The following is a 52,807-nucleotide window of genomic DNA, read 5'->3' as shown; positions in this document are numbered from 1 at the left end:
CATAGTATTTGGTTTTGTGTACACTTCCTGTCTTAGAGTGGCTCCACCCTATGGAGGAGCAATGGAGTCACCCTTGGAGAGCAGCATTGTCACCCTGTAGGAAGCATAGTGTAAGATGGACTAGCAGATGTAGATGGACTTCACTAACACATAAAGCTGAACTCCAACTAACACTTTTCAAGCAATTACAGCAACAGTTTGTTTTTTCCTTTTGGGATAAATGTTTTATATAAAGAAATAAAAGCTGACCATTGTAATCCCCCCTGTCAGTGTTAGATGGTTTGTCTCAATCCTCTTCTCTGCTGCCTTGTAAGGATTATGTTGGCATCAGCGTTGACATGCAAACAGACTCCCAGCTGCTGTAGCTGTTATTACCTTTTCTCAGTAAGCTTTCGGCTTGTAAAAGGGGTTCATGCAGCTGTAAAGCTGCTTCATCACTTCTACATCCAGTCATAGGGATCTGTCAATGGGAAGACTACAAGTCCCATCTGCCACCGTGGCAGAGGGACTCGGAGATCTCACTGGAGCACAGGTGAGGTGACATCACGGCACTTGTATTCCATTAATCACTTTGTCAGCTCTATAACAGAAGGCTTGGGGCTGGGATGTTAGCAATACAGGAGCCTGTGCGTTGTCCCCGTGACTCAGTGATCGCAGTCACAATGCTCTGCAGGCTTCAATACAAAAATGGAACAAATGCACTTTTTAAATGTTATGAAAGTGGAACTGCTGCATAGAAGTCCCTTCCCCCGATGGTACTTGTGCTGCACATGTGACCAGCTATGACACCAGCCGTTGGCTTGATAATTCGGTTGAGAGCTGAAAAGAGCACACTGGCAACCTTAACTCTCCATTCCCACCTGAGCATTCCATAAACGCGTGGCATAAATGCGCACTTTGACCTGCGTTTGCGGAACACACATTACCAGTTAATGGCACCCCCAAACACACCCGGGCAAACACACGTTTTTCCACTGCATTTGAGCATGTTAAAACGTTCACAAACGCAGAGGGAAAACGCAGAACGCAGATTTTGCTACATACACTGCTTTCCTGTGGTTGTCATGCGTCCAGGAACCCACTGAAAGCAATAGGGACGCACAGCAAATGCGTAAAACAAAACACACGCAAACATGACGTACGTTGCTGGTAGGTGTGAATGGGAACTAACAGTTGGCGTGGCTTAACCCTTTCACGACCACGGACATACATAGTACGTCATTGGCAGCACGGCCCTGTAAACAGATTCTGTTTACCTTTGTAAAGCCGGCAGCCGCAAAGCGATTCTGGTGGCTCAGCTGTCGCCAGATCACTTCTATGGGCCGGTAAAGTGCCTGTTTCCGGGGTCCGCTGCCCCTCCTACAGGCCCGGGACCGGCATTGCAGGTGCCAGCGGAAAGCTGGGGAGGAGAGCAGCGAACATCCGCTCACCTTTCTCCTCCCTGTTCTAAGGGACCGGGAGTGACGTGTATTGCATCACTTCTGGTCCCTGAGCTGTCATTGCTCGGCTCCTGAAGTCCGGCAATAAGCTATTGAAGTGTGATCTGCACTTCAATAGCTTAGAAAGACTTTTGGACCCCCCGTATCACCTTAAAGAGGACCTGTCACTGCCAGTATGCTATCACATGGCTTGTAAGCCCCACTATGTGATAGCAATTAAAGTTAAAAAAAAAAGAATAGTTTAAAAAAATAATATAGAATAAAATTAATGTAAAAATAATAAAACTATTTTTTTTAAAGTCCGGGGCCCCGGTGAGCGAGTGCGCATTCGCGCAAACCCACATCAGGTGCATCTATGTACAAAAACGTTGATCACGCTACACATGTTGGGTATCGCCGCACACGCCAGAGTGAGAGCAATAATTCTAGGGCCAATATTTACATGTATCTCTAAACTGATAACCTGTTGGGGCTTTTAAAACATCGTTGATAGACTTTTTTGGGGTCCGTTTCACGGACATACACAATTTTTAACCTGGGCATGTTGGGTATCTATTTACTTGTCGTGAACTTATCTTTTATATTCCACAAATTTTTTTTCTTTTATTGTGTTTTGGGGCACTAAAATTAAGTGCATTTTTCACTACATTTTTGGGTTTGCCAAAGAGTTGCGCCAACATCATGCAACATAAAATTTTTTGACTGCCACCATTTTAATCTACAGGGTGTTGGCTTTCATAAAATATGTTTTGGGAGCTTGAGGTCATTTTCAGGCCTAAAATGTGGATTATATCATGTGTGCAAAAACAAAACAAAAAGGCCTTGGCAGCGAAAGGGTTAATAGTAACTGTTGGGAGACAATAAGTTGGCGGATAAATGTACAGTATTACATTTTTGCTACAGATGGACTGTTCCTTTAAACTGCTCATACACATTACAACATGTGTCCCCTAGGGGCGCACACCCCCCATGACCGATCTGTGTTTCTCTCCGCCCGGTGCCAGGCAGGTTGGTGTGAGTGCCTTGCAGTGTCATGGCGCATACTACCCGTACCCCAACACACAGATCACCCCGGACTGCTCCACCCTCGGCAACAATGACAGGAACACGGACAGCCCCGCGCTGCGGGCCAACGGCGCCCATGGGGGCGGGCTATAAAGCGTGCAGGCGTGTCGAATGCTTAACCCCGTCACTGCCGGGAAGTCAGATTCCGGTGTTCTATCACTTCTCAGCAGCCAGAGCCAGGTCATGGCTCAGCATATATCACCGTACTCCGGCCGGAAATGTTCGCTAACCAGCTCGCCATCGCTACCTAGAACAGTGCAGAAACCAGCGCATTCTGCACGCTGAGCATGCAGCCACGCCCCCCAGAGACAGACATTGCGACCATGACAACGAATGCGGAACTGTATTGCGCCTGCGCAAAGCGAGTTTTCGGCTTTTTCTTTTTCTCTTACCAGGGCTCTAACTACGCTTCAACCCATCTTCAGGGCGGAAACAACCCGATCTAGTGAACCAATCGGTGCTTTGTGAGTGTCAGCGTACCGCCCTCTCCTATTGAAGGCTTGCCTTGTTCCTCAGGTCAGCAGGTTAGGTGGCGCCGGAGAAGGTAGAAAGACAGCACGGAGAGAGCTAGGCCGGAGGGGGCTGTCATGGTCGGGTTCGGAGCCCCGAGGCGGACGGGCCGCCTGCCCCCCTTCGTGCTGGTTGCCCTGCTAGTGGTGATCGCCCTGCTGGCCTTTAACTACTGGAGCGTGTCCAGCCGGCAGGGCGCGCTGCTGGAGGATCTGTCGGCTCTTCAGGAGCAGGTGCAGCGCACCGAGGTGGCCCGGAGCCGGCTAGAGAAGAGGCACTCCGATCTTATGGTGCAGGCCGAGAGCGGGCGGAGGCAACTGGAGCAGCGACTGGGAGAGTATCAGAATGTGGAGGAGCGGCTGCAGGCCCGGGACCTGGAGGCCCAGCGCTGCGAGGTGGACAGGGTGAGAGTGACAGAAATCGTGCAATTAACACCTTCCCTGATCAATACACAGATAATGGATAGTGAGCACGGGGGTGGAGGGGACCTGTCACTGCCCTCCGTTCACACCAGCGTATGGTCACTTGTTTTATGAAGTGTGACAACGCTTAACATGAAGAATCCCATTTCCAATGGTGTTGCTCCAAAAAGTACATGAGCAGGCTCTATAGACTTCAATGGGAGCACCTAATTAAAAAAGGAGTCATTATGACTTTGTGCTTAACAACAGGCTCCTCCGAGTAACCAGCTTCCCATTGGCTAAAACAAAAATTATTCTAGGCTGAAAAACAATAAAATGCTTAAGTGTAAAAGGTGGGGGCATAGTAGCAGTACCACCGCCACCATCCTCCTCAGTGTTGATGTTCCAGTGTTGCGGGGGTTAAGAGCTGCCTTTGTGAGGGATCATGGCTCCCTCCCCCCTTCCAATCTCCTCATCTATTCACAAAACTCCTGGTATTATGTTCCCTGAATGCAAGGGGTTATGGATCCTGCCATTCATCTGCCCTTCTCCATTCACAGAACGCCTTGCACTCTGGGAAATAATACTAGGGGTTTTGTGAATGGACTAGAGGACAGGAAGGAGAGGGGGAACACCATGATCCTCACCAGTAGAAGACGCAGCCTATCGCCACTGTAGGGAGGATCTGGCATTAATGGAGAGAGGATCTTCATAGTATCCAAGAGCCAGCAGGATGCAAATACAAAACAAGCGTCTAACCCATGCATGGGGGGGGGTTACGGAAATTAGTATTAGGACCGGTCTTCCCAATGTCGTGATTATTGAAACGTTTTCTAGTATTTTAAATGAGATCAATGACGCCTTCCTTGGTCCCCATGGGTTAACCCAAGAACTGCTATGGACCCAGTCTTGTTCACCCCTGGCTTTCACCATGGACCAAGGTCCTTCCTCCCCTCCATTCCCTTATCTCTTGCCCTGACTGAGACTATTCTTTTTAACCTTTTTGTATTTGCTCCTTTTTCTTTCTGCTTCTTACTTCATGTTTCCGTCCCCTGTATAGTCTATCAATCACTCCATCTCTGGTTTCGGAGCAGAAGGTTGTTTGCCTTTCTATTTGATACCCTGATTAGCAGGTTATCCATTACCTCCGAACGCCTACGTCCTACTCCTATCCTGATCATCTGTGTATTGAACCTTTCTACCTTTTATCTGTACTTGCCTTGAAAACAATCCAGAAATCTCTGCCTTTTTTTTTTTTTTTTTAGCGACTTAAAATAAAATCTACTATTGTAGGTGTGCTGACTTTTTCGGAGCAGAAGGTTGTTTGCCTTTCTATTTGATACCCTGATTAGCAGGTTATCCATTACCTCCGAACGCCTACGTCCTACTCCTATCCTGATCATCTGTGTATTGAACCTTTCTACCTTTTATCTGTACTTTGCTTGAAAACAATCCAGAAATCTCTGCCTTTTTTTTTTTTTTTTAGCGACCTTAAATACAATCTACTATTGTAGGTGTGCTGACTTTCTATTTAAAACTCCTTATTAGAGCCTGGCCTCTGTGTGACATCCGAGGGGTATCGGGATGCGTACCCTGCGGGCCTGTGTGACATGCTGGTGCACCCTGACTAAGCCGGTGTGAAGTATTGTACGTGATCTAGGCATGTGTAGCATTATGTCATAACATCACATACACACCACAGGATTTATAAGGGTGTACCATGATGTCACCCACCCTGGATCATTTGATACATCACACAGACTTTGTAAGGGTGTACCACGATATCACAGACAGCTGGATCACTTATGAATGGGTAGTAGTCCGGGGCTGGGGATAAGTTTGTCCGGAGATGTGCTTTAATACAGTATGTTAAAAATTCCAAAAATGTTAATCTATTAAATCTGCAGCATTCTTTCAAATATCAGTTGACAGTGCCACGTAGGTCAGTTTTAGGCACTTCCTGTTATGTGGTGACTTCTCTCATGCATTGTCGCCCTTTCACATGCAGACCTGGTGGAGACTACAAGCAGGTTAGCTGCCAGACATGCTCCACTATTTGCTGCCATCGGGAATTCAATTCTGGGTAATGATGTGCAGCCGATGCTGGAGCTAGTGCATGAAGACAGGAAGAGGCTGGAAGAGGCTGGAGGAGATCAGCAGCACTGAAGGCATTTTCTTGATTCACCTAACAACATCAGCACACTAACTGTCATCGGGGCGGGGGGACGGCGGCTCAGATCTACTTCAGAGTGCAATTGAATGGTGCTCTTTTTCCATGATGTGCATACTTCTCTCTGGGTAGGCTGATGGATACACCGTCCCTGTTGCTGACCCATCCAGCACCTTCACGCTTTGATTATTGGGACACTGTAACTGCTAATCGGTTGTGTATTCCAAGCTTTCCTCTTTGACTTGTGGGATTCAAAATGTAGCTATTGATGTATACTGGACGTTTTTTTAATATAGAGCAGCATCTTGGACCTGGTCCACACTTGACGCGCGCAATGTAGAGAGCACAAAAAGCATATGTTGCGTTGGCAAAATGCGCATGTTAATGTCCAGTCAAAATAAAGTGTTACGCCCGCTGCTCAAACTGCCACATTTGTCAAGCACAGGGCAGTCCATAAAAATAAATGAGGTTGCTCTATACCAGTGGTGGCGAACCTTGACACTCCAGCTGTTTTGGAACTACAAGTCCCATGAGGCATTGCAAGGCTCTGACAGCCACATACATAACTCCCAGAGGCAGGTGCATGTTGGGATTTGTAGTTTTGGCACAGCTGGAGTGCCAATGTTCGCCACCACTGCTCTATACTGTCGCACAGCAAAATGTGCTAAAGGGACCCTGCGATAACAAATACATGGAGGCTGCCAGGGCTGACCTTAGGGGAGAAGCTAGTTTCTTGCCCTTTTTGCTTTGAAGCAAGAGGCTCAACATGACAGAGAGGTAAACTACTTGATGCTGGACAGTATGCATGTAAAACCTTGACGTTCCTCTGCAGGCAACTAACTTTTTTAGAAGGTGGTCAGCATTCGCAAACCCCCTTTTTAAAAAGTGAAAGTATGTCAGGGCTGAAAAATCCTCTTAAAGAAGAACTCCGGACAGTTAAAATCATAACCCTTGCAGTGAGGTGCTGGTTTAAGTCTATGTTGTAAAATAAGAAAGGTGTACTTGTCAGAACCCCCTTCCCTGCAACCCCTTCTCCCCGCCTCCGGTGGTCTAAGGCCCGCTGATATGTGTAAAACAAGTCCATTGACTTGTACTATGTGTATACCACAGCTGGAGCGGAGGGGGAGAGAGAGGTGAGCGGTTACTGGTGAAGGACCAGGTGAGTAGTTTTTCTTTTCTATTTTACACCCTAGACCAAAACCAGCACTTAACCCTTGCACTGCGGGGCGTAGCACCACTTTCAAGGGTTAAATTTTTAATTGCCTGGTTCTTTTTGTTGCTGTAGTGAGCTGTAGCAAACCCTTGTATAGCCACCTCCACTCATTCACTACTATGGGCGGCTGCGGCTGCTTATCCCTGGTGCAGAAATACCCCACAGTATACATTCTGTGGACTCATGCGCCCCTGTGCAGGAGGCCTTAGGAAAGTGGAACATAACGACATGGTTATATGCTAGTCTTGTCCTTGCTCTTGATGGGCGGTAGATGACCCCGTACTTTATGTGAATTCTTTTGCTAGAACTATTCGTAGTGTCCTGATGAGATCATCTTCTGGGTGGACCGACCTAATTCATTCAGTAATTGGCATGTAGAGTGTATTATATAGTGTGCCAGAGGGGTCATTTTCCCTTGTAAATGATTCTGGATAGGGATGTTCCTAAACCACTTTTTTAATGAGAATACATGTCCCCACAGCAGAACAGTATTCTGCCTTAGGGACATGTGTACTGCTGTGGGGACCTATATTTTGCAAAAACATGTCCCCAAAGCAGACTTCCTCTCACCGGGCTGCTTGTTGATCTCACCCGGGCGACATCCACGTCCGGAATGGCGATGCTGGGACCTGGCCTCCACAACTTCCGGGCCGGCGATGCTGGGACCTAGCTTCTTCTGCGCCCGCCGACCATCTCCGCTGCTGGGCCCCCCGACCTCCATCCTTCTCCCAGCCCAGTCCTCCCCTGTCAATGGGCGGCAGAAACCGACGCTCCGGCTCCACCACCGGTAGTTCCACCCCTGGGGCTGTACATGGCTGTGCCTGCGCTAGGAAGAACCGGACAGACACTGCCATGGACAGGACAGCTATCTACAGGTCCCCAGCAGGCTGCCGAGGTCCCAACAAGCGCTGGAACTCGGACAGCCACTGCTGTTTAAAAATGTAAAGGGCCGGTATCGGCCTTAAGAATTGGGGCATTTTCATGTGTACAAGTACTCGGGAAGATGCTTGGTATCAGCCCGAATACTAGTATCGATATTGGGACAACCCTAATTCTGGAGCTTCTTTAGTCCTCAAGTGATGGGCTTGAACCAGGTCATAGAATGTTGGGCACTGGTACTAAAAATGAAAAGCCTGTACCGGTGGAACAAGAGGAATACGTCGCTGAGTTTGGTTGGTGCTCAGTCTTGGTTATAATTGAGATCTCAGGCGCTGTGCCCATTAATTTCCTATTTCAATGTCCACTTTTGGCATAGAAAATGTCCATATGAGAAAACACAGTGAGGGGAATGTATCAAAACTGGAGCAGTTGCCCAAGGCAACCAATCGGCTTCTCTCTTCAGTTTGTTCAGTTAAGATTTGAAAATGAAAGAAGCTGATTGGTTGCCATGCACAGCGGCCTACAGGTTTTGTCTGCTCCAGTTTTGATAAATTCCCCTCAAAGTTCCTTAATATTTGCCTAGAGTTCTGCTCGCTGACCGCAGTGGCTTCTCCGTTGTCCTTCCTTTACTATCATCGGCTGATACCAAGATTCTGGCTTCTGTGAAGTGAGTGGATTAAAGAGAATCGCTGCTTGGCTTATTAGAAGCTGCGAAGTCTTGGGTGGTTTATTATTGGTTCCAGCACATTGCTGGGTGCCTTACTTTTCATAAAATCGCAGCTCCAGTGGTGGATGATGATAAATGGGTCAGATAGGTTAATACATACGGCTCCAACCTGGTAGAAGTGTACACTAGGCCTGGTTTTATTTAGTTCTGTAGAGTCCTTCTCTAAGATTCAGTATCCGTTTCCTTTAGACCAGTGGTTCTCAACCTGTGTAACCTCAGGACCCCACATTTGTCCTTGGTCATTAGGTTATGACCCAAGCTGCACTGCAATGGAACGCATGGTATTGCGGTACCGATGCGGGCAATAAAACTGGGGGTGGGAGGTGCGTTTGTGGTGCCATTTAAATGAATGGCAAAGCAATGAACCTCTCACACCAGAACTTGCGCCCAACGCACTGTACTAGTGTGAATGGGCCCTCAAAAACACTGACAGATACACACAACCACAGACATTCTCACACACACATACGCACTCCACAAAAAATATTTTTTTCTTAAAAATCCACCCAGTCTCCCTACCTTACGAGAACTGGAGTGGAACCTCAAGCCTGGGATCCAGTGTGGGCTGATGTGCTGTGAGGGAGCTCCATCCATATGTGTATCCAGTTGTACAGCTCCCTTGTGTGCCCTGTAGGGGTGCCAGAAGCCAGAATGTTACATCACTCCGGTCCAGGCACCTCTACAGGACACACAAGGGAGCTGTAAGCAATGCACTTATGGATGGAGGTTCCATGTGGCCGTAGCACCATCCCACCCCCACCTCAAGCTGACACTCGGTATCGAGCAGCATATTTTGAATGGCTGTTTGGTGTGAGAACTGACCGTGCTGCGCTAGGGGGAGGCTGAGGAGCCTCTCGCCTAGAAATGGGGAAGGCATGCAGGGACCCACTAAACATGAGGTCGCGACCCGCTTTTGGGTCACGACCCACCAGTTGAGAACCAAGGCTTTAGACTATGTTCACACCATGTCTGCACCAGATCTGGAGCAGATCTGCAAACGCAGTGCGTTTTTGCCGTGTCCCAGTGCGTTTTTAGCTTAAAATGGGCTTTCAGAAGTGTTCCAGTGCGTTTTCATGCCTTTTATATGCATTCCAGTGCATTCCACACCAGAGAAAATGAGACTAGCAGTATTTACATTTTTTTTTTTTTTTGTCTGGACTGGAACGGGCTGCGCTGGTGTGAACAGAGCCCAGAAATACCATGGGGATATACTGTACATTGGGATGCTTTTTTGGTCTGGTAACAAACTGGTCTGGTCATGGTATGCACAAGGCCTTAAATGAGAACTATGGGGGTCAGTGCTTTTCCCCATAGTTCTCCTCAGGGTAACGGGAGGACATAAACTAGCGTCCTACCTTCACCCAAAGCTCAGTACACTGAGACGCCGGGACGGATCCCGACATTACTGTCTGGATTCACCCAGCTGCGTGATTGACGGCTGGCTCTGCCTATCTAGAGGCAGAGCCAGCTGTACCCGCCCCCTCCCCGTCCGTTCTGCCAGTCAGCGCTGGAGGATCGGAGCGGGGGGGGTAAATCCCTGCAGGGAGTCGTGAGTGACAGTCATGGCTCTCTGCAGGGTCATGATCAAGAAGTGAGCGAGCGACGCTATGTGTTCGCTCACCTCCCGATCTATTGAGCCGACGTGTGGCAGTTTCATTGTCACGGGTCGGCTAGAACTATGAGGCTGACTTTTCACTCGCCTCATAGTTCTCCTTTTAAAGAGTGTATAATATTGTGAGACGTTGTGTATTTTCATCTTTTAGGGCAGGTTCACACCATTTTCTGGACCAGATCTGGAACGCAGTGAATTGGGTTTTTGCCGCGTTTGGAAACTTTAAAAAAAATGTTTTGCTTAAAATGGTCTTACAGGTGCGTTCCAGTGCATTTTCGAGGCGTTTTTAATGCGTTCCAGTGCATTCCAGACCAGACAAGATAGGACAAGCAGTATTTTTCTGGTCTGGTCTGGAACGGACTGCGCTGGTGTGAACAGAGCCCAGAAATAGCATAGCGATGCATTTTGGATCCGGAAACAATCTGGTCTGGTCTGGAGAGGATCCAGACATGGTGCGCATGGGCCCTTAGCCCTCGATGATGGGGTGCACACCCCATGATTCAGTAGGTAATAGAGAGTTTTGTCATAACATGCTGGTATTGCTCTTTCTGGTTCTGCAGTTTCTGGCCATGAATGTTGGTGTTCCTTGCTGTTCTCATGGCTGTGTGTATAGGAGGGTGAGGGTTTGAGGAATGGGAGTGCTGTGGCATGTTGTCATCATTCCTGACATAGGCTTTCTATAAGTAGATCGATATAATAGAGTACCACCCTCCTATAACGGAGTACCACCTTCTATACATAAAGAGGTTGTAAACCTAAGGTTGACTTTAGAGGAGTGCCACGTATAGCACACACTAGCATGTATAAAGGGTTCATTTTGTACTCTATAATGGTGGCTCTTGAGAACTGTGTTGTCACCTGTGGCTTAGTTATGTTGGAGCAAAGTAAAGGATTGACTCGCTCAACTTTGCTCCTATAATGTATTTGCATGCAACATTATGTTGCTCTTAGAAAAGTTCTTCAAGGAACTCAAAGGTTCAGTCCCCTCAAAAGACAGATCCAAAGTGTTCCAGGGTTACCTGCATTGGGAGCTAAGCCGGGGCTGGACAGATCCCAAGAGCAAGGTAGCCAATGCTCCTTCAAAATGACAACCAGCTCCGTACTTTTGAGGTTTTCGCTAGTTGTTGTCAATGGAGCTGGATCCTAAAATAACTCCTGCTGACTCCTGGATTAGACAGATTGGCTCCACGCATTGGAGGTTCTTTTACTAACAGAATGGAGACTGTTCACCTAGCAGGATGTTCACCCTAAAGGTGCCCATACACTGCACGATTCTCGTAGGAGAATCGTGGGAAATCCCGCGATCGTACGAGAATCGTGCAGTGTATGGAAGGCGTGCGACCGTTTCTAATGTATGGTCGAACGACTTTTGTATTTGGAGCATGTTGGAAAACCCGCCGAGAATCGTACGATTTTTCGGCTGGTTTTTAACATGATCGAGAGATGACTGCCGAACGGGCCGGTGTGCGTATGCGTACACTGCCCGTTCAGCATTGCAGTCATCGGAAGCCCACCCCTCAGGGGACGGGTTTGCGATGATCGCAAGTACGATCTGCCTGTCCAAGATGGGCAGATCGTATGGGTTCTTTTTTTTGTTTTTGTTTTTGTTTTTTTTATAAATCACTTTACAACCCTCGCAAGACAAAAGTCTTGCAAGGGTTGTAAAGTGTATGGGCACCTTAAGACTTTTATGCTTGCTTTGCAATGTGAATGCTACTGGACCAGGTGGATCTGTGTTGTATAAGAGTAATAAAAAAAATATGTGTGTGTGTGTATATAAATATATATACACACCGTGTTTCCCCAAAAATAAGACAGTTTTCGGGGGATGTCTTACCTGGCTGCAGCTGTGCTCTGCCGTCCAGGGAGCCACAAACAGGTGGGCGGGCATGCGTGCGGCCGGGGGGGCGTGTCTGGCAGGGGGGCGGGAGGGAGCTGCCTCTCCGCTCGGAACTAAGGAGACGAGGGGGCGGGCATGCGTGCTGCTGGAGGGGGGGCGTGTCGGGTAGGGGGCGGGAGGGAGCTGCCTCTCCGCTCTGATGTCGTCATCCAGAGAGCAACAGCGTGCGGGTAGGTGGACGGGCGAGGGGGCGGGAGGGAGCTGCGGCCGGTCTTCACAGCTACCCCGGAAGTAAGATCTAGCGCTATCTTCGGGGATGTCTGTAATATAAGACCTACCCCGAACTAGGTCTTATTTTCGGGGTAGGTCTTATATTACAGACATCCCCGAAGATAGCGCTAGGTCTTATTTTCGGGGGATGTCTTACTTTCGGGGATATATATATATATATAAATTTTGTAGCATTCAGAGTGAATAAAGCACCGACTTATTTACCAACCTTTATTTGGCAAGGTCAGCATACACTTTTCAAAGTGAACAGCCTCTGTTCCTTAAGTAAATCAACTCCATTGTGTATTATGTCATGTTTATGGCTGTGATAAATATGCTGCTCAGTACAATGTGTTTTTATTTTTCAAACCTGCAGAAGCAGCAAATAACATCCAGGTAGATACTGATGAAATAAGACTGTAGTATTTATAGTCCTGTTTTGCATATTTGCATCCAAGCAGCAGTTCAGGGAGGCACTAAGGGCTTGTTCACACCAATTGCGGTGCGTTCCAGAGCGGTAGCACCACAATCGCTCACAAAACTTCCCCCTGTGTTCTGGGGTGGGAGAGGGCAAAATAGAGCAAGCAGCATTTTTTTTTGCATTTGCAGTGGAACGGAAACGCAGGTAATGTTTTGCCACGCATCCGATCGCACTGCGGGCGGGGGGAGGCGTGGAAGCGGTGCCATTGACTTCAATGCACCACCACGCCCCCTCCCGCCCCAGAACGAAGGGGGAAGTTTTGTGAGCGATTTGTGGTGCGTTCCAGCAGCTACCGCTCTTGAGCGCACCGCGGTTGGTGTGAACAAGCCCTAATACTACAGGGATTCCCAAAGATTTACTAGAGCTTTAAATGCTTTTCTTTTTGGCAACCTTTTAAAGCAACACCCCGCTCTTTCCTTCAGAGGGTTCAGTTATTCTGGGCATTTAAAGTGAATGTCAAACCGAAAACCTTTTGGATAAAGTGGTAAAGGATTGGTACACCTGTCTTGGTACCCCTAACCCCCCCCATTCCTGTTCTGCCAACAACAGGAAGTGAGAGAGAAAATGCCACAGACACGCACACAGTAGTACAAATCTTACAAGGGTTCTGGCTAGGGATGTCCTGATACCAGTGCCCATACTTTTCATGAGAACTACCAGGGTTGCAGCGGTTGCAGCGGGGACCTGGCTCTGGCGCTCCACCACTGTCCTGAAATCATTAGTCTGTATTGTTCTAGAAAAACTGTCACATGACAATAAACAAAAATGTATCAGTACTCGTACTTGGAAAAATGTGTTGTAAAGTAGTCACCGCTCCAAGCTCACTCCTGTGAAAGACTACAATCTCATGTTTAGTTTACCGATTTTGTATTGAGATTGTAGTCCATCACAGAAGTGAGCTTGGAGTGGTGACTACTTTACAACACACAGGGACCATGGGGAACAAAAGTAGCCACCCTCCAGAAGGAAGGACAGTGTCGGCACCAATTCAGAGATGATTTGAGGATCTACAGCCGAGTGATACACAAATAAGATACATTTTTGTTAATAGTTAAGATACTTTTAATGTATTTTTATGATTTAAAAAAAAAAAAGTTTAGTGTCACTGTAATGGTGGTGCTGGAGCTCGTCGGCAGTATGGTCCAGAATTCGGCCATGACAGGAAAGTTAGTGATGCTCCTGAAAGTATATGCACTCGATACCTGTCAGCTGTTTTCAGGACACAAAGAGGGAAGGGATGAAACTTTAAAGTATATTTTAACAATGGGGTGTGGGCTTGTAATTGTATATAGCAGTAATGGCTTAGTCAGGTTATACGTTGTTGTTCATTTTTAAACCGTGCGTGACAAATCCAGTTCAAAGAGCTAGTAAATGTCATGTATCAGAGTATAACTGACCTGAATCTAATACCAAAGAGAACCGACTCTTTAAACTACCACTAGACTGAACCTTTAGGATGTACTGTGTGTGATTGGATTAATAATAATTTTCCCCAGAGTTCTGCTTTAACTATGGGGTTAAGGGGTCTGTAACAGTGGATTGGCGGTTGGCACAATCATTTTACGTGCCCCATTCACACTACAATACTCCTGTGATGTGCAGTGTGGGGAAAAAATGGGAGACATGCTTCATTTTTCTGCAGTGGAAGTCACCGCAGCACACCACACCATTCTGCTGTACGGACACCTGTATGAAGTGTACACATTGTACATTGCTAATAAAGTTGTTTGGTTTTTTTATTAAGTAAAATGTGCTTTGCATTGTAACAATGGAAGGCACTGCTACACACGGCTGCCACCCAGCGGAGACCAGCCGCACACTACAATGGATTGTTTTAGCATGCGGCTAGTGTGAACCCAGATAATGGAAGCCAGCTACTGTGCTACCAATGTCACTTTATAATACCGTGCAGTCCACTGCAGCCTGCTAATGCATGCATTCCTGCTCCCCGTTTTATGTGTCATGATTGCTGGATGACCATGTTTTCTGACTTGCAGAACCCTTTGGCAAATCAAACCATTCACGTATATTTATTCTACCTGCCTATTTAGCAGTTTTTCCGTGACTCAGCCCATATCATTCTCTCAGTTAGGATTTTAATAGGAAATTAATTCAGCTTCATGTCGGCTCTATTTTAATACATTTCATGGGGCTGCATTTTGATCCTTTCCTCAGTACAGATTGGTTGATCGCAGAGTCTGCATAGCTGAATGCAGACAATTTTGTGTAACAAGCTTTATCATGATCCTTTGGTGATCTAGTTTAATAAGTGAAATCGTTTGAGATGGAAGAGCATGTAGCATTCATAAACAGAAGCATGCGTCGTCTCAACAGAGGGCCAGCAGTATTCTAATTGTGTTCATATTTCTGTCTTTTTCAGGAGAAGCTGCTGGCCAATGCGTCACAACAGATGGCAGACATCAGTCGTTTAAAGGGTAAGACAAACACATGCACCATCCAGCACAGCCTTACGGTTGGATCAGACTGTGCAGAAACTACCCTCTGCCTCTATACTTGCTTCCAGCTGTACTGTTCTTCCAAAACGGTGGCGTTGTGATGCGTTTACAGATCGTTACATTAACCCACATTACACAAACACATTTTCCAGAATGTTTGGACTCTGATCATTTAAAGGCGATTTCACTGCAGGGGCAACACAATAGAAGTTGGCAAGAGTCTGAGATACATCTCCAAGGACCTGGCCATGTGAATAGGCATGCAGAGATCAGTCGCTGCCCATCTTCCTCACTGATAGACTTACCAGGGTACGGGGTATAACCACACTTATTCATATGAAAATTAACATTTTCGTTTCCACCAGCAGCCAGTTCCTTCTCTTTTTATTCATCTCATGTTATGATGGGAGGTATACAGGGACATTTTAGATTTTTTTGTGTCAACAAGAACCAATCTTCCCTGAGATGCTTTGTAAGAAAAAGCCTCTAGTCTGGAAGATTAAAGGAGAACTATGGGGTCAGTGTTTTTCCCCATAGTTCTCCTAAGGGTCACGGGAGGACATAAACTAGCGTCCTCCCATCACCCTAAGCTCAGTATATCACGAGCTACAGCTATACATTATCACCCTGATGAAGGGACCCTGTGCGTTGTTTATTTTGTTTGTGACATTATGTCCGATTTTAAATGGACATTTACGCTTTGAAAACTACTTATTGAGTGCTGGTGATTCCTGTTTTCTACCGTTGATGTGCACGGTGCCATCCGTGATTGTCACTGCAAGCACCATTATTACTATTTTGGCCAGGAACGCTGTAAGGAGTGCAGAGGGGCTCTCTATTCTCTACCGAGATCCACCCAGCTGCGTGATTGACAGCTGGCTCTGCCTATCTAGAGGCGGAGCCAGCTGTACCCGCCCCCTCCCCTGTCCGCTCCGCCAGTCACTGCTCTCTGCAGGGACATGATCGAGAAGTGAGTGAGTGACTGTATGTGTTCGCTCACTTCCCGATCTACTGAGCCGACGTGACAGTTTCATTGTCACACGTCGGCTCGAACTATGAGGCTGAGTGATTTTCACTCGCCTCCTAGTTCTCCTTTTTTAATGAGCGTATTCAACCTGGAAATTACAATTACTGCTGCTTAAAGCAGAATCTGTCACCAGGTTATTAAAGTTATTTAAAAGCTGTGTCCGCAATCTTGTTAGTATGTATAAAAAAAGAGTAATAGGTTGAAATATATTGACCTTTTGGTGGAGAAATTGCTGCTACCTTCAGTGCTGGTCACATGATCACCATAGGGAAGATCGGATAATTTAAACTGTTTTTTTTTACTGGTAAGGATTTCATTTTATTTTACTCTTTGATATAAGAATAGCCGGAACACGTACCATACTGGAACAATGTGATGCTTTAGGCTCCCTCCAGTGCCAATCACATGACCAAATGCTGGATCACTGGCTATGTAAGTTGCTGTTTGGCTCTGCCTTAAAGAGGAATTTTACAGGCTTTGCATTTGTTGCATACCTTATTTTCCCATAACGTCTTCCAGGACAGCATCACGAGATGGCATCCCCTCCCCCAAACACAGGAAACGCGTCGCACAATCTTTTTAAAAGGCCCGCCTCTTTTCCAGTCACTCAGTCTTTGTGTTTCCTCGGTCAAACCTGGGGAACGCGTCACAGAACACTAGAGGAGCTTCCATGTGGTAATGTTGCCCTGGAAGTTTCCTTTTCCTGGAAATACCTGATCTGCCTGAGTTTTTTCATGGATAGAAGGGTATAGGTAGTTTTCCTACGCGCTTATGGTGGCCCCCAGTAATCCTCCTAGTGCTGACAGGGGGTAGGCAGGATTCTCTTCCTTTTTCAGTGCCCAGCGAGGGCCAGGACCAGAGTGACTGAGCCCCTTTGGCTGGGTTGTAGGGGAACGCTGACCGCCGATCATGAATCCATCTCCCTTTACTTCCTGGAGCTTTGGCACATTGTACTTCATCTCAGTGGATAAAATGCCTTTCCCTGAGATCTTGCAAGATTTTGCAGTTTACAGATGAGATTTCCCAGCCATGCTCTGCTGACGTAACCTTCCCAGGATGCATCTCTAAGGCTTGAGCTGAATCACTAATGCCTAAGGACCAGGAAGTGGAAAAACAATAATTGTAGTAAAAGTAAAAAATGTAAGATGATTTCATATCGGCATTCTGATGTGATTTTTAGTTAAAGGGGGTAGAGGTCACTTTAAACTGGCCATACTCTGCTCAATTCCACCCGAGTCCTGCTGATTTGGTCACAATTTGAGCAGTTTGTGGCCCCATTCCAAACCCTCTGTCTGACCAAGTCTATTTTTCAATCGACTTTTGTCGAAAAAGCCCAGTCCAAAAAAAGCACAATAGTGACTGCAGCCAATCAGCTGGGTATTCTGATAGCAACACACCCACCCCTGTCGGAACGTTCCAGAGGGGGGCTGTTTAGCATGGATAGGGGAATTGAGCATTTTTTCCTCATTGAGCCCTGCGGTGTATCTCCATATCATTCTTCCAATCTCCTTCTGCGTAGGTCATGTCACCAGAGCTTCCAGCATTTGGTCAAGTGACAATTAGCCTGGAGTTGCATTGTCTATTCAGCTAAGACCTCATCATGGGTCATCTTTGACAGATGAATAATACTAAAACGATGATGGGAACTGTACCTCAAGGGATGCTGGAATCTCTTCCTCATGGAATGCCTGAAACTAGGGATGCACCGATGCCATTTTGTTCTAGACCGAGTATGAGTACCGATACTTTTCCTCAAGTACTCGCCAATACCAATGACTGATCCTTGTGATTGGGTTTTTTTTTGGTGTTATGTGACCGCTTTTCTAAAACAATACAGACTAATGAAATTAGGACAGTGGTGGAGCGCAAGGGCCAGGTCGCAGCTGCATTCGCTGCGCCCCTGGTAGTTCTGCCACTGACTCCAAGCTGTAGCGGGACTACAAATCTCAGCAATACATTATAGCCAGTGCCATTCTGCCTTGCTGTATAGAGGACTACAAATCCAAGCAATACATTATACAGCAATGCAAAATAGTACATGAATTTCCTACATTCTCTGTTCTGCCACTCTGATCCAGGGTGCCGGCCTGATGTCTTGGGCGGAGGGTCTTAGCGGGGGCAGATGCAGAGAGTTTTAGCAGGGGAGATGTGCGACTCATCGTTTTAAACGGGCACCATGTGGTTCCCCAGAAGGCTGCCGTGAGGTCCCCAGCAAGCATGGGACCTTAGGCAGCCGAATTGGTTTAAACATTTAAAGTGCCGGTATCTGTATTTAGTATCGTGGCATTTTCAGGAGTACTAGTGAAAATGCCCAGTATTGTCACCGATACTGGTATTGGTGCATCCTTACCTGAAACCATACCATACCATATTAGAGCTGTCCTAAAAATAAAAAGCATCTGGGATTCACAGTCCACTATGATATACAGGACTAGCTGTGTTTGTTTAGGTCACTGAAAAAGTCGTTTGTATTTCTTTGCAGAACAATTAAATGAACTACGTCAAGAAGTCCTGCGACAGGAGGATCAGCTGCATGAGTACAAGAACAATTACACCTCGCTTCAGAAAGCATTGAAGGAAGAGAGGTTGGGACTTAATCGTTATGAGCCGCTGCATTCAGCATGGTTACTTTGTGCTGTACTGAATAAACTAATCTTCTGATGTTCACATTAGTCAACAGTGTACAAAACGGCTGGAAGATCAGAAGCGTGAATATGAAGAGAGCATTAAGAAACTCCAGCTGGCAAGCAAGGATAAGGTGAGCTAGAGTCTGAAATGTCAAAGAATGTTCATGTTTTGCAGTGTTGGTGTTTCTCGGTCAGTAATAAATGCGATACCATCTCTGCCTCTTCTTTTTTTTTTTTTTTTAAATCTTTTTATATACATCAAGCCGGGGAAAATAGATTTTTTTCTTTTTCTTTCTATAAAGTGGATGTTTAAACTACTCGGAATAAAAGTTTACCAACAAATGTAGTCCAATCAAGGTTAAACCTGTCTAATACGGACTACCCAGTGTCATATGGATATTAATGGGTGAAACCCATCGCTGGATTATTACAACTTGCAGAGATCCCTGTCCTGTATGAGGGAGCCTTAGGAACATTTCCACATGTAGATTCCTACTCCTTATGCAGAAATGACACTGCAGTGGTTCTCTCCCCATCCTCAATCATGTCAAATAATGTGAACTTTACATGGCAAATGTTATCTAAAAATGTCCTATTAGTTTTTAGTAGGAGCAATGCAATTTGTTTTTTCTTTATATCACAGAACATGCACAGGGTATACAACACAATCTAAGGAAAAAAAAACTGTAAAGTATTACAAAAGTGGATAATTATACACCTGAATCCAATATTTAAAGGCATAGATCACAAATGTAAACCGTATAATTGCATTGTCAAGACACTCAAGAGGCACCAAGGGGTACTTGGATAAAGTCCTTGCCAACTAGAACCAGTCCTCTGAAAACGCAGAGAAAACGCAGACCATTCAAAGGAGTGTCATAGCAGTTATGTGAGTAATATAATCTCTTGAAGGTGGGGGAATAAGCAAAAGGGTAATAAGGTCAAGGGGTAGCCAGGGGGGATTAAAAAAAAAAAGGTAATCAAATAGTAGAAGAGAAAAGAGGAGCAGGAAAGGTATAGAACAGAAGTAGGCAACCTTGGCACTCCAGTTGTACTGGAACAACAAATACCATCTGCCTCTTGCTCTGGGAGTCATGGCTGGGGCTGTCAGTCTTGCAATGCCTCATGGGGCTTGTAGTTCCACAACAGCTGGAGATCTGAGGTTGCCTACCCTTGATATAGTAGACGAGAGACTGCTCTCCCATCCATTCCATGGCGCAAGGAAATTTTTGATGCAACATCTCCCCTCCCAGGTGTTCACTTCATCCCATAGAATAGAATGCTTTCATCCTTGACTCTACCATTGCAGCCAGGACTGTGCTGTGACCTGGATTCTCTCTCCAGGGTAAATTTTCCATATTTTCTAGAATTTGCCAGCGGGCAACTGCTATGTTTCAGCAGTGTGGAATTCCTTTCACCCGACGGCCGGCACATCCAGCTCTATTTAGCTCTACTGTGGGCTAGCAGGGCTAAATGTAGATCATGTCCGGACGGAGAGCAAAGTGGAGAACATCAAATCTGCTCTGTGAGACAGGAGTGCTGTACTCGCAGCGCCCCTATCTCATCTGTCACAAGCTGCCCAGAAGATCGAGCCCAGTGCAGTTGCTTGATGTTTTGGTGGGCCGCTTCCATAAGGAGAAACACTCCAAACACTATCACAGGGGCTTATTATCCCCTGTGTGATAGCAATAAAGTGAAGAAAAGTTAAAAAAAAAACAGATTTTAAAAAGTAGTAAATTAAAATAGTAAAATAATGAATACAATCAAAAAATAAACTAATAAAGTAAAAAATAATAAAACATTAAAACCAACCCTGGCCCTGCCGCCATGTGCAAGTGAATAAGCAGCTCTCTCTAACATCCACAATGTGCAGTAACCCTTTCGCAACTGCAACACAACCGCTTGCAACTGGCCACGTCAGTATGCCATGTGTCGGTGGCTTTTACCCTTCTGCTATAAGCTCATGGTCACTGATCTTCCCCCTCCCGTCTGAAGCCTCTCCATGTTTCTCCTCGGATACCCGCTGCTCTCCCACCACCTGTATGAGCTGAGGCAGCGTGGATCCGAGGAGAAAATGACAGCTGAAACTGGCTGGAGTAGGGGGCAGAGGTGGGAGCGCCATCATCCAGCGGTGAGGAGAGAGGAGCCACAGCCAAGCGGGGAGGTGAGAGCAGAGATGCTGTCATTCTGTCAGTTTAAGGATGACAGCGGCTCTGTGTGTGGCCGAGCAGAGGATCGGTAAATATCTGTGATATTTACCGATCCTCTGTGTGCAGAACCAACACTGGAGTGATCGCTGATCCCTCCAGTGTTTGTAAACAACTGGGGACGCAGTACTATGTGTGCTTTTACATCACTTCCTGTTCATTCATGATTTTCTCCATGGAGAGAAGCACTCGCTGCAGAGGCTTCTACCAATTCAGAAACTGGTAGATAGTAAATTTTGAATGAATGGGAAGCCTCTGTACTGTGTGCTTTCCTTTCATTTAGAACAGAGGCTATTTCCAAAAGGTAATGTCAGGGGTCTGTTTAGACCCCTGATATTTCCCCCGAAGCCCCCCAACAGTAAAATAAAATAATAAAAATAGAGCTGCAGCTAACGATTATTTTCAAAATCGATTAGTTAGCCGATTATTGAGTTCGGTTAATCGGATAAACAATAAAATAAAGTTTAAAAAATGGCTCCAGTGATAGGACTACTAGTTTGTATTGAAATGGGACTCCATCACAGGAGCAAGCTTGGAGTGGTGGAAGTAAAAAAAACAAAAAAACATAGTGTGGTGTGCAATATAGTGAAATGGAAAGTGTAAAATTATACAGCAATGAATGCAGAATGGCACCGGCTATAGAGGACTACAAAACCCAGCAAAAGCACATTATACAGCGCAATGCAGAACACCGCCAGCTATAGAGGAATACAACAAATCCCAGCAATAGTACATAATAGCTGGCGGCATTCTGCATTGCGCTGTATAATGTACTATTGCTGGGTTTTGTAGTCCTCTATAGCTGGTGGTATTTAGCATTGTACCACTTTATAATGTATTATTGCTGGGATTTGTTGTAGTCCTCTATAGCTGGTGGTATTCCGCATTGCGCTGTATAATGTATTATTGCTGGGACTTGTAGTCCTCTATACAGCGCAATGCAGAATATCACCAGCTATAGAGGAGTACAACAAATCCCAGCAATACATTATACATACAGTGTATAATGCATTGCTGGTATTTGTATTCCTAATGTATAATGTACAGTGCAATGTACCATCAGCTATAGAGAAATACAAATCCCAGCAATACATTATAGAGCACCATGTGTGGGAAAGTGCAGGCTTACCTGAGCAGTCTTCCAGCAACTTGCTTCTGAGATTGGACCTGTCTATCAGCTGCTGTCATCCCCCCACCCCTGCTCCTCCTTACTACATCTCCCCGCGTGCCTTGCCGATCTTGGATGGGCAGGAAATGTGAGGCGGGGAGGAGGTGCGGCGTGTGGAGCGTGGATGCGAGCGGGTCTGGCAGCGGCGAGCGTGAGGTGGGGACGAGGTGCGGCGCACAGCGTGTGGAGCTGTGAACAGGGCCAACTGATCGGAAGCCGATTAATCGATTATTGAAAAAGTTGACAACTTTTTCAATAATCGATTATGTCGATTAGTTGTTGCAGCCCTGAATAAAAAACACAACATACACATGCAACAGTGTGCACCCTATCGTGGTATACGCCACGGACATGTGCTGGGGTGCATTGCAGTGTTTGTTTTTATTTTGTAAATAACAAATAATTTGACTGGCAGCAGATTGCAAAGCGTTGTGACGCATTGCCGTACGTTGTGATACTGTTGCAATTAAATATACGCCTGTATCAGTTTATCACAACACACACATCAACACAGTGCACAAACGATTTTTAACATAAGCCGCTTATTTACAGTTTTGCACTACTTTATTTTTTTTACCGTTTCGCAAAAAGGCGCAGTTTGAAATTTACAAATTATTTTGTTATTAATTCAATACAGTTTTATCTTTTAGATTTAGGCGGAAAAGTTTTTATCATTGGTTTTAATATTGATTGGATAAACATTTGCGCAGTTATCGCAGGACCTACAAAATGAGTAGCCACATCTTTTTATCATACCGGGCCTGTGCTTTCAGAAAATATATGGTTTGGGGGGTCTTTTACAAACGCTAGCAATCCTGCAATAGAAAAGCAAAACAATGGGAACAGTTGCAAAAATGGTGTGGCCAGCTGAGGTTAAAAGCGTTCCAGAAGGCTTGGCAGCGAATGGATTAAAGGGTAAGTTCACTTTTCCAAGTAATTAGGGAAAATGTAATTGCCCACTCAAATTTGGCTCCCTCTCCCCACATTCCACCCCTACATCCTTCTCCTGTGCTATACTTGCCTTTTGCCACACGGTCCTTCCCCTCCGCCAGTACGGATGTACTATCTGTACCCCATACTGCCGTCCAGCGCACCTCTGCACTATTGATTTTTTAATTTTGCTTGCAAATTGCCAGCACTCATTGGTCAGGGTGGCCACCGAAGTGCTTCTTCGCATTTTAAGTAGGGTTTTATTTTAAAATCACTTTTTGTATCGGGACAAGTAGATTGTCATGAGGGACAAGACGATTGGGCACCCGCTTTAGTCCTTGGGCAAGTAGGTTTATTGTTTTTACATTTTCACACCCCTGTGGTCATTACTATCTTTGCACCTGCTTTCCCCCCCACCCCCTTCAGTGGAATCATCCTATAAGAATGTGAAAATCAAACCAGAAAATCGGGTCACACTCTAGCAGACATGGCATGACTGTGAGGGGAGAGAGATTCTACCTACAAGGGTATTGGCATTTAATATCCAGCTGGGGATCAAACCCTACCTAATTTCTTTCAAAACTAAAGGACAAAAGTAACCTTTTAGCATGTTCTGTTAAGAACTGGGCATTAGGACAGGAGAGGAAAATATTGGGAAGATAAGACTGGCACATATGAAGGGCTGAACACTGGGGAAAAAAAAGATCTGAATTGGGGAGCCGGTCTGTAAAAACTGAACGGTACAAATTGCTGACATCACAGGTCCTATGGAAAACAAATTTTGAATATTACATTGACACTTTAAAGTGACCCTCCCAGAAGGAAGGACAGTGTCAGCATGAATTCAGAGATGATTTGAGGATCTACAGCCGAGTGATACACAAATAAGATACATTTAGCTTTTTAATAGATCAAATATTTGAATGCATTATTAAGGTTTAAACCCCTAGTTTAGTGTCCCCTTAACTGCTGGCAGTGGGCTGTTCGGCACCCTTTGGCATTTGCTGTCTGTTATAATTACAGTTACTGTGTGGAATGGCCAGATCTAATTTATGTTCAAAGATGTGAGTTATACACATTTCACTTAGGGCTCATTTGGAGCTGTGCAGTGTGTCAACATAATGTGTGTAAGGTGCCAACGCATCCAATTAATAATTACATTCATTTTAAATGGGCTGACCCCATTTGTTCAAAGCAGTGCATCACTATGTGCAATGAACCTACATTGTGTTACAGTGTGGGTTCTTTGCCCGCTATTGTAATCTGCCTTGGGGGTGATATTCATTTTGAACACCAGAATAGCTATTTTAGATGTGTTGACACTTTCATGAGCGATCCACTTTGCTATACATTTTCACCAAACTCCTATTATTGCTTCTTTCTTTTTACATTTCTGAATTCAAATAATGTGATTATAAGGTATTTAGGTGGGATCGGTGGCACCACTTTAAATCCCTCATGGTGTGTCTGAGCGCGTGGTGGACCAAATGGTACTTGTAAATGTCGGCCATTTCTTGCTTATGCAAACATCTGTGTCAAGTTTGAAACATGTAGGGCTGCCTTTGCCAGTTCTCTTGCTGTTCCGCTGACCACCTGGTTTGAGTGGCTTTGCAGCCAATGACTTCAATAAAGCACGAATATCTGTTCTGACTACACTTGCAGAATTTTCTCATATTTGTGTATATGTGACATTTACACTGGGCTGGGTTTGGCTGGAACTTTATTCCCATGCTCTTCGTGTTTGTATAGGTGGAAAAGGAACTATCCAAAAACCAACTTGCAGGAGGGGAAGAAAAGTCTGAGAATAAGGTAAATGCGGCAGACACTGACGTAAAAGACGTAAATGAAGAAGACCCCGGTAACCGAGTGCATTATGATAAAGGTAAGCTTTTTGGACTCTGGGTGATTTGTAGGTCGTCCTTTCCCTAAACTAGGGATGTCCCGATACAGGGCATTTTACTTGTGAAAATGCCCCGATTACATGGCGCCGATACTTGCGCAGTGGTGATGAGTTCGTATCGCCCGACTCCTGGGACATGTAGTTTCCCGTGCGCCGGGCAAGCGAGGGGGTGGAGCGGTGCGAGCAGGGGGTCTGGAACGCTGACAGCAGGGGGCCGGCAGCTTATACAAGCGATCTGCTGGCTCTACAGCCGGCGGATCGCTTGTATGTTAACCGGCATCGCTGCCGGTTTTTAAATTTTGTGTTTCCTGTGCGCGCCGCAAGGTGCACCCGAGTGGGCGGGGCTAACAGGCCGTATACACACAGCCTGTTACATCCAGGAAGCTCCCGGCCGTCCGTTTTAATACAATGGCCGGCCCGGAAGCAGTTAAAATGTCACCTGTCCCTTTAAGAAAAAGTATCGGTAAGTACCTAGGGGAAAGTACTTGTACTTGGTCTTGAAAAAGTGGTGTCGGGACATCCCTACCCTAAACATTACCTAAAGCTAGAGCAAGCATATTTTTGGGAAATATGTAATGGCTCACTTGGGATGATCGCATTTTGCATGACCAGCAATTAGTAGGTGTCTTCCACCAGAATTGCTTTTTCCTGTTATGCTGTTGCATCTTTTTTTTGTTTTGTTCTGTTGTCCTGCACAGAGGCAACATATGGGGTGCTTGGTGCATAGATAATTACATTAACGCATACTAATCTTACTCTTTAGAGGCTTCTAAGGTTATTGCCAGAGATAGAAGACAGTGAGCCAGCAAAACCAAACCTTGTCCCGACTGGTAAGTCTGCAGAAAATGTTACTTGTGACCTCTGTGTCTTTTCTCTGTAGTTAACCCCTCGTATCTCTCTCTTGTATAGTAGTGAAGAAGGTGGAAATTGTTGCTCTTCCACAAGAAGTTGGGGAGTCTGAGAAACAACCTTCCTTGCAGCCCGATTCCATAACTAATGCTCATGGTACACTATATCCTTTCCATATTCTACTAGTCAGGTTTACATTTACTGTGCTTTGACACTTTGAAATTGTTTTAGATTTGAATTAAAATAGAAAAAAATTAACTTGGAAGAAAAACTATAGTTGTGGCCTAATGTGAATATCTGAGGGTGGTGAAATCACTCTAGTGAATGGGCAACTGCTAAATACATTTCACACCTATGTAAATTGTCATACCTGCCAAAGGGTTTGCATTTCTGTACATCCAGTCTTGAGCTTTACACTGCCCTGCCAGACAGCACATCCAACCTGGTCACCTGACCTGTGTCTGCTGTAAGTCTATATTATATGTAGAATGCATATGTTGAAAATGCAATGCACCATGCAGCAAGTGTTGGGGTGCATGCAATATAAATGCAATATGGATTTTACTAATTTTACCACATACTGGCACATTTATTCTGAAGTACTTTTTCAATCATACAATATGATTTAAATTAAAAATCTTATTGTATGATTTATAAGGTACTACAGAACAAATGTAGCACCTCATGGTTATATCAGTAAAATTGGTGATGTATTTACATTGCATGGTGCGTTGCATTTTTAACAAATGCCTCTATATTATATGTAGAATGCATATGTTGCAAATGCAGTACACCATGCAGCAAGTGTGCGGGGGTCATGTAATGTAAAAGCAATAACGATTTTACTAATATAACCATGTATTGGTACCAGGGGCATAACTAGAAATCACAGGGCCCCATAGCAACATTTTGTTTGGGGGCCTGTGATTTCTAGTTACACCCCTTGCAGAGTCCACCTGAGACTCCACACAGCCCACCTGAGAATGACCCTGCAGAGCCCACCACAGACTCTCTTTAGTGCGCTCTGCAGGGTCTCAGGTGGGCCGTTCACACCCCTGCACACCTCTTACCTGTCAGCCCCAATCCGCTGTCAGCTTCCTCCACCGCTGGGCCCCGCCTCCTCCCCCTCCATGGTCGCCGGTGGGCCCGTCTCCTCCTCTACCGTGCCCTGCCTCCTCCCCCACTGCCGACGCTGGCTTCCTCCACCGCAGCTGCTGGCTGTTACTAACTCAGCAGCGGCTGTGAGGAGGAACGCACCGCTGCACAGATCACTGACAGGTTGTCAGTGAACTGAACAGCGGCGCATTCCTCCTCAGTCACCAGTGACAGCCAGCAGCGTTCGATGCCACAATGACCCAGGCAGCCCGCACGGCATCAGGGGGACCCCTTTGTTCCTCGTCCTGGCCAGGCCCCCCTGTGCCCCCGGGCCCCATAGCTGCCTCCTGGGTCGCAATGGCGATAGTTCCACCACTGATTGGTACATTTGTTCTATACTACTTGATAAATCATGCAATACGATTTTTATTTAAATCTAATTGTATGATTTATCAGGTAGTACAGAACTTGGATAAATTAGTAAAATCTGTATTGCAATTACACAGCATATTACTAAACACATGGACTGAATATACATTTCAGCACATGTTTAGTGATATGCCTGTAAATACAACACAGTCCAGAATCTTCCTCCCCAGTCCTGCTCCCAGACCCCTGCCTGTGTGCTAAAGACAGATGTAAACTTAAATACAGATAAGTGTAAATACAGATAAAGAAAATGATCGTAACTGTTCGTTTTTTTTTCCAGATTTACCTGTGCCGTCTGGCTGTACCCTCCCCCTCCTCCTCCATGCCTGCTTGATCTCTGTGACAGGCATCGGGGGAGGAGATCACAGCAGGAGACACACACACACGGACGGACGGTCACTTCACAGGCTGGCTGCTACTGAGAACGATGTCCGTTCTGTCTCCCCACCGGCTCAAACGCACAGCTCATTTTCTGTTTGCCGCTGGATGTGAAAGGGACAGCTGCTGTGGGCCCCTGTACGTTATGGGGCCCAGGGCAAATGCCCCATTTGCCCTGCGCTAAAGACGGCCCTGGCTGCAGTTAAGCCACACAGATTGGTGCCTCCCAGCCTGTGCCTAGATAGTGAAGCAGCAGCAACAAGCTCTTCCCTCCTGTCAGCATGCTGGATAGCTGATCAACGCCAAGTCCTGTCCCTCCCTCTCCCAGTCCAAGCTTCAATTTAAATACATCTAACTTTTTTTTTTAATAGATACATACCTAATATTTGTTGCTGTTTTCTGTGTGATTAGATAATGGCTATAAAATAGAACCAAATGGATGAGCAGAGCCAAGATGTGTCCTTTTTTCTTCTTTCCTAGTTATATACCTTCCTCCTGGAGTCAATAAAGAGCCGGATTCTCCATTAGAAGACAATGCCCTACGTTTGGGTCAGCTACCTGGGAAACCACTCCCCAAAGAGCCGAAGTCTATGATCTTTCCTAACTTAAAGCAAAGTAAGGCTAACTTGTCTCATTATGGAGAAATGACAAAATATTTTAAGCTAATCTTTATGAAATCATCCATGACTGACATCTGATAATTGTCTTCAGCGTCAGTGAAATTGCAGCTGTTTCATGTTTGGCAGTATTTGTGTTTATGTATTACTGCATATGCAGGAAATATGTGCAATAATACATAACACTCTAGTTCCCTCAGTCTGTGGGTGAGTGTTCACTAATGTGTGAATGTAGTTTAACAGATGCAGTCTTTGTGATCAATTAGTTGTAGAATAAGTACATTTGTCATTATATTTTGGTCTTTTGCAAGAGCTGACGGCACCAAACATAAACATGGAGCTTTTGTACTTTTATGGGGCTCTTGTGAACCTGGCTTAAGTGTTTTTAAAGTGACAACAATACTGAAACTTGGTGCCTCTAATGGTCTTTAGAATGATCCCTGTGTCCCTGAGGGGCCCGTTGAATTCTAGGCCCTAAATTTACGAGGTATTGACTTGCCTTGTGTTTTTAAGTCCCTTCCCTGCTCATTGTCATTGATTTGTCAAATGCCCGACCCCTTACTGCTCACCAAATTCTAGCATTTAAAGGAGACTTATTAGGAGAGTAAAATGTACTCTTCCTGTACTTGTAGCCAATGTGTGACACTGCAGCTGTCTCACACGCCGGCCCTGTAGATTGTGAGCTGAGTGATCACAAACCACTGATCGCTCAGCTCATGATCTGTTCCCTGCAGAGTGATGATTGTCAGTCACTGCTCCCTGTAGGTAGTCCCCACGCCTCTGCTTCTCCAGCACTCATTGGAGGGACAGATGGGAGGGGGCGGGCACAGCTGGCTCTGGCTCTAGAGAGACAGAGCCAGCTCTCAATTAGGCAGCAGGAATTGTCGGGACATTTCCCAACTGCAGTGCACCTCTGTACTGTCAGCATATAGCTGACAGTAGCTGACTTTGTGTCAGAGGAGTACATTAGTAAATGGATTCCTTTCACCCAAAGTTGTTCGTTTAAGGCCCCATTCACACAGTGGGGCCGTACAGATCCGTGCGGCGTGCACGGCCATACGGGGCCGTTCCCAGGAAGGACAGGTGCTGCGTGTGATTGTACGCAGCAGCCTGTTCTTCCCTACACGCGCACGGATGTGAAGCTAGGGTGAGCATACGACAGCGTATGGCCGCGTCCTCCCATAGGGAAGAACAGGTTGTTGCGTACAATCACACGCAGCACCTGTCCATTCTGGAAATGGCCTGATACGGCCGTGTGCGCCACACGGATCTGTACGGCCCCACTCTACACTGTGACGCGGGCCTAACTGTTAATGTGAGCTTGGCCTGGCACCAGAAGAAGGCAGTACTTAATCTTGACTCATGCGCATGGCAAGACCTCATGTACACACTGGGCTTAGGATCCAACAGGTTTCATGGGAATGCAGGGATCAATTTGAAGACTAAAGCTGGCTATGTTCTGAGTAAATTTTGGCCTGAAACTGGCTGTGAGTGGCCTTGTCTGCTGCCTCCCATCCAACACCCTTCGAATTAAAAATCCAAGGAGCCAGGCAGGAAATTGTCGACCAAACAGAGACTGCAATCCAATCCAATCAAATGCAGCCGCTGTTCAGGTGCTTTGACAGCTGCCAGCGGAGCCGACTATAAAAATACTATAGCTGCAGTGGGCAGTTTAGCATTAATAGAGGAATCCTGTTTTTTGACTGAACTGAAAAAAAAAAATCTAACAGTGCATGTAGTAGCCACCTAATGTATGTATGAGCAATGGGCTTCTGGATAGTGGAAGACATCAAACAGGTGCTTGAACTGAAGATTATAATTGATGTTACCTTGGAAACATTTTAGGTCATGTTGGGTTTAGTTTAACGATGATATTGCATGTTTTTCCAATATGTATCTATACACTGTGAAATGAATGCGGCCTCGCAGAATGAAATCACAAAACCGAGGAGACAAAGAACGTGCAGGATAGCTCCACATCACCACCTGCTGGCCAGATTCACACTATTACAAGCGCATTTCTTTTCAAGTCTGTTTTTCTGCTGGCCTATCTAGATTGTCTCAGAAACAACTGTAACCAACATTAATATTTCTGGTTTAGTTAAAACTAAAATCTAGGTACGGATAGAAAAGTGCGTGAAATCACCCTCCAAAGTATTAAAAAGATCGTGACATTCAGGGTAAATCCACAGTGCTTTCTGATGAGGTGTACTTCTCTATCTATACACCCTTCCTGCTACCTCAAAGGCCTCACTCTGGTGCACTAACATAGTAGGACTTCAGAGTATTTGAGGGCATGTATCCTTCCCATGTGACAGTGGCTGGGTCTAAGTGGCCAATCAACAGGCTTGAATATTGTCGCATTGGTAGGAGGGGAGGGGAAGCATCATGCAATCGAGTAAGCTCCAACGCCAGAGCTTTCTGCTGTGGAATATTGGCAAGGGGTAAATATGGGTTGCTAGGGAAGGTTGGGTGGGTTGGTTACCAGGAGGCACTGTCACTGTGCCCTGATTTTGCAGGTAACAGGGTCTCTTTCATATTTCTGTTGGCGTGGCAAGCCCTAGTCCTCACCCTGCCAACAATGAACGCTGTTCATGTTGTATTCTTTATCATGTAAAAAAAGGTAACTGAAGATGGCATGGCAACCCCAGTGCAGAGTTCTTGGTAATGGCCTAAGAAATCTATAAAGCCAGTGGTGACTCGGTCTGTCAAAATTACCACACACCCAGTATAAGAGGGAATGCCTCAATGGACATCCAAAGCAAATCAGTTTTTTTTTTTTTTTTTTTTTGAGGGTTACATGTTTGTTCTGCTACATGGTACCTGCTGCACATTGCACCGAGCAAATAAGGGGCTTCTCTGTTGTTTATTTAGCGGGCAATAAGGGGAAATTAATCAAAACTGGAGCAGACAATCTGGAGCAGTTGCCCAGAGTAACCAATTAGCCTCTCTCTTCAGTTTGTTCAAAGCTTTGAAGATAAAATAGAAGCTGATTGGTTACTGTGCACAACTGCTCCAGTTTTGATAAATCCCCCTCATTATGCACATGGCTAAGAATTTATATTGGAATCAACCACATGCGGCAGTACAACCTGGCTAGGATTGCTGTATTATAAGTCTTCTCTAAGGCTCAGGACACAATCAGAAGACTTGTACAAGGAACAATCAAGCTTTTAACAGTAAGATGGTAGAATGAGCAATGTTATTGCACCAAATGCAGGAAGTTGGCCAATCTGAGATCATCTCAACCAATCTGGCTGCAGTAAAATAAAGTGACCCTATTGCACATGGTTCTACTTCATTAACCTGGATGTACGCTGTTCGAACATTTGTTCAAAATTGTTTATCAGAACATTCGATCTTGCCATCATTGAGTCAACTAATTTTAATTCGCCCCTAAAACTTCACCCAGTCCTCGTACTTACATGGACTCCCATTCAAGCACATGCGCATCACAATATGTACAATTTTTCCTGAAGGAAAATCGCATCCACAGTTACAATTTTGTTTGTTCTGCTAACCATCAGAAAATCAAACGGATGTTCCAAAAATTCAATTTTGTTGAACAAAATTCTACTGGTATATGGCCAACTTTACTGAATAGGATCTGCATTTAAAGAAGAACATTAGTAGGCATTGTTCAAAGTCAATCTACGAAGTTTTGTTACTCGACTGAATGTGATTTTCAGAACATCATCAACTCTTGTTGTGTCAGAGGGGTCCCCATAGATGTAGCAGTCAGGCAGAGCGAGGCAGTTATTGGGAGAGATCAGAGCCTTGTGTCCTGCACTTATCATAGTTAAACAGATCTGAAGTGGGAAACAAAAGCTCTTCTATAGCATAATGGGAGGGTTTCATTGCTTTGCTCTCTTAGGCTCTAAGTTGTCATGATATAATGAAAGGAATAGACCTGATGCTTAATTCTTAGGGATTTCAGGATCCAGAATGCATATACTTTGCTTTCTTTTTGCAAAAAATATTGGTTATATTATGCAATATCAACAACTTCATGATGAGATATTTGAGGTTATAGAAATATGATCACAACACATTTTGATCTTTTTCTTCCATTTGTTTTACATATAAAAATTGGTGGAAATACAAGAGCCACAGGGCTGCTATCCTCATCCGGGCTTCTCTACATACAGTGGGGGAAATAATTATTTGATCCCCTGCAGATTTTGTAAGAAAAGTCTATAATTTGTATCATAGGTGACAGAATATCAACCAAAAATCCAGAAAGAAAAACACATGATACAAATGTTTTATAAATTGAGGTTCAGTTCAGTGAGTAAAATAAGTATTTGATCCCCTACCAACCAACAATAATTCTGGCTCACACAGCCTGACTATGTGGTACACAGATTAGTCCTGTCAATTTTTAAGAAGGTGCTCCGAGTGATAACTTTGTTATGTATATAAAAGGCACCTGTCCACAGAATCTTTCTTCCATTCAAACCTCACCACCATGGTCAAGACCAATGAGCTGTTAAAGGATGTTAGGGACAAGATTGTAGACCTGTACAAGGCTGGAATGGGCTATAAGACTATCAGCAAGAAGGAAACAACTGTTGGCGCAATCATTCACAAATGGAAGGAATACAAAAAAAACATCAATCGCCCTCGCCCTGGAGCTCCATGCAAGATTTCACCTCATGGGGTAAGGATGATCATGAGTAAAATGAGGGATCAGCCCAGAACTACACTGGAGGAGCTTGTGAATGATCTCAAGGCAGTTGGGACCACAGTCACCAAAAACAAACCATTGGTAACACAATACACTGCCATGGATTGAGATCCTGCAGCACCTGCAAGGTCCCCTCCTCAGGAAGGCACATGTACAGGCCCGTCTGAAACTTGCCAATGAACATCTAAATGATTCAGAAAGGATTGGGAGAAAGTGCTGTGGTCAGATGAGACCAAAATTGAGCTCTGGCATTAACGCGACTCGTCGTGTTTGGAGGAAGAAAAATGCTGACGATGACCCTAAGAACACAATCTCTACAGTCAAGCACGGAGGTGGAAAAATTATTCTTTGGGGCTGTTTCTCTGCTAAAGGTACAGGCCAACTTTGCCACATTGAGGGGCCAATGGACGGGGCCACATATTGTAAAATCTTGGCTGAGAACCTCCTCCCCTCAGCCAGAACACTGAAGATAGGTCGTGGATGGGTCTTTCAGCATGACAATGGCCCAAAACATACCGCCAAGGCAACAAAGCAGTGGCTCAAGCATATTAAGAAGCATATTAAGGTCATTAAGCACATGCACTGAGTGGCCAGATTATTATGACCACCTGACGTTTGTAGGCAAATGAGCTATAATTTTGCGCTGAAGTTGCTAGAGGGCCAGACCATTATAAATAGGGAAGCAGGTTGTTTAACACGACAGTAGAAGTGATTTGTTTCTGAAGATATGGGTAAACAACGCGATTTAACAGCCTTTGAACGTGGGATGATTGTTGGTGCTCGGAGCCATGAAGAGAGTATCAGCAAAACGGCAGAATTCGTTAAATGTTCAAGAGCAGCTGTTGTTAAAGTGTTTGAAGACTGGACTGTCAGCCGAAAATCTGGGTCTGGACGTGCGAATTGTGGCCGTCAGCGACTAGTCAATGTTAGGGCAGAACGGAGAGTGGCAAGACTGGTACAAGACAACAGAAGGGCAACAGTGCATCAAATTACTGCAGATCTTAATCAGGGATCCTCTCAAATGATCTCTGAACGCACTGTTTGCCGTACACAGCATCGTATGGGATATGGAAGCCGAAGGCCTGTTCGAACACCTTTGCTGTCTCCAATTCGCACAGGAACACAAGGATTGGACAGTCGAGCATTGGAAAAAAGGTCATGTGGTCCAATGAATCACGTTTCCAGTTGCATCATGCAGATGGCAGAGGTGAGAATTTGGCGGGAACAGCATGAAAGCATGTACCCACATGCTTTCATGCTGTTGAGTACAACCCTTCAAGCTGGTGGGGGCAGTGTTATGGTTCGGGGCATGTTTTCTCAGCATGATGTGGGCCCTTTTAATTCGTGTGGAACAACGTCTGAATAGCACAACATACCAAAGTATCGTTGCTGATTAAGTTCATCCTATCATGTTGATGGCGTATCCCAATGGAGATGGCTTCTTCCAACAAGACAATGCGCCATGCCACGGTACTCGTATTGTGCAGGAGTGGTTTCAAGAACATGAGGGGGACTTTACCTTGCTTAGGTGGCCCCCACAATTACCAGATCTCAATCTAATTGAGCATTTGTGAGACTAAGTTGGAAGAGCCATCAGGCAGCTGGTTCCACAACCATCAAATCTTACAGAACTGGACAGTGCTATTAATCAGGCATGGTGACAGATCCCTTGCATCACCTTTTCAAAATCTCGTGGAGTCAATGCCAAGAAGAATCGCTGCAGTATTGAAGGCAAAAGGTGGCCCAACGAAGTACTGATGGGGTGGTCATAATAATCTGGCCACTCAGTGTATATCTATATATTACACCTATATAATGGTCTGGTTTTAGTAAAGTGAACTTCGGTTATTGTGCATTACTGCACTTCTTGCTTTTGCCTCTTGCACTGGTTATTCATTTTAAGCTTTGTCTCTTAGTCGTCTTGGAATTATTTTTTTTTAAACATTTAGGCTGGCATTACACTTGTGTTGTCTAGTAAAGCATGCTAAAACCCACTTTTTTTTTTTTCTTTTTTTTTTTTTTTTCTACTGCAACTGACTTTAATTTATTCCATTTTGTACAGTGCATCGCAGTTCCATCCATTTAAGATAACCATACAAGTGGTAACACACACGCAAAGTCATAATGTATATCTTGTGTGTTGGTGAGCTGCATTGAAAATTGTGGAAGGAACGGTTTCTTATTTGTTGAGATGCATTGGCAGCCATTTTAAAATGAAATTGCTACTGCAATGAAATTAATTAACACCCATGACGCACCATAAGGGGATGGAAAAGTGTAAAGAGGCCATTAAAGTAAAGCTATGGTCTTCAGCCTTTATATTTTAGAAATGGATGTGTGAAAATGATGCGTTTTAGTGTAAATAATCATATTGGTAAGTATGAATATTTTTGAAAACCTTGTTTTTGCATGTAGTTTATAAACATGCCATATTTGGTTGTGCTTCCTGCTTGGTTGTACTACTCAGAACTGTGCTTTACTGCCCCCCTCCCCCTCTCTCTTTAAAACTCTATAGGCCTGAATGACCCCTTAGCTTACCTCCAGTAGTTATTTAGCAGGAAATCCTAATCGCATTCCCTGCTACACAGGTGTCCTTCAAATGGAGCATTTACAATCCTCCATGTAAAAGAACAAATAAAACCATCTAAAGTCTCATCTAAAATTACTTTTAGTTGAATGTAACAATATTGTTCTATATATTTAGTGAAATTTGCTACAGCTTTCATTCAAACTGACTCTGAAGGTTGACCCTCCATTATAAGCGCCCCTGTGGTGGTAGGGTCGCTTTAGTGGGCAATATCACTTTTTAAAGGAAAACTGTCAACCTGCACATCCTACAGGAAAGAATGAATGCCCTTGGGCGCAGGCTGTCTGCATCCGTACCTGTACAGATGTACAAGTTCGGGTTGGCATGTAGCGGCATGCAGCTACTTCCTGTCATTTAGTTGTATAGACGGCTACACACACAGATTTCTGCATGGAAGTGAATGCTGTATGGCTGTGCACATCTGTGTGTTCCTTATCACCCATTGTAAAGGGTAATCCACTTCATGTACAATTTTTTTCCCCAACAAAACTCTGATGTTTAACCAAAATCATACAAATTAGTTTAACACTTTGTTAGAATTTTTGCATGTGTGTAGTGTGCATTGTAGTAGGCGTTCATGTAGAGGAAGTGGCCACCTGCAGAGTAGCCGCTGGTAGCCCAGTGGGAGTTCAGACGGGATGTTCATTATATGTACAAAAATAGATTTCCTGACCTAAATATGTTGGTTAATAATGTTGTCCCATCTTCTTATATAAAATGTAATATGTTGGGTGTCCTGGCTCTTTATTATATTTTTTGGTGGCACTTCTTCATACAGTTCCCCATTTCCTCCATCTCACCGTTCACTCCACTTTCTTTTACACTGTTCACTAATGACTTGTCTTCACACCGTTCAATCCACTTTTTTTTACACTGTTCACTAATGACTTGTCTTCATCACCCGGAGCCATGCTGCTATTGTCCTGCACGTCACCACCCGCCTTCTACATTCATCCTAAATTCTCTGCTTGAGCATCGTTCTCTATTTCTTTTTTGCTTTTGTTTATGCATGTACCCAATTTTTTTGTAACACAATTTGCCTTATTAGCTGCTAGTACTTTTACCTACAGCATGTACGGCCTGCATTTGTTTATTTTTCTAAAATAATATTTTGGCAGCTTGCCTCCTAATGCATGAGCCCCCTTGTTGTTAACCACGTCTTTAAATGCATGTGCTGACTTTTTTGTCCATGCCCCACTCTTGCCGACCATCTGTTTTATACCCCACCAGTCTGTTGTGTACAGATTTTGTTTTTGTGTTTGTGTATCTTCGCACAAACTTTGTAAATATCCATGGTCTAGTTGGCTAACCACATGCACTTTAATGTAATTATTGATTACACTTCCATTAGGATGCCCTCTGCTCTACCCAGCCTTGTGTGGCATCATAGATCAAGAAAGGACATCCACATACACTGGGTACCATGTACTTAGCCTTTGCATTTTCTGACCTATGCTGTTCAATCGATTCTGATTTTAAGCGTGCAGTAGTCTTCAGATGGCTCAGTTTTGGGGCTTGAAGTCCTGTCCTGTCTGTTCTGATGATCCTTAATTGTTCTCAAATTTTGCTTCTTTCTTTCCTGCTTTTCTATCCTCTTCTGCTCCTTTTCACTCCCGACTTCCCAGGTCGGTTTTTTGATGAGAATGAGTCCCCTGTAGATCCTCAACATGGTTCTAAAGTGGCAGATTATAACGGGGATGATGGGAACGTGGGTGAGTACGAGGCAGACAAGCAGGCAGAGCTGGCTTACAATGAGGAAGAGGATGGTGATGGGGGAGAAGAAGATGTACAAGGTGAGCGTGGGCCCTATCTGAATTCTTATATCTAAGCTACCCCCAATCTAGTTGATGGCCTGATCACAGCTCTCACAATCTTCTATTTTGTATCAAAATTCCTGTTATTGATGACATGTGGACGATGGAATAATGTAATTCGTAACAACCACTCAAACATCAGCTTTGATCAGTTTTGCTGCACTAATCTGTTAAATGGAATTTGTGACTGGTTGCTACGAGTTACAGTAAAAGATTGCTTATGTGTACTGCGTTATTAAAGCATGTTGGAGAAATCTGGGTTGCCATTACTGGGCATCTTTTAAAAATGTAAGTTTCTTGCTTGCCATTGACTTTTCAGTGCTTTGTTAGTCACTGACCTGGGTCAACTGTGCAGCAATTGAAGCCAGAACTCCTGGCCTGCATAGTTGTGTGGACCCGATGACTTGGTGGTGAAGCCGTATTAAAATGGCAACCAGGAAAATAGCATCTTTAGAGGCTCAACAATGGTACGGCTGCATTTCTGCCATGACGGGTTAAGTAAGTTGCACTGTATATGTATTATAGCTATAACTTTGCATGCATCACTTATAGTTTTAAGGTGGTATGAATTCTAATGGTTCCACTCTGCTCAGTTTTGAATTCTCATTCCTATGCATTTTATATTAATTATTCAGCAAGCTCACTTCAGGCTTTTTGTTGTAGGTACACCACATTTCTGTGAACAAAGCCACTGTATGTTTATTACAATATAAATTATGCTTCTCTTGCTACTTTCACAAGTGCAATGTGGGTTGAAGGTGCCTATTACATGTCTTTCTAGTGTTGTTGTATAGTGTTTTTTAATCTTATGCTTTTACTTTTGTATTCTAATTCTTATGGGGCAACCTGGGTGACTGCATCTACCCAGAAGCATTACAAAACGACCTTACAGGCTTTTTAAGTATATGAATAGCCAAAACTTTTTTCTTTCTCATCTACTGAGGTACACAAAGTCCAAAATCTTTGGGTTATACTGCCGTCTACAGGATTAAACGCCAGCAAACAAAATAGCTGCAAGTCAGCCAAGGGTGACCCCCCTCCCACTGTCAGCATGCCTCGTTTTTTTTGCTAGTGCCCTAGGAGGATAGATGTCTTGTTCTACAGATCTTCTGTCTTAAGACAATTTGTTTGCTAGTGGAAGGTTCCTAGAAACAGAGTTACCAGGTACGTAACTCCAATTTTTTGTCATCTTTGATTATTATTTTTAATCAATCAAGCCTCTTCTGTAGATCACTGCTGGAGCTTTATCTCAGTCATCCTCAGCCTGGCTCTTGGGAGTACTGCATCTGGTCCCCTTTGGACTGGACGTGTGGGAATAGCCTTGAAGTGACCTTTGGGCACTGGATTCTGTTTAGCGCCCTTTGCAGAATCCATTCTGGTACAATTTATTTGCGGAGTGCTTTCCATGTCCAGTGCTATAGGCACTGACTCGTTGCTTTCCCTGTCTCTGAAGACGCACTTGGTGAGTAGGCTTTTCAGGTTGAGCACCAAGAGCTACCTCGGTTACTGGGGTCGCTGGATGCCTTTTGTTTCCTGTTCCTGTCTGTTTTGTCACAGAAGGGGTTAATGTTGTGGGATTGATATGTCTATTAGGTGGAGTGTCACTCACTCTTTCCCACCATACATTGCCGAGGTTGCATCTCCCAGATTATGCTCCTACTTAAAAGGTGCCACATAGATCGGCCTTTGTTACGGTCCTGCTGTCCACCTCCAGTGACTTTGGTCACCTCCAGTCATTTGACCCACATATGCTAATTGCTCTCTGAGATAAAGGAGTACCTGAGATGTTACTTCCTACCTTGAGCCTATACGTTACCTTATTGCCATGCGGTGACATCTTGTCATTTTAGACATGTGAGGGGAGAATTGCTCCTCGGGTCAGTCTTCCAAGCATCTGGCACTGGAGTCGGGAGAAGTCCTCTCTTCCCATCTTTTGGAGGATCCTTGTGGCAGACCCCAGCCTGTCAGACTGGGGAGGATTTCTGGGCCCCCTGTCCATGCAGGGAACTTGGTCATCGGAGGAGTCTACTTTCCCAATAGGCATCCTGGAACATAGGGCGATTCGGATGTCTTTACCACGTTTGAACAGTGCACATAAGCCAATCTGAATTCAGGTGGACAACACCTCAGAGGTGGCATACATCAGTTACCTGGGAGAAAACAAGAGCGAGGTAGACCAGATCTTGCCCTGGGCGACCTTCATGTTCCAGCCTTGTCAGTTGTGTATAATCCAGGTGTAGGCAATTGGCAGACAGACTTAGCCTGCAGCACCTGCATGCAGAGTAGTGGTGCCTACACCCTGATGTGTTTGCAGGTGTGGGGCACCAGATGTGGGCCTCCTGGCCTCCAGGTTCAGTAACAAGCTGGGCACTGTCTTCGGGTACAGGAATCCTCTAGCGGAAGCAGTAGAGGCTTTGGTGGTTCTGTAGCATCAGTACACCCTGGTCTATGCCTTTTTTTTTCTCCACTAAAACTTTTTCCTCCTCTGCTTCACAGGATCGAGATAGAGGGCATTCCAGTGATCCTCATTGCTCCTGTCTGGCCTAGGCGGATGTACCATGCAGACCTAGTAAGAGTCCTGGCAGATGCTCAGAAAGCATGGCTGTTAAAGCCCAGATTCTGAAAAACAGGGGCATCCGAGTCTGTAATTTCTACAATGCTTAATGCTAGGAAGTCTTGCAAGGTCTATAATCAGACATGGAAGGCATATACATCACTTTGTGTGAGTCTCAGGGAGTCCTCCATAGGATTTTCTTAGTGGGAGGAATTCTACAGTTGGATTTTGGCCGTTGTCTGACTCTCTGCACTATCATGGCGTTAGGTTTCCTCCCAGAACCCCCCAACCATTTGTTCCTCTGTGACCTAAATCTGGTTCTCTGTACAATTCAAGAATTCCCATGTGAACCTATAGAAACGTTGCTCTCTCACTCACAAGATGGTATTTCTTGTAGCCCACATCTTGTCAAGGCTAGTGGTGGTGTTGAGGCCCAGGACTTCATTCTTGCTTAAGGTAGTTTTGCCTTTTTACCACTAAGTTCTACCAGGTGGTTGTTACAGCCTCATCTGATGCCAGCTTCAGGCCTCTGGCCTGATCTTCCAACTGCAGACAGTTCCCAGTTTTCTTGGGTCTGTTAGCAATTGTTTGCAAGTGTTGCCCACTCCTCAGTTGGACTGCTTTTAAAACATCCCAAAACGTAAGATTTCCTTTTGTCCCTCAATGGATAAAAAAAATAGGATTTTAGTATTCACAGTAAAAACCTTCTCTTGAACCCAATTAAGGGACACAGGTCCCATCCCTCTGTATTTATTTATGATCATGCTGTTAATATTGCTTTGCTACAAAACTGAGACTTGGTGGTAGTGGGATGTGCCCTTCTGGACTGGCCTACAGTTTTTTTTATTTGCCACCGTCTGCTTCCTGTAGGGGGCAGTATAACCTGAACGATTAAAATTATGTGTGTCCCTCAATGGACTTCAAGAAAAGGATTTTACGGTTAGTGTAAAAATCCTATTTTTAGTTTTAATTTTTTTTGCGTAGGAATGGGGGAAACCCTGTCAGTTTATTAGTCTTACTGTTGGTTTCCTATTGGAGACGCAACAGGGAGCGAGTAGAGACCTCTCCAGTGTGACAGTAGACAGTTGTCCCTGGAACAGGTGTCTCCATTGGAAGATTTCCTCTCACCTCCTTGTTCTGGTGGCAAATTTTTAAATTTTCTCTTGACTTTTTTTGTCTTGGTGACCAGGACCCATGGGCAAAGACAGCAATCGAAACCCATTAGAGGATCAACCCCACCCCTACTTTTTTCTCTTAAAAACATACACTTTAGTTGCAGTTGGGGATGTTCAGATACCAAGTACCATACTCGGTACAAGTACATGTACAGATACTTTTCCAGCTCCAAGTCTAGACTAGAGAAAAACTCAAAAGTTAGGAGGCAGCTGTCATTTTTAAGGAGCATACAGAGCTCCTGGGATTTGTGCATCTCCATTTTAGTTCAATCTGAGTTTATTCAAGTTTAAGAGTTTAGTACTTGGCGGGCTGTCGCGTGGGTGCCGCGTGAAGTAGGAGGCAATGTCCCGGGAGGAGGAAGCAGAAGCAGCAGCCCCAGGTGAGTCCCGATCGTCGGGCATAGGGGGAAAAAGGGTGGTAGAAGGCTGAATATGGACCATAGGAGAGTTCCGGTATAGCAGAGCTCCTGGCTGCACGTCCTCACACCACCATGGCTGGCCACGCCCCCTGCATCTCTATTTTAATGTATGGTATGTAATGGAATGCAGTGATGCCATTTTTTACAAGTACTGATACATTTTTGTTTGTCATGTGACAGTTTTTCTAAAACAATACAGACTAATAATTTCAGGACAGCGGTGGAGCGCCAGAGCCAGGTCCCAGCTGCAACCCTGGTAGTTCTTGTGAAAATGCCAAGTATCGGCACTGGTATCTGAACATCCCTAGTTGCAGTAGTTAAAATTTTGGCTTCTCTTAGTAGTTGTTGCTTTTTATTAAATTAAGCTGATTGTGATCCATCTAGTTAGTGTCTCAGACTTTGGTATTCATGTCTGTTTGTCATGTGCCTTTTTTGTTTTGTATGGGAATGTGTAGTCTTTCAGTTTGTTTAGCTATGCAGGCCAAAGACATCAGTTCGATTTTTGTAATTTTTTTTGTATTTTTAATTTGCCCATTTGCACCCTATTGTTGCTTTCATCTTGCTCCCCCACTACCTCAATATGCTGTCAGAGCCATCAAATATACTCTGTACTTCTGGGTATGGGGAAATATGCAAAGTCCTTCTGGGGCGTCTGGCAGCAATGGAGAGCACTGAGAAGAAAAGTGCAGGATATTTATAGAATTACCTCTCTTGTAAAGTAAAACTGTTACTTTGCCTTCCATAAGCACAGTACAAGTGTTCTTTGTTTTAAAGAAAGAACTTGTTTCTATGTAAATTTTGTAATTCTATATGTATTTGGAAGTAGCCCCGCTTACATACTCTTGCTTGTGCTTTTCTGCTCCTTCTCACAATGTAAGTCTATAAGTTGGTGACTCCCTGTTTTGGCAAATATCTCAACTCTTGTTAAGAAGTGAGGCCCAAAATTGCAAATTGTTTAATTGCATTCCCTGTGGCTAATTTACAAATCTCTAGTGTTCTATTAACAAAAACCTAGAAAACAAAGCATGTAGAAAGAAAAGGCACAAAAAAATGCAATAACACCAAAAATGTTATGAAAATGTACTATACATTCTAACCACAATGGAAAAGATTTGTACGGTAGCAGGTTCAGAAGTGCAGCACTTCAGATGTCAGTACAAACCCAATGCTTTGGGAAACGCTGGTCTAGTTGTATGATCGGCTAGAATTTGTAGAATCTGGCACACAAATTAAAGCTGGCCATAGACATGAGGCAATCATTATTGTGATTTTCTGCCACATAATACAACCTCTTCATGTCTGTGGAAACCTGTAGAAAACCTGACTGACCACTCACATTCTACCTGCACATTCAGCCCTTTTCTTTAGACCTATGGATGCTACCTGATTGGCAGACTTACAGATAAGACAAGTTGACTTTGACAACTCTCCTATGGAAAGCAGAATGACTGAATGTTATTCTCGGACAAGTTTTTTTTTTTTTTTTTTAGAGATTATATTTGTTTTAAAGATTAAAAAATAATTACAAAGGCAAGAAAAGTCAAAACGGAGCAAGGATTAGCCCAATCCCTTTCCCTATTAGTACAAGATCTGCCCACAGCATTCCCCACAACTAGTCTTCCTATGGGCGATCAAATAAAACCAAGAAACCAGGGAGGAGAGGAAAAAGAGAGGAGCGCTAAGAGTCTAGAGCAGGGGTGGCAAACACAAAGCCCGCGGGCCGAATCCGGCCCGCCGGACCTTGTAATGTGGCCCGCCGGACCTTGTAATGTGGCCCGCACAGCAGCCACCTCATTTTGCTCCGTCTCCGCCTCCGCCCTGTCTCATGGCCCTATGTGATACATCACTGCAAAAACCCACGCCGGCCACAAGATGGCGCTCCGTTCCATCGTGACCATCGTGTTCTCTCCCCCACCTCCTCATCTACCGCGCATGCGCAGATTGTGGGCCGGGGGTCGGGCAGCGCTTCGGGCGGAGAGGCAGCAGGGGATGGAGAGGGAGTGACCCGGGGTCCAGCAGGGGATTCGGCTGGGTAAGTGGCTGCGTGTATGTGTGGGGCAGTTGCGGAGGAAGCGGAGTGCATGGTGCTGGAAGTTGCAGTGATGGTTGGTGGAAGGTGTATGCTGTGTAGGAATGTGCAGCAGCACCAGGCGTGGAATATAAACGTGTGATAAGGATGTATAGTCATCATCCAGAGGTGCAGAGATGGGCACATGTGAGTAGATGCATAGTCCTATACAACCGGCCCTTTGAGGGTAACCATACTGCTGATGCAGCCCCCCGATGAATTTGAGTTTGCCACCCCTGGTCTAGAGTGATAAGAAAGATAGTGGTCCAGAGAGAACAAACGAGGTGGGAGGGGGAGCAGGGGTATTCGGTCAGGAAAGCAAAATCCTGTAGCAATATAAGGAGAGGTCAGGCAGAGAAACCTCAATTTAGACGTCACAAAGAGGAGACGGGCTATCGCATTGGAAAGTGATGACCTGATATATCCAAGGTTTCCAGATGCCACAGAACTGGGCATAACTGTCATGTAGATTGGCCGTAGGTGCTGCATTTCATCAAACCATTCCTCAAAAGAAGGTGTAGAACTTTGTTGGGGAATTACAGCCCTAGCAGCAAGAAGAAGAAACGGAGGAGACACTTAGCCAAGGAGACTGCACCCGGAAGAATGTAGAGAAGGGCAAGTTTGGGGAAGCGATCGACTGGCGAAACAGAGAGGCGGTCAAAAATAGCAGTCCAAAGAGGTAACGAGAGAGCAGGTTCCTTTCCCATTCAGCCATATAGTAGGGAACACCAGGTGTTTCGTAAGTCAAAAGGAGGTCATAAAGCATCCAAGAAGGGCCATTGTTACGAGAACAAAATGCTTCAAAAGGCTTTCTCTCTGTGGAGAGTTGTCTTATGGGTCAAAGAGGTATAGAAGTCCCTCCAGTTATCCTCGAGAGTTGTTATGGAATCCAACTGTTCTGAGCTAGATGCTTACGTGTTAGGGCTAAGGTGACCATCATTGTACTTTTTTTTTTTTTTTTTTAATGTATTTTTATTAGAATATTTCTTGTAGATTTACTTCTGTTCTCTGTTGCCTAGCTCTCATTGCACTGTTCCATTTGCGATGTATTAAGTGTAATATTAGAACATTGTAATTCTAACATGTAATCTGTTTTTGTAGATGATGAAAATGATGGTCAAGGGGATGCAGCAGAATATAGAAAAGACCACTTTGGTGAGACCCTGTAACCTGTGACCTGGACAGAAAAATGAAATGGATCAAACGTGCCAAGCGCCAGGGCTTACTTGTACTGTAAGAGAAGGCCCTAAAGACCAGTAATGGGTCTCATACACACACTGGTGCAGGGGAGGTTCAGGACTGTCAATCAGCTGCTTGCCCCCTTATGTTTTGATGGAGAAGCCCGTTAACATTGCTCAAAAAAGGTACCGTATGAAGGCATCTACAGCCTCCATCACAGGCTGCTTGTGACTGTAGAAGTTGAGCTTCCTGACTGATGGACTCCTAAACCCCCTTACTTGGTCTGTAAATATGAACCTTTTGCTGGAAATTTAATTCAGTTTCTTCTTGATTTTATCTTTGTAACTTCCAAATCGAGATTCCCAAAACTATCTTGACTGAAATGTGAATACATTGTTTTTGAAACCAGGCCACACAGGATCTCTTCTGCAAGCATGATTTCACCTTAGATACATGAAAACGCGGACACTCCTCTAGTATATGCGCAGAAATCCCCAACAGGATCCAAACCTTTTGCTGTAGACCCGGCAGATCATGTGATTTGTGACCAGTTCCTTGTGATGGGCTGCGTCCTAGTACATTTTTTTTTTTTTCTCCCTCAAGCGGCGTCCGTTCTTCCTTGTGTAAGCAGTATGACCAAGTACCAGTTCCTCTGCAGATATTTATATATTGTTTTTGTATGTAAGTTGTGTAAATAGAAGCCGTAACACACGTTTGTTTGTAAAGCAGAGACTGCAACTCTAATTTGAGTCAGGGGGGTCGGCTATGAAGAATACACATCCAGAATGTTAATGATGAATTCTGCACTTACCGCTGCAGATGGATCCAAGGCCAGTGCCGCATCCGTTAAAGCTCTCTTGTGGCATTCGCTTTGAACTCCTGGTGGGATGTGTGTAAATACTGTATGTATATTTTCTTCTAGATGGGGCATTAGGTGCGTTTACCACAAGAATCTGGTGATGTTGGACAAGCCCGTGCTTCTGTCGGAGGATGGGATTGTTGCAGCCATAATTAGTAGCTCCAGTGCATGAATAGCAATCGATTTAGACAACTAATTGTTAAATTTAAAACAAACAACATTGCCATTGACTGACTGTGTGATTCTAATCCGCTTTTTGAGAAACTGATTATCCTAGCACAAAGGAGCTACTCTCCGCATACAAACACGCCGTCCATCTGTGTATATTTATATTACGCATTGCCTTCTAGCAATGGAAGCAGTCATTTTCTGATGAAGCCAATATTCACGTCAATACCTTCTGCTAGTTTGTTGCAAATTTATATAGCTGCCATGGAACCAGTATGCAGCCCCTGAAAGAATGGCAGCTTCCATCTGGCTTTTCACACAGGTACCCAACCCATTTCCATTTTTTGCAGATAATCGGTACCTGTTAATCATGTGCTTTCGCATATTGGCTTTTTTTTTTCTTCTGTAATCAGCAGTCTTTCAAAAAAGGTTAATGATTGAAATAAACATTGTTCCGAATACCTTTTTTTTTTTTTTTACGAATACCTTTACATGCATAGTAGGATTCCCAGATATCTATTTTATTACTTACATCACAATCCTCACTGTAATTCATTTAGGAATACGTTTGTAAGCTAATGACAACTAATCAGCTCTTGGAGATCACATTTTATTGCTCCTGATTTATTTAAACCTGAGACCAGTTTTAATTGTATGTTTTGTTGTTGTTGTTTTTTTTTTCTTAACTTTGAAAATCTGACTCCAATTAACGGTTTTAACCTTTTTGTGAGTGTGCGCCCATGGGGCGACATCAGCTGTACCCCAGAAACCGGAGTTTATGTCCTGTAGTGCTGGGGGGAAATACATTGGCAATCCTTAATAAATATAGTTAAAAAAGAGCAACTTGTGTGGATTATTCTAGAACCTACTCCTATACATTCCTTGCAAGATATAAATTTTAAGGCACTTTGCAACCTCCCTACCGTCGTATTGCAATAACATGGGGAGGGAGATGTGTATTTCTGGAAGGGCATCTGGAGACAGCCTTCTGCAAACGTCCACTGGATGGCGCTGCACCCGTTGCATCCTCCACGGCACCCGGCTCATTCACAGCATTTTAGAGATGGCATAAATGGGTTGAGTGTACACAGAAATTGAAAATCGTTTGGAGAGAGAGGAAGATTTTTTTTTTGGCAGAAGAGATTTTGCATGCATCTTCTGCCAAAAAAAAAATCACTCCCAGCTATTTTTTTTTTTTTTTTTTACTTCAATCTACCTGCATGGAAAAAACATTTGTATTCATAACTGCAGCTAACCATAGCGAATTTATCAGCGTTCATCTTAAGACCAGACCCCAACAAGACTGGTTCCATTTGGTTGCTATTGGTACAGCACTTACGAATTGGCATTTAATTAAAGCAGAAGTAGACAGCCAAACAAAATGTAGTGTTTTGGGCTCCCAGAAGCTTTTTGCCATAATGTGCTAAGCATGGCAGACCAAGCAAAGAGATCCCTTCCAGTGCTGCGATGTCCATGCTCTCGCCTCCATTGCCGGTGCTTCCATCTTCACTTTGGTCGGCTTCCGGGTTCTGAAGCTTCTCGGGGGGGATAGCTTAAAGCAGGGGTGGGCAACTACGGCCCTCCAAATTTGTGGTTACTACAAGTCCCATGAGGCATTGCAAGACTGACAGTTCTAGGCATGACTCCCAGAGGCTCAGGCATGTTGAGATTTGTAGTTAAAGCACAGCTGGAGGGCTTGAGTTGCCCAACCCTGGCTTAAAGGAGAACTATGGGGTTAAGGCTTTTCCCCATAGTTCTCCTTAGGGTAACGGGAGGACACAAACTAGCGTCCTTCCGTCACCCTAAGGTCAGTATACCGCGAGCTACAGCTGGCGGTATACTGAGACGCCGCGAGCTACAGATGGCGGTATACTGAGACGCCGCCAGCTACAGCTGGTGGTATACTGAGACGCTGAAGCGGATCCCGTCAATTATGCCGGGATCCGCCCAGCTGCTTGAGTGACAGGTGGCTCTGCCTATCTAGAGGCAGAGCCAGCTGTACCCTCCCCCGTCCGTTCCGCCAGTCAGCGCTGGAGGATCGGAGGGGGGAAGCCTGCCCCTCCCTGTCACGGCAGACAGCCGTGACAGGATCGAGAAGTGAGCGAATGCCGGTATGTGTTCAATCCCCGATCTACAGTCTCATTGTCACAGGTCGGCTAGAACTATGAGGAGTGAAAAGCACTCACCTCATACTTCTCCTTTTAAAGTGATATTAAAGTAAAATTAATGTTTAAGCTATTTCAAACACTCTTTTTTTTTTTTTTTTTTTACTTCAATCTACCTGCATGGAAAAAACATTTGTATTCATAACTGCAGCTAACCATAGCGAATTTATCAGCGTTCATCTTAAGACCAGACCCCAACAAGACTGGTTCCATTTGGTTGCTATTGGTACAGCACTTACGAATTGGCATTTAATTAAAGCAGAAGTAGACAGCCAAACAAAATGTAGTGTTTTGGGCTCCCAGAAGCTTTTTGCCATAATGTGCTAAGCATGGCAGACCAAGCAAAGAGATCCCTTCCAGTGCTGCGATGTCCATGCTCTCGCCTCCATTGCCGGTGCTTCCATCTTCACTTTGGTCGGCTTCCGGGTTCTGAAGCTTCTCGGGGGGGATAGCTTAAAGCAGGGGTGGGCAACTACGGCCCTCCAAATTTGTGGTTACTACAAGTCCCATGAGGCATTGCAAGACTGACAGTTCTAGGCATGACTCCCAGAGGCTCAGGCATGTTGAGATTTGTAGTTAAAGCACAGCTGGAGGGCTTGAGTTGCCCAACCCTGGCTTAAAGGAGAACTATGGGGTTAAGGCTTTTCCCCATAGTTCTCCTTAGGGTAACGGGAGGACACAAACTAGCGTCCTTCCGTCACCCTAAGGTCAGTATACCGCGAGCTACAGCTGGCGGTATACTGAGACGCCGCGAGCTACAGCTGGCGGTATACTGAGACGCCGCGAGCTACAGATGGCGGTATACTGAGACGCCGCCAGCTACAGCTGGTGGTATACTGAGACGCTGAAGCGGATCCCGTCAATTATGCCGGGATCCGCCCAGCTGCTTGAGTGACAGGTGGCTCTGCCTATCTAGAGGCAGAGCCAGCTGTACCCTCCCCCGTCCGTTCCGCCAGTCAGCGCTGGAGGATCGGAGGGGGGAAGCCTGCCCCTCCCTGTCACGGCAGACAGCCGTGACAGGATCGAGAAGTGAGCGAATGCCGGTATGTGTTCAATCCCCGATCTACAGTCTCATTGTCACAGGTCGGCTAGAACTATGAGGAGTGAAAAGCACTCACCTCATACTTCTCCTTTTAAAGTGATATTAAAGTAAAATTAATGTTTAAGCTATTTCAAACACTAATGAAATCACTTACAATGGATGCCGCTCCTTGTTTGCTGTAGAATCAGCTGGTCTTGATATTCTGCTTTAGGGTAGCTCCTTTCCTTTGCAGGGTCCTTTTCAGCTCCCCACTCCTCCACCCTCCCTTCTGCAAGCTAGTAGATGGTCATCTGCTGGAGACTGCTCTGTCCTTTGTGGTATTGTACTGGACAGGAAGTTTAGTGAAGTGGAGCTGAGAGAGTTGGAGCTGTCAGGAAACATGATTGATTTTGGAGTTACTCAGCCCCAACACAGAATCTAGCTGAGACTGTACACTGAGCTGCACATGAGGGCTTATTGCACACTTGCAGAAAAATAGCGCTGACAGGCCGGCATCTGAGACTCAAGAGACATACACAATTTGTCATAAAACAGCCTGTCTGTCAGCACTTTTTAGCAACTTTACTTCTACTTTAAGAGCTCTTTAACTGTCTGAGAGCAGCTGTGGACAGTAACCTACAACACGCAGGAGAAGTTATTGTTATTTGGGGCTGCATCTGGTTTACCAGCTAAAAGTGAATGGTTCCCTATGTCTCCACATGCTGCGTATTCACAGTGGCTATGTATTGATGTAGTACCTTTTGTATTGGCAGTTCTATGCTGCATTTTAATTTTTTAAAATCTGAAAGCTGCTTGAACACATGGGTGTAAACTTCTATAAATGTGTAAAAGAATTCAACTATAAAACCAGAGCTTTTGTTCTTCAAGAGGGGAAAAGTGTGTATTGTTCTAGTATGAGTAAGCACAGCAGACCTCAAATTCTAGCTGCAAGTCATATATTTGTCACAAGAAGAATCCATTATTTCTATAGGTTCAAATCACAACTGGTACAAGGGGGGGGGGTCATTTCTAAAAGAATAGAATTGTATTGGTACCAAGATTTATTATTATACAGGATTTATATAGCGCCAACAATTTGCGCAGCGCTTTACAAAATGGGGGAGACAGTACAGTTACAATACAGTTTCAGAACAATAGGGTTGGGAGGGCCCTGCTCGTGAGAGCTTACAATCTAGTAGGAGGCGCAAGTGATACAAAAGGTAATTGTTTAGATTGAGTTATTGGAGGAAGTAAAAGGCAGTTATGTTGAGATGAGATAGGCTTCCCTGAAGAGATGGGTTTTTAAGGATCGCCTAAAGGTGGGCAGCGTAGGAGATAGGCGGACAGATTGGGGTAAAGAGTTCCAGAAGATGGGGGACACTGGTGAAGTCCTAGAGGCGAGCATGGGAGGAGGTAATTAGAGAGCAGGAGGTCTTGAGAGGACGGAGTTGTAGATGGCTTTGTATATTATTGGGACTAGTACCATATAATATGAGTATATACATATGAATTATAGGACTAGTAACATGTAATATACACTGGCCAAAAAAAAAGTAGGTAAGCAAATTGGTTAGATCCGTCCATTGGCTAAGTGTTATGATCTAGGGTTGCTTCAGTTGGTCAGGTTTAGGTTCAGCAACATTATGTCCCTAAATAAAAGCGGTCAGCTGCCTACCTGAATATACTGAATGAACGGGTTTTTCCATCAATGGATTTTTTTTTTCTTCCCTCATGACACATTGGGTATATTCCAAGATGACAATGCCAGGATTCACCGGGCTCAGATTGTGAAAGAGTGGTTCAGGGAGTATGAGAAATAATTAAAGTCCTCCTCCCATGCTGCTGTAAGCACTTACCTTATTTGATGCCTCTTGCTGCGGTCATCTTCCTTCCACTCATTTCTGACACTCCCAGTGCTGGTGCTGGTCTCTGATCCACCGCGGACTCCTCGTGTCCCGTGGTGTCTGTCCGAAATGCACGTTTCCGGCTGCTAGGCTTACGTCCATTGAATTTCATTTTCTCTCCTCCCCCTCTGCTCTACTGTGCATGCACCCGCATGCTGCTTCATCACAGCCGTTCGGGAGCCAGGAGTGAGCAGCGCAGGAACAAGTAAGTAATTGGATATGTCCCTATTTTTGTAATCATGGGGCATACATCTACTGCTTGCTAGAATTAGATACAGGTATATGCCAAAAAAATAAGCGAATTTAATTGTACTTTAGCCCCATTGAGAATCTTTGGGATGTGTTGCTGAAGACTTTACACAGAGGTCTGACTCTCCCATCATCACTACAAGATCTTGGTGACAAATGAATGCAACTCTGGATGGAAATAAATGTTGTGACATTGCATAAGCTCATTGAAATTATGTCATGGCGATTGTGTGCTGTAATCCAAGATAAAGGCGGTCCAATGTAATACTTTTTTTGGCCAGGCAATAAATTATGAGTATTTACATAATATTAGGATGAGTATATTGAACTGAAGCCAAAACCTTTTTAGTTTTTGGTAGACTAAAGGAGGGTTAAAAGCCATGTCGGCTTTTTTTTTTTTTCTTTGTCTCCCAATGAGGAGATTTCCCCTAATTTACTTTCCGATAGCCACAACAGGAAGTGAGGGAAATCCCTTGTGGTCAGTAGGGTCACCAGAACTAGTGTCCCCATTGGAAGATTTCAAATCTATTCCTGTTCTGATGACAAAATTTGGGGTTTTTCTTTCAGTGATATCGTTCACCAGGACAAGTAAAGAGGTTGAATCTCCCTAACGGAGACACAGATCAATAAAAAAAAAATCTTACAGGTGTTCTAATCCCACTACACTCCATACAAAACTAGCAAAGAAAGTTTTAGCCTCAGTTCTATTTTATTATGATTAGCTTTAGTACCAACTATCCTTCCCTCCTCTTTGTGGTCTACTTCTACAGCCTACCATAAATGCTGCTTCCATACTCATGCACCATACCAACCATTCCCTGCCTGCCGCCCCTCCTCCCTCCATTGGCTTCTCAACTAATAAGATCCAAATAATAAATACAACATACAAAGCCATCCACAATTCTGACCCCGGCTACATCACCAGCCTCATCTCAAAATATCACCCAAACTGGCCTCTCTGCTCTAAGACCATTTGTGTCCTGTAGCTCCCTCGACAGCTCCTACCCGGTTGCCCTTAGGATGTCTCTAGAGCCACTCCCATCCTCTGGAACTTCCGAAACCCAATATGCCTGGGTATCTCCTACTCTGCCTCTAGGCGATCCTTGAAATCTCATCTCTTCAGGGAGGCCTATCCCACCTCAACCTAACAACTGAACTTTTCTCCATCAACGCATCCCTTCACAGCTATCATGTTTTGTATCCCTTGCTCCTCCGTTTAGATTGTCAGCTCTCATGAGCACAACCTCCTAAAGCTTTGCATACACTGGTAGATTTTCGTATGAATGCTCATAAGAAACATCTCCAGAAGAGATCTCCACCAGAACATTCGATAATGCCATCAGGGTCTTGACAAATGTTCGAAATTTCATTTGATTTTAACTAGGGATGCACCGATACCAGTTTTTCGGTATCGAGTATGAATACCGATCTTTTTTTTTTCAGTACTCGCCAATACCGAATACCTGTGCTTTGTGCCCTGATTATCAGGAAGCCAGGCGTCGGACCATGACCCTGATTGCCTGGAGAGCCGTTGTTCTATCGAAAGAACACTGGCTTCACTTCCCGAAGCTGCCTGGCTAATCAGGAAGCTGTGTGGCACGTCATAACATGCCTACCCGCTTCTTGATTGGCTAGGAAGCCGTCTTCACTTGTTGCTAGGCAACCAGA

At 44.8% G+C, this 52,807-nt stretch overlaps 1 protein-coding gene across 1 annotated transcript; it reads left to right on the top strand.

Annotated features, from left to right (window-relative positions):
• Positions 1-2,994: 2,994 nt before the first annotated feature.
• On the top strand, positions 2,995-44,957 carry CASC4 (cancer susceptibility candidate 4). The gene is made up of 11 exons (XM_018561358.1): positions 2,995-3,418; positions 14,988-15,042; positions 18,573-18,675; positions 18,764-18,848; positions 24,772-24,924; positions 25,686-25,752; positions 25,832-25,927; positions 28,154-28,288; positions 37,190-37,357; positions 44,107-44,109; positions 44,696-44,957. Exons 1-11 carry the CDS (start codon positions 3,092-3,094, stop codon positions 44,761-44,763), a joined length of 1,260 nt encoding a protein of 419 aa, XP_018416860.1. The 5' UTR covers positions 2,995-3,091; the 3' UTR covers positions 44,764-44,957.
• The last annotated feature ends 7,850 nt before the right edge of the window (positions 44,958-52,807 follow it).

This window comes from Nanorana parkeri, unplaced genomic scaffold (genome assembly GCF_000935625.1).
Source record: "Nanorana parkeri isolate BGI_ZX_2015 unplaced genomic scaffold, ASM93562v1 scaffold519, whole genome shotgun sequence".
Classification (NCBI taxonomy): Eukaryota; Metazoa; Chordata; class Amphibia; order Anura; family Dicroglossidae; genus Nanorana; species Nanorana parkeri.
The sequence above is the reverse complement of the archived record's forward strand: the minus strand, read 5'-3'. Positions and strand labels throughout refer to the sequence as shown.

Bases quoted from the DNA above. Each gene is read 5' to 3' on its own strand.
- CASC4 (XM_018561358.1), top strand. From the start codon at position 3,092: ATGGTCGGGTTCGGAGCCCCGAGGCGGACGGGCCGCCTGCCCCCCTTC. The intron at 15,043-18,572 runs GTAAGACAAACA...ATTTCTTTGCAG, and splicing joins AGACATCAGTCGTTTAAAGG to AACAATTAAATGAACTACGT. The intron at 25,928-28,153 runs GTACACTATATC...CTTCTTTCCTAG, and splicing joins TTCCATAACTAATGCTCATG to TTATATACCTTCCTCCTGGA.